This window comes from Amblyomma mixtum, chromosome 3 (genome assembly GCF_055824585.1).
Source record: "Amblyomma mixtum isolate Tamu chromosome 3, ASM5582458v1, whole genome shotgun sequence".
Taxonomy (NCBI): Eukaryota; Metazoa; Arthropoda; class Arachnida; order Ixodida; family Ixodidae; genus Amblyomma; species Amblyomma mixtum.
In genome coordinates this window covers 164,176,275-164,248,363 of record NC_143014.1, presented here as the reverse complement: position 1 = coordinate 164,248,363, position 72,089 = coordinate 164,176,275, and the positions used below count along the sequence as shown (strand labels likewise).

Sequence of the window (72,089 nt, the reverse complement as noted above, 5' to 3'; positions counted from 1 at the left end):
CGCACATATTGTACCTCTGAGGGTGACTGTAGTCACGCTTGTCCTCTTCGTAATGACTCTACTCAGATGCTTTGCACAAAGTGCGGAGGTTTTCATTTCGATTTTGTTTGCTCTGTCCGTTTTGGAGACTCCGTGGTGTCATGTGCAGAACGCCAGCACTCGGGTCGAGAGTCTTCTCATCCTAATGGACATCTTCATTTCCCTGTTCTTCGGGCACGGGTCGAGTGCATCCACGGCCGATCTAATTATGAATGATAAAACTGCTCGCTGCATTTCCCCTGTTCAAACTGCGGTGTTCATTCCTATTTTTTTTTGTTTAGAACTGGCTGCTCTAGCGGGGTGGCTTTACCTTGGTAACCAGGGGAATTTTCTTGTTTTACTGCTATTTGTTTTTTTTTCTCTCAAAATTGCTGCCATTCTTCTGGCTTTGCTCTCGATTGTTGCTACTTTTTTTAATCATCTTTAATAAAACCCAGTCGTCGCCTTTCTTGCGTCGTCTTCTGTCCCTATGTTTGGCAACTGGCCCACTTTGTTGAGTTTCAACTTTGCAAGGCTCTTTGGCCCCCTTCCTCATGTCCCTGTAAGTTTTTTTCAGACTATCCTTAACCAAACAAAGCGGGCGACGTCTGCGTTGATTGATCTTATGGTGCAACAGAGTGTAGCTCTGGTTGCTGTTTTGGACTCCTACAGCTACCATGGGTCTACTCCTAACGTTCAAGATCAATATCATGTGCTCGCTAATGCTAGATACCCTCTGCGCGCTGTCTTTGCACAAAAAACCGCTTTTGATTATTTCCCTTTGCATTTCTCGTTGTGTTGTAGCGCTACGCTGCATGGTTGACCGCGCATCTTTCCTTCGTGTTGTTGTGTATGCCGCGCCTCATGTCTCATTTTACTCCATTCTCGACGACCTGAGGGAATCTATCGCACGCTGTCATGTGTCCGAGGCTTTAATTAAATCCGAGGGGATTTAAATTCTAAACATCCTGAATGGCGATCTGGAAGTGTGGATACTCGCAGATCCCAAGTTATGTCATTCTTTACTACACATAGTAACACTGTCCTCAACGATCCACCTTATCCACCTACTTTTAGAATATGCCTCCATCTGGATTGGTGTTACGTTTGCTTCTTCTGCGATTGATGCGTATGGTTTGGCGTGAACGATCGTGGATGTTGAGGCCCCGACGGATCATAGTGTGTTGTTTGTTGAGATAGGTAGTTTCTCGGATGTTAACCACGTCAACTCACTGTGGCGGGCGAAGGGCGACTGAGCAGTTTCTTGCCCTCGACGCCCTGGTTTGACCAAATTCAGGGAGCGAGCCTTCGCTCCTCTTCTGCCCTTGACGTCTGCCTTGATGCATTCCAACGGATCTTTCACCGTGAGCTTACACGTCATCAGTGCGCAGTCAAAAACGCTCCCTCCCGAACCAGTAGTACTTAGCGGACACGAGAACTAGCAGTGAAATGGCGTCGCACTCGTACCATGCGTCGGAGTTTTCAATGTACTTCATGTCCACTTGTCAAGTTATTTAGGCATCAGTATTACGGCAGTCATTGAACGTACCAACAACACATTGCAGAAGCGAAGCATTCGGCATTGCGCTCTCTTTTCTCCTCCTCCACAGGAAAAAATCCTTTCGGTGCACCTTTCCGTGCACGTTAGAGCAAGGCGCCACCGCACACCGCGCACCTCACCAAAAATTGAGAGATGATCTGGTGCAGACTCCAGACCTACTCGCATCCCTGCCCGCAGGCAAATGCGCACATATACCCCGATCTAATCAGTCCGCACTGTAAACTCTGCGGAGACTTAGCTACCCTAGATTACATACGGGACTGCCCGGAGGATCCCCTTCCTTCAGATCCCGTGGCTTCACTCTCAATCAAAGCATGGGAAGATGTGCTGCTCAGCTCGGACGCGACCACGCAAGTGAAGGCTACCGAGCGAGCCAAAAAGGTCTCCGCCAGCCATCAACTGACGGCCATCTGGCGCAACTGACTACCCACTAATTCAACTCTTTTTTTTTCCCAATGAATAAATGTTTTTCACTCATCAGATGGCGAACCTTTAACTTTTTCTCCGTTATCACACTTCAGACAGTCGAATGCTCTTATTTACCGGTTATGAAGTGCGTTCCAGAAACCTGAATGTTGCGGCTCCCGGGTTCGAAGTTGACACATTTAATACGCGAAGCCGCAAACTACTACTACTACTACTACTACTACTGCTACTGCTACTGCTACTGCTACTGCTACTGCTACTACTACTACTACTACTACTACTACTACTACTACTACTACTACTACTACTACTACTACTACTACTACTACTACCACCACTACTACTATTAAGACGTTAAATCTAGGGATCGGGCGTTTAATAGCTGTCTCTGCAAAAACTGCAATCAACGGAAGGGGCTAAAGCTGTACACAGAGCTTATAACTGCTGCTCCCATGTTATGCTTTTGTGAAAAAATTGCCGGCGGTGTAGCATTGCTAAGCACGAAATATTGAGCGGAAGCAGGTTTTTCAGGTGGACACCAACGCCAAGTACTTGAAAGCGAGATTGAGGTGTCCATTGACACAGAGAGCCAGTTGTGCGCCTTTCCTTGCGTAAAAATCAACGGACTCTACAACGTTGCCAACGCCAATGAACCCAATGAACGCCGGCGGCCCACTTGTTTTGTTTTGCTTGGTTTTTGAGCAAAGGAAATGGCGCAGTAACTTTCACATCTTGCACACCCGAACCGCGTTGTAAGGGAAGGGATAAGGAAGGGAATGAAATAAGAAAGGAAGAAAGAGTAAATTGAAAATTGGTTTTTGAGGAAAGGAAATCGCGCACTAACTGTCTCACATCTCGGTGGATACCTGAACTGCGCCTTAAGGGAACGGTTAAAGGAAGGAATGAGAGAAGATATGTCACGTGGCTGCCACACCTCCACCTCTTCTCCACTTGAAGGTCAAATTGCGGCGCCGATGACCTCGCTTGACTAGGCGAGTAAAGCTTTCGCTTTAAAATTATTTATGAACGACGTCGCTCATCAGGTGCCTCTAGGGGTCGACAAAGGGGCCGGGGTCGAGGGCCCTTATTAAATGCCATGCAACAAAAGCATCTCTCAAAACGTCTCCAGACTGGAACCAAGAAGAGCTTGAAATATGTGTAACAAACGAACGCATAAATGAACATACTACGGCGCACGTTTCACCGTCAAATCCCTGCTTGCGAAAAGAATCGAAGACGCGTGCACCTTGTCGCTTGCGTCGTACTGTTAGCGCGTTTTTTTTTTACGCGAAGAACGTCATCAACCCGGCTTACTGAGGAAGGCTGAGTTACCTCAAGACGTCGGACTCGCTCTCTCGGACCATGAGGACAGACGTCACATCACTAAAGTACTCAACAGTGCTCCCCCCAACGAACGGTTCAAAGATCAAGCCCAGAAAGAGGCTAGGCGACGTCAGCAAAAGGGGATTTCCCGTCAGCAGCAGGCCGAGGAGTGGTTGAGGTGATTCCACAAGGTCATGAATGGCTAGTGCAGCTGCAGGGAACACATGGTGAGAGAAAGCAGTGGCGCTCAGGTTGATGTGGAAGTCTCGTTCTCGGTACAAAATCGGTAGACAGTGACACACCAAAGGGCCATGGTTCGAATAATTACCCAGGCGTTCAGACTCCCAAAGTAAGCTTTAACTCATATCTGCAACGTCCCCAGCATCCATGAACCGATCTACTTCGAATTCTGCTACAGATCGCAGAGTAAGGAGTTTAGACCACTTGTGCGCACAAAAATGGCAGCGCTCCTGACGACTCCAAAAGCGTTCTGGGGTCACGAGCATAACATCACAAATAAGTATTGTAGCGTCCGGTAAAAAAAAAAAAAGTTTGCGATAAGGCTGAGAAGCTTTGCTTCCTTGTCGCCGAACTCATCTTGATAGAAACCGCAGTGCCTCGAAATGCAGGATTATCTGAATCTGAGCTGGTTGGCTCATAGCGCAAATAAAACAGCAGTCAGTGGGGGACAACCCACAGGACACAAGGCTGACTGACAACCGATCTTTATTTGTGCGCACAAAAGCGTATGCGAAATCGGGGAGGATGAAGGGAGGCAGCACGGCAAACTGCGCAGTCGCGATGAAACAGAAGTAGCCAAACGTCCCCGGAATAAAACGGAGTAACAAGGAGAAAACAGGTGTAAAACCCGGAGGTGTGAAGCGCCAACCCGGATAGAATATAAAAGCGATAAAAAGGTGAAACCAGTGTATGAAAACGGGGCCGAAAACCAACGAAGATATAAAAAGAACAATGTAAAAGCGATTGAAAGGGCGCAACTAAAAACCGTCCTTAGTCATAAAGCTGTGCGTGTAGCGCTAAAACTTGTAAAACTGTCCCCGGTATCTTGGAAGAACCAAACAGCGTAACTAAAACGAAGGAACAGGGAGAGCAAAGACATGCACAAGCGCTGAACTTACAACTGGCTGTTTAATCGGAAAAAAGACAGCTGAATTTCAACCTGTTGCGGGACAAGCTCATGTCATTTTCAAAAAATAAAAAAATAAAGAACATTAACGTGATAACTCATTAGCTGATTCGCAATCACCTACTGGCGTCCATCTCGTTCCAATAGTCATATCTCGCGCCAACTCATGGACACAGAAGTGTTGCTCCCACAAAAGTAAGCTTTTTTGAAGATATGATATGCTTCTATTATTTCCCGCACAAGTTGTTCTTTGTGGCGTTCGAAATAGGGAGGGCATTGGCAGATTTTGCAATGTGTGAGCAGTTTCGACGAACCGGAGCCTCCAACGAATTTCCGTGTCCTTTGTGTTAGTCGCGTTGTTCCGTTATTTAAAGATGCAATACCAACTCGCCCACTGAGGTATGTTGCCCAAAGTATCTTTTTCCTTTTCCGGTGAGGGCCACAGATGCGCTGGTAATGCAGGATTCTCTGTTCTCGTTGATCGCCACATCTTCCAGCCCTTCACCTGTTAGTTGCTCACTCTTTTTGGCCAAGGAGGTAGACTCGTGCAACAGCAGTGCACATTCGATGGGCTTGCAATGCTCGCAATTGTGAGGCAAATGTCCCCCAGAGGCGTTGTTGGTGAACCTTGCGTGCTTCATCGCGCGTTCAATGAAATGCACTGAAGCCTTTTGCTGTGACCATTCGCTGAGTGGACTGATGCAGCTCACTCTCTTCTTGAGTACGGTGGCACTATGGCTTACGTTTAATATAGATTCAATCATAAGCCATTTTCGAGCCTCTGATAACAGCCACATCACTCCGATGATGGCTGCAGTCAGATTAAACGAAACGCCTCATGGGGTGCAGCCATCTCCACCACCTTCGATGTTCACATCCACAGCTCAACGGAACGAAGGAAGGACACGAAGACGGTACTACAACGCACAACAAGGCTTAAATTTTGAATGTTGAGCGTCGCCGCGATGTAGCTGATGACACCGACCTGTCGATGTACTCATGCACTTTGTGTATTTTTGCAGATATGGAACAGCTAGGCCACACTGCTTCAGAGCACATGGGGGAACATGCGGCTTCCTCGCAATTCTTGAAAGGAAAACTTGCACCAAAGGTCTTGACAATGTCTATGGAGTGCGTAAATTCTGACGAAACAAAAACAAGAGCAAATAATTTTTTTCATGTAGAGTAATAACTCTAGGGATATTTGTGCCGAAAGACAAGAGACAAAGCCGGGTTAACGAACAGAAATAGATCCGCAATGGCGTCGAGATTCTTTCGCATCTCACTGAGAGTGCTTATCATCTGCGTTACTGGCACAAAAGAAAGGCTACAAATAAAAGAGATACGAGATTGAGCAAGTTTCACAAAGCTTTCTACGACTTTAAGCATGCTCGCAGAGCAATGCCTTTCTCTGTCACATTTGTTGATGCTTTCTCTGCAAGCGAGAGATCGGCAGCGCGAGCTGCCGTCACGAAAAGGGACGCGCCGCGAGAGAGAGAAAAAGAAAGGGGAAGGGGTAACTAAGTACGACAGACTCCAACGCGCCTAGCAAGAGTTCTAGAGGACGACGGGAAGGGAGGCCGCGCGTCTTTTCAGAGCCGCTTCCCCAAAACATTTGCCGCTTCCTACTGGCTCGTGTCTAGCGAAGCGGACAATGGTCAAGCTCGCCAACCCCTGCCGATCGCCAGCGAAGCGGCGACAAAAGGACCGGACAGAATCGCCCACAAACAAAAGGAGCGTCGGGTAAAAGTATCACGCCACTGGGAAATGAGTGCCCCTTCTCCCGATCTCTTCTGCAACCCCCTTCGTGCGCCTTTTCCTCGTGCCTTGCACGAAATTCTGCTTCTTGCTCCGCGAGAAAATGGAGGCGGGAACGGGAGAGGGAACGCTGGCCTGGCTTCCCCGCAGCATCATGCTCGGAGCGACTTCCGGCTGTCCGGCAGCTTCCGGCCGCTGTCAGGGTCTTTTTTCCTCCCATAGGAAAAGAGCAACTCGCTCATCACCGAATCTCTGCGTGACAGCGACATGCTAGAGCCAACTGCGGCGCAGGCAACAGCACTGGCGGCCAAGCGGTTAACAGCGCAGACGATGACATTGTCGGCGGCGAAGCAGACGACAATCACTTCAGCGCCACGCTGGAAGGCGACCGGAGGACGCGACGCACAGATGAGACACTGGCATAAAAAGGAAAAAAAAAAAGAATTGCAAAAGAGGGTAAGGCACATCCGGGTAATAGCCCCTATATGAAGTGGCAAACTTTGCGATGCATGTCGCAAGCTGCAGGGCAAAAAACTTGGTGAAATCAGAGGATGCACGTCTACGAGTGCACACACTGCGCCAGGCTAGATTCCTCTTCACTTCCTTTTCCCTTGAACAAAAAGATTGAATAGAGGCGGGACAGGACGGCGTGGTGTAGAGCTAGAGAGCGACAAAAACATCTCAGCGAGGCAAGCTTATACATTATGACGGTTGCCGAATATGACCCGAAAACACGTTGCACTATTATACTCGAAAAGTGTGGACGCCGCATGATACACATGCGGAGTGCTAATCAGCGAGGAAACGCAAGTACCACCACGCTGCAAACGTCGACCGCAACTGGTGCTAAACAAACCCGCTTTCACAGCATAAATTTCAAGAAGTGGCAAGTTCTTCTTCTCTGTGTCTCATCACAAAACACTGCAGCGCTGAAAGCGTTTATAGCCACTCGCTGTGACAAACGTTAACAAAAATACACGCCAAGAGAACACAAATAGAAAAGCCGCGGTCCACCTTGCCAAGCGAACAATATCCACACAAGTCACTGTATGCGCATTCCGTACAGTACTTGCTAAGCCCTGCCTAGCACGTCGGAATAGATCTTCGGAAATAAAAAGAGCTCACAGCAAAACGAAGAGATTAGCCAACTGGCGTCTTTTCTGCGTTCCCATGTACACTACGCTGTCTCTAAAACGGGGAAAATGGCGCCGCCGTCCTTGGTTTCGCTGAAATTTTTCTTGTAGTCTTAATAGACCAAAGTCTTCTGAGGCGACAGTCGAATGTTTTCTGATTTTGTGGATGAGTTAGGGTATTGCGAAAAGCAGTTCTATTTACCTTTGTTTCAGTGTCAGCAACACAGTCCAGTGTAAAATTTGGCTTGGTGCTCACTGCATTGAATACAAGGTACTACAGAGCAGTCGAGGAATATTTTAGCAGCTAATATTCCGTTCGCTGGGAAGGGCTCATGATTAATCACTTCATCTATGTTTACTTTCCCGTCTTTTATTTCATTATATGTTGTTACACCATATTAAAGGAGAAACATGCACAGGATGATATTTCAGCAAGTGAACATACAGAGGTCTCTTTTTACGCTGTATCGTTTTCAAAATTATTCTTGACATGAAATATATTTGTTCTTTTTATCTCATTTACCTCCCAGTTTCCCTCCCAAGCCTCTACATTGAGTGCAGTACAGACCACGGCCATTATGCTCACCTCCCTAACCCATATTATATCATAGTTACCCACGCATGCATGTTTCCCATGCTTATTTTGCACGAAGGCGAAGTCAACGCTACTTAATCCTTCAGCCAACAGCCTTAAGTTTTGGAGATATTTTGCAGTTCATCGCCTTTTCCGAACGCTAGCAGAAATGCAGTGTATCGATTGTGAGCCCTTAAGCACGCAAGAGGTATTTTGGCAGCGAACATTTCAGTTTTGACTAATAGCCCTTAACTCGTAAGCAAAGCCTCTCAGCTCTTTGCTGAGAAAGAACTCCACAACAGCATTGGTCGTCCCCAGTTAATGGCCGCAGTAACCAGTCTGAGATGGATATACTACACGAATATTCGCAGCATTAGAATTCTCACGAGAAACCTAATTGCCGTGAGTCTTCGCACAGACGAATAAGAGCGGCGCAACACTTTCTTCGTAGCGCTCAAATTGCCTCGCACGTCTTTACTATGGACACCACTTTCGCGGTTCCCTGTTAACGCGAAAAAATAATAGTTTCCTGTTTCACAAGTTAGCTACTAGACACACGCAACATTTAGGAAATTTGCGAAATTTCCAACTAGCTTTCTATAAATTATCATAAAAAAGGTAATTACTTCAAAGTCTCTATCCAAGAATTGTGCATGCAATCTGCGTTGGCTCTGGCTCTCATTTGTTTTTTACGTGCCATTATGATCAGCGATTCGTTCATCAACTCAGGTCGCTGTAAATTCTGCAGTGTGTTCCTCATGCAGCCATCACTCTGCAAATTACATGTGGCATCGGGAAAAGCCTGCCACAATAGCCGCGTAAAAGAAAATATCACGCCGATACTCATCTGTTCGAGAGGATGTCTATTTATAGACACACTGGCGTGATCGCGGATAAAGTTTCATCTCTCTCGCTAAGCCGCAACAGCCACAGGGGCGTTGCTTCACTTTGGTTCCCCTGACTCACGCGCTGTAGGAAGCCTTGCACATATGATCACCGTAAATTTTATATCACTCCTAAAGGCAAAGAGCCCAGCTTCTTGACGTTCAACGGGACATGTTATGGTTTTGCTTCTCGCTTGCGGTTTTGCTTCTCGTAGCAGAGATATGGCGGCTCTATCACTTACTACGGCTCGACTGTTAGGTTTACCCGGAACCGGGGACGTAAGTTATTCTGCAGCCGATCTCATATGCGCGGCTGTAGTATGGAGGAATAAAATTCGCACAGAGACGACATGCTCATATGTCAGCCATTTAGCTGGAGCACTCCAGGCTGGAGGTCGATACTGCGCAGCATATACCCCCGCCCCATAGCACACTGCTCTATGAACAGAGACTACGATGAACGTGGCGACTCTGCGTGGCGATCTGTCATGCGGCTCTTCCAAAGGCTAAACTGTCCTATGAGCACTAAAAGATAACATGGAATCTTACAACCTTTCATTGTAGGCAAAAATCTAATAGTGTAGGGCGTAATCTCATTGTCCTTTTTCACAGTCCTTTGAAGAATATCTCGAAAAAAACACGGCATCAAGCTCGTTAGTTTGAAATGAATAAAAGAGGACCTCGTAAATGCGTTGTGGTCTTTGACTTCGTGAAGCCTCTTTGTGTACTGATGCGTACATGAGTAATACCAAAGCATTGAAGGACTATGGTAATACCCTGGCAACACTGCACACGCTGTCGTGTTCCACTCTCAAAAGCGAAGCTTATGGGTCCTACATTTTGTTTTTAGTTTAACAAGCTTCGCCCGCCCCACTCGGCGTTATTTAGAAACAGAGCACGCTTTACAGGGGAAAAGAAAAAAGTGTCAATGCGAAAGCACTACTTCACGAGGTCAAACCGGCTCACCAAGTTTGTAGGCAGCTTGTCATTGAGGGTTACCTTGCCAAACCATAAATAGATATATAAAATCAACACTGCCGTTACTGGGATTCGAACCCGCGGCGCCGCTAAAAGGTACGCTTCGCTAACCACTACACGAAAGCACTATGCTATCGCCGCTATTTTTTTTTCAACATGGTATTACATTGATGGAATGTTTTAGGTATATGAGCTATCTAAAAACATTAGGAAAACAGTGGCAAATCAACACACATGAGTAACAGCCGATCACGCCTCGTGTTAAACTGCAACACACTCTGGCGCTGTGCATTGCTCATTGCCGTCTTCATCAACTGGTCCTATTGGAATGAAGAAGATGACCATGCGCATACGCCAATGACGACGAATTAAGCTCATGACACGGCCGGCTGACGCTCGTGCTGGAGGACTGCTCCTTGTGATCCTGCCTGTCACCGGCTGCTTCGTCGATTACGTGTGCAAGAGACTTGGTCGGCGGCGCTTCCCACGTCCCAATAAACCATCCTTCACTACTATTGAACTAATATCGTCGCCAGACGTGCCGACGACCCAGCAAAGCAAAACGACGAGCCAACCAAGCTAAACATTTGCTTTAGCACGTGTATATATTTTTTTCTTTTGCACAGAAAGTGCATTGCAGGCCGCGCAAATTTGTGTCTTCTGACCGCACTTAGCTCGTTGCGCTCTCAGTGAAATGCAGTTCGTTTCCGAGGCGCAAGCCTCAGTTTTCTTGTTATAAAATTCGTGCAACGCACTGCCGAAGCATGGGTAGCGCAGAGATACTTGTCTGAAATATTGGTGTTGGTTTTTGCTGCGTTTGGTGAAGTAAACCGGTCGGTGAAAGTGTTGAGGTTAATTAAGCGTCTAGTTATCTTCAAAACGTTAATTGTACTAGAATGTTTATGAATTGAGCGTTTTGACTAATTAGCTACGAAATCCTCTCTAGTAGCACATATGTGAAGCGAAACTGCACCTAGCAACAAATTTTTCTTTTGCAAGTGCTTCAATGCGCGGATGAGCACAATGCGAGAGATTAAATATAGTACGAACTGTTTTCGCGTGTAGTATAATGTCAATTTCTGCGGCTGTTCTCATGTTACAGTAGATTAAAACTACCACTTCCGCAAAGGATAGTAATAATAGAACGGTATGAATGGTTTCTATCGAATAACTCAAGCCTGATAAGAAGCACATATTGTAAAGACGATGATCGCACAAACACGTCTTCTGCTATCATATTTTTGTTGACAAGTGCTTGCTTTGCTTTTCTTTCTTCCTGCCCTCACTGCATAGCCGCTGAGCTTTGTTCGTGTTATGTCATGCATTAAAGAAGCAACTAAAGAACTAGATGTCACAGTTAAGCATGACGCGATAGCGTTAGTGGGTAAATGCCAGTATATGCCGAATTAGTCATTCTCTACTTTACATTTGTTGATCGCTGGGAGTCCTCGTACCGCTCCTGACGCAGTGGTGCAGCGGTTAAGCGATGCGCCACTAGCCTGCGATGGCAGGTGCTGCCACCGGTGGGGCTTTGTGCGACCCAGGTTGCTCTTCTCGAGCAACCTCTCAAGACCAATCATTAATTGAACTGCCACCTGGCACGGTGGGTAGTTTATTCTCAATCCAGTGGACAGGTTAGATGACGTCACAAAGTGGCGTGACCTAGGTGGCCAACCTGCAACCTAGGGGTAGGGCGGCCATGTGGACCACCCTACCCCAGCCCATTTTTCGATCGCAGCGCCGCCGCCACCGCCTACGACGACGCCGGATTCTCTGCAGAACGGGAGCCTTGACGCTGTCGCGCTAAAACGCTCAGTCATCAAACACGCACTGAGTACATCTCCCAGAGAAGTTGTCTCAGACGCTGCATCCGACTTGCAATGAACAGCCCTGAGCGGAGCCCGTACGAACAGAGCCTCTATACTACGTTTATTTCGCTCTGTGCTAACCAAGCTTCCTTCTGCCTCCTAGTTTGCAACATTTCTTTTCAGATCTCCTTTTTTCGATGCTGTCGGATATTTGCTAAAAAAAGAAAACACATTCGTAGGACGACGCACACATCTGCGTCTCATTCTACGCTTACAGCATTCGTTCTGTCGTCGAATAGCACAAAAAAGAGCGTTTCCCGCAGTACAGCGCTCCCTCTTTGTGAATGGAGGAAAGAAAAGGAGAGAAAAATGTTGGAAGCTGCGGTTGCCGGACATCATCGTGCTTCTCCAGCTCTTGTCTCCTCGTTAGCCCAGCTGTCTGCAGTGTGTCTACACGGTTCATTTCTGACGCCGCATGTTAGCAGTCCTTCTGCATGCAGGAAGGGTGGCGGACAGGAAACGCGGCGAATGACGCAGTCGGGGCCTCTGTCCGCTTACATCCTCTCGCCCTGGGCAATCTCGGCTGCACAGTGGGCGTGCCTGGGCTATTTATAACGCACACGCCTCAGGGCGACGGGTTGGCGTCGACAGGAGCGCTGACTGCTCGGGCATTCAGACAAACGGCCACGGGGCCGCTGACTAGCAAAGCGGTCCACAACAATTAGGTGTTTTCGGTTCCCTCCTTTTAGATTCAGTGGTTTATCGCTTTGCTACGCTTGTGAGAAAAGCTCATAAACACCAAAAAGTTGAGTTTTTTGTCTCACAAAAGTTATTGCCAGCTCCCAATGAAAACCTACGGACTAGCTTCGATTTTAACGTGCACTGAAGGTTCAGTGCACACACGGGCGTATTCGCATTTTGGCTTGCCGGGTTCAAAGGTCAGTTTTCGAACGCTCAAATTTGTAATCAGCGGCGGCCCGCATAGCCACATAGCAATCGCGCCGGATGCGCGCACACAGATAGCGTGCCAGATCAGAGGCTTTGTTTAGTCTTAGCCTCTAACCTAGACCACTCCAAGCAATTCATTGTATTATGAGATCACCCTCCACTCGCACCCTCACTCTCCTTTTAGTTTTCCTTTCCTTCTTCCCCAGTATGAAGCAGCCGGCCAGGGTCACCTTACCGCCGGCCGACCCCTACACCTTTCCTTTCATTAAATTACTTTCTCTCTCTCTACCCTCGCATAAGCTGGGAAGTCAAGATAGCCTCAAGACTACAGACTTGAAGAAACCTTACACAGCACCTTTTAGAACCGCGTGCTCATTGAACGTCACTAGTCATGCAGAAGCATTAGACGTTCTGGACGTAATATTGCGTCACCAGATGCCCCGTACGCAACACCGCCCTTACCTGGAAAGGGTGATCAACCAGCCCACATAGAAGCCATGCAGGCGCGCTTGCAAACTAGATAATTATGATTTCAGCTGCTGATACGCACGCATATTGGCAGGCTTATACGAGCAGCTATTTGCCAAACGCATCTTTGTCTTGTTCGAAGCATTTGTGCAAAAGGTCGGTGGCGGCGCAGAGTAGTGAGCCAAGGAAGATATACGGCCGCACAAAATGTACATAAAATATGCGCGGCGTCGGGAGAAGTATACAAACGGCCTTGTGACACGAGGGAAGTTCTAATGCGTCTTTTTCGGCGTGAGTAGATCGCGATATCAAACCAAGGAACACTCAGCGTGTGGCGTCAGCTTCAACACGTGTTAAATAGTTAATAACAAAACAGAGAAGAAAAAAGTGCGCGTAAGGCTGCGCAACTTCCTGTCGCATAACTGAGCGCTTATTCCTAAAGTTTCGAAGCGCTCAATGAAAGGCGTAACTTTCTTCAAGAAACTAGGCGAGGGCAGGGGAGCACCCACGATTAACGCCGTCAAGTGCTCTACTCGTCTAATGAGCTCCAAACTTTCTTTCGCGCATAAGCCCGTGATGTTTCAACCATGCACTCAAGTTCCTTTCACGCATCTTCGAACTTCTCCGTCTCGACTTGAGCCAATGTCGAACGAAGCCTTTGAACTTCAAAAGAAGGCTTGCATCCCAAGAGACGCCTTCGGCCACACTGCGTGCGCTGTCGAGCATTATACGCGCATCTCGATGGCGTCTTCCTGCGTTTCCACCAATTAGAACCAAGTTAAAATTATCTCTCCCGATCACATTCGTTAGCTCCAGTTTCTTTCTCTCTTTCTCTTGCCGTCCGAAAGTTAAGCTCTCCTAGCTTCCTCTACGTATATTCGGAGTTCAGAGAGGCAGGTGTCTAATTTTTACAACCTACAAAAGAGTAAAGACATAAAGAATATATTTGAGAACATTATTAAGTTTCCCCGGTGTGGGCAGAGCGTCATTTTCTGCGCTCTATTCGAGAACAGAAAACTACAGGCAAACGGTGCGCCACTCGGCTCGCGGGAGAAGGGCTGCTGCAACTGCGGCGCAGCGACGGGCGCGCAAAATCGAAACCAACAATGCGTAGAGTGAAAGGAATCGCGTTCAAATCACCCCTCTTTGCCGCGTGAAAGTGCGCGAGCGCCATCGTTTGATTTTTAGGCCTACGAAAGCGCGAACTGGCTTGAGGAGAGCGAAACTTTGTGGCTTACTGCCTTTGTGATGGAAATGCGAAGTGCGCCGACTGTTCCACCAATTAGCGAGCGATCTGCTCTGGCTGTCCCCGCTTTGGGGGAGCTAGCCTTGGGCGAGAGTGGCTCCGAATCGCAAGCGCCGAGTGCGCGTTCGTGTGTGCGCGTGCGTGGGGCGGCGAGGAAAGAGGCACAGCGGCTTGAATACGCTAGGCAGCGATGAATAAGAGGGGTAATAGCAAGCGAGGGATTGGGAGTTGAGATAGGATGCGGTAAGGGGGAAGGTTGAGGGGGGGGGGGGGGGAGGGGGTGCTATTTCGCAAAGGCAGTGACGGCGCTGAATATGCTCCCTCAGCTTATTTGTTTTGCGGCCCATCTCCTCGGGGATCTGAACGCACTCATTTCGAGCGTGAATTTCCTCAGGTGCCACCACGCACCTGCAACCTTGTTACGGAACGGGAGATGAGGGCGGGAGCAAAAGTGCGCGCATTGTTCGGTGCGGACTTTAATTTCACGAGCGCTAGATATTGTACGCGGTAATAGTAGCGCAAAGATGCGTGGTATTCGCCAGAAGAGGTTCACTGGTCGCCTTCACGACTCATTTCTTGCTGCATGGCGTCGCTAAGTCTTCCTCGCTTTGCGCTGTTCACTCGCCTGTCGTGTTAGTTTGAGACTGACGTGATGCCGATGATAGCAGTAAACTTCTGCAACCCTCTACACATTCTCAGAGAAGTGTGTATGCAGAGAACAGCAGAAGGATGATTGCCGCTGCACCTACGTGCAATACTTATCAGGTTTCAGACCATACTAATCACCATGAGCCTAACGGCAACTGTTTTCTCGCTCTGGGTGGACATAAGAAAGACTTCACTGTCAACACACACAAACTTCCTTTAAAAAGGAGTAACTGAGCATTGAAAAGGTGTCTTAAAGAAAAGCGTAATTGATTCATAGGACTATTTCGCTGCGCTGGTTGAATACACAGAGGACACAATATTTTAGCTCAAGGACGGGAACATCGAGTATGCAACTCAACTAATTAACCTTCTATTAAAATGGCACTGAAAACAAATTGAAGTTGGCCTGTGTCCATAGATTATCGCGTTCTAATGACAAAGACGCTACTTTCACTAGAAAGAGAGCTTTTATAAGCCATAAAAGGCCAGTAAATGAAATACAGGTGTCGCCATCACCCGCTCTTTTCGCAAGCAAACTGCTGTCAAGGCATTTTTGGGGACGCGGATCCCTGGGGCTACGCTAAATCGTTACTCACTTCCAAACGATGATCACAGAGTTCTTCTGAGTCGTGACGTCCTGAGCTTGAACTGAGTGGTGGGAAAATCTTTAAATCCACTTTCTTTTCTCCAATAAGTGCGTCGTAAGCGTGCGGACGGACATCAACATAGCCACAAAGAGGCCATGAATCGATATTTGCTACGAACAGACGTTAGATGGAGTTGCCCTCATTGCTCGTTTAAAACATTTGTAGGCTCCACTACGCACTCCGTTGTCCTTCAACTATGCATCGAAATCAATATCGTTTGTGCAGACAGAAGTCCCCCTAATAAACATCTTATGCTGCGAGCGGTACGTTCTGTCGCACATAATGGTGGAAACAGATATACCAAGTGTTTGACCTAAGATTTTCTGCACTTTTTGTTAAAATAGGCTTTCCGAGCTAGAAGTGCGCTTTTTTTTCGGCATGGCTTTGTCAGTGGTGCAGCGCATCAGAATACATCTAAAGCGTAGTAACTAGTAGGATGGTTAACTTATATTCACCAATATTTTTAACTATTACTCTTAGTATCCTTATTTACTGAGAGGCCTGTAGACCACCGTAAGTAATATCCATATCGTTTTTTTTTGAATTTCGAAAAATTGGGCTACTCGGCGCTGTGGCCCAAGAAACTTTGGCTACATCACGCGAAAACACATGCGCTTTTGAGAAGCTTGCAGGAAAAAAAGACCTCCAGTGCATGTAACTCGCCCAAATAACCAAAATTTGCCGGCCACTGCGCCGAGGGTAGCTACGTTTTCGAAATTCTACAAAGTGATATGGAAATTACTTACGTCGGCCTACACTTCTATAAATAAATGATACCAACAATAATAAAAGTTAACTACTCAGTATTAGTTACCAGCCTACTTGCCAGCACGTCTTAGCTGTATTCTGATGCGCTGCACTGCTGACAGTGCTATGCCGACAAAAAATTGGCAGTGGCTTAGCTGTGGTTAAGCCTGGATATACAAGCGAAAAGCTGCAGTTACGCTTGGTTTGACGCCATGGCTGTCGCAGTTCGCGCACAATGCACTGGGAGCCCCACGATAACGGTGGAGGCGTTCGGCCGTCCACCAATGCCTGTACGGAGGCGGAGGAGGAGCCGCGCATGTAGTGAATATGGTGCTGTCTTAGAAGGTTGCTTTAGAGACATGTACTGTGGTGTCCATTCCTTTCGGGTGTACGCCAAGATATGAGAAACAGGCATTTCCTTTCCTTAAAACCAATTTTCATTTCATTTCATTTTCCCTGAGGCTCTTACGACGCGGTTCCGGTATCCTCCGAGATATGAGAGAGACAGGCGTCGTTTCCTTTCCTTAAAACCAATTTTCTTTTCATTTTCTGTCCCTTACGGCGCGGTTCGGGTGTCCACCGAGATATGAGTTTCCTGGCGCACTGTTTGCCTTTCATTTATTTTTTTATTTTTGATATTTCATTTTTTTCATTTCTTTTTTATTCTCGTTTCTGTGCTTACTTTTATTCTTTTTTTATTACGGAGTCGGCGGCCACCTGCGCTGTGTGTGACGTCACTCGGTTTCACGAATGCGCAGAAGTGGCAAATCTGGCCTCCGGCTCACGCGAAGCGCGGTGTTGACGAGCCTAATGAAGCTTTTCGCTTCAAAAGTGTTGTTCTAACTCAAAAACACTAGTTTGGAAAATTATCTTATCTTAATAAAGATCATCTTAGGTGGAGTATCCGGTATATCCTCTTTTTAGCTAGCTTTGACCCACAAAATAACATCTATTTTGTCTTCAAGCTTCCGGTTTCAGCCTAGACTCCGCAAAAAAAAAAAATAGAGAAATAGCTTATTACGCCGCTGACAATAAAATGGGACTCTCAGTTCACCACACAGGCAGTTTTAGAGCACATCGAAAGCATGAACAACAGCAGGCCTATTTGACAGAATGCACACAACATTTGGGAATGTCAGGGGCGCTTTTGGCAGCATTAGGGACATACAAGCGCACTTAGCAATTCATAATTTGTGAATAATCATACAAGCTTCTTTATAGATAAAAGCAAGAAAGTGCAAAAAGCAAGGATATTCCTGTCATTTCTCATATTCTGTCGAGTTTACACTTCTGGAATGCGACGCCACATGGAAAGCGCATGCCCTAAACGTCAGTTCACTGACATATTTTTCGCGAACTTGAGAAATAGTGCACAAAATCTGAAGCGTCCTATCAAAAATTTTGGGCCCAATGTTTTTCCTTAACGCTCCTTACATAAGAAAACGTATAATGTGATTCAGCACCGCAACTCTTCCGTATTTCTTAGACCGGAATTTTCCAGAAACTGCGGCCCTGTTTACACACTGCGCGCCAATTTTGTACGCTCCACTAACTGTTTACATAACAACCGCGCTGTGTTCTCTCGGGCAGTGGTGCGCCATGGTGTATGTACCGTTTTGAAAAAAGTTGGCAAAAGAGGTTTACACACAAGAATAATTTCTTCAGGAGGCGATCTGAAATGAGTTACCATATCTATTAGTGTGGGAATGCGGCGCGTGCAGTTGTTTGCACTAGGTGGGTGCGTTTCGCACAAAGCGCCTAGTGGGAGGAAACAGCGCTTAACTCAATTTTTTTAAAACCTAACCAGGGCGCAATGGTTGAAAATAAATCACACCTAACAAATCTGGACAAAAACATTTTTTTAGCGGGAAGCCTTTTATAAACACAATTTTGTCTTATAATGTAAAATATCACTATAACAATCAATATAGCCGCACATCATCCGGCGGCCATCTTGAATTTGTTTTTCTATTAAGGTTTTTGCTATCGTGAAAACCGTTCCCATTGGTTTCTATGGGAGTCTTAACAGTTCGATGCGATCGATGGAAACACTCTAAACGAATAATTTTTCTACATGTCAGAAGAATAAATCATTACCTTCAATATTTCTGTAAAAGTATCTTACAGTTTTTAAATTTTCAGAATTCTTGCGTTCCGTAAAAGTATCTTACAGTTTTAAAATTTTCAAAATTTTTGTCCGAAATTGTTGGATGTGCGAATTTCCTCCCGAGTCAACAGGAAAATGGCGCAAAAGACGTGGACAAAAGAGACAAACACGACAGGACCAGCGCCAACTTACAACTGAATTTTATTTCGCACCAAACCCGCCTTTATGTAGGCCAACACGCCCTAACATCCGTGTAATCACGCACAGGCAGTAGAAAAGATCACAGTAAGATATCTAGCACATGAAGCGCAATAGCAACCACGTAACATACTATCATGGCTAAACCCCCCCCCCCCCCCAAAAAAAAAAAACAAAAGTATAGCAAACAACACTAAAACGGTCATGGCCAAGCAACTCTTCAACACCAAAAACGATACACACTCATGAGTGATACCAGATGACCAACAAGAAAAGTGGAAACAAGGTGAAGAATGAAGCGTTAAGACCAAAGCAGTGTCAAAGGTAAAAAAAAAAAATAAAGGTTGAAATGGATGAAGAGTGCAAACCCTAAAAATTGGAAACCAAAAACCAGCAGCCACATGAATGATAACCGATGACCAACCAGAAAAAAGATGGACGCGAAGCTGAGACCAAAGTCGGCGTCAAAGGTATAAAAACGAGAAAAAAATTGGAAACGAACAACCAGCAGCCATATGAATGATAACCGATGACCAACAAGAAACATGAAAAAGGATGAATGCGGAGCTCAGACCAAGGTCAGCGTCAAAGATGTAAAAAACGAGAACAAAAACCGCGCAAAAACCGCACATCGTCAAAAAAATCGTCAATAATTGCAACCAATGCCAAAGGAAAGAGCGTGCACAACAAAACAAAACGAAGAGCCTACAGAAAACTTTCTAGAAAAGTGTACTCCTCGTTGCTAAGCGTAATGAATGGCTTGCTGACGCATCTGCTCCCTTCTTTCCTGATGTTTCATGTGCTAGATATCTTACTGTGATCTTTTCTACTGCCTGTGCGTGATTACACGGATGTTAGGGCGTGTTGGCCTACATAAAGGCGGGTTTGGTGCGAAATAAAATTCAGTTGTAAGTTGGCGCTGGTCCTGTCGTGTGTGTCTCTTTTGTCCACGTCTTTTGCGCCATTTTCCTGTTGAATCATGAACCAACTAGCCCAAACTAGAGTTCTTCCTCCCGAGACAAATGGGGGTAGGGGGTGTAGAAAAAAAAGCGTGAAGAAGAGAAAAACAAAATTTCAACATTCTGAGAAGGTGATAATGCTTACTGTTAAAAACTGAATGAGAACAAGCAACAGGAAAACAACTGACGCTACTGAGCTAGGAGGCCGTACAGCATTTTACAAGCACGCTGCACACTTCCCAGACTATTTCTCGCATCACTTACACAATTCTGCCATGGTGGTGGAACATTTTAAAGAGCAAACCACGTTGTTCATCATCTGAAAACAAAGTTAAAGCACTGAATTTTTCACAGCTGTGAGTGCAAAGTGGGCTCCGGTTACGCTGCAAGAATTACTACACATATTACAGCAGGTTTTGTCATTTTTGGTAGAAAGCATTCCTAGCAAAAGTGGGCGCGGCTACAGATGCGACCACAAGCTTATTTTTTTTTAAAAAAAGGAGACTTGAAGCGGACAGCGTTATTCTGGGGAAAAATACTGTGAACGGGATTACAGAAAGCATGACAGTAATATTTGCTGGAATAAAGCGCCTTTATCTAAGGAAAATCCTGTAAGCCTGCCAGTCTATACCTGTTTGCAAGATATGTTTCCTGCAATGTTTTCGATGTGCCCACCAACAAGTTTATTAAACAGCAAGTCAGTACTAAGATAGGTTGCTTTAATTATTCGCTGCAACGAAAAGCTCAAAACTACTCAAGCCTTCAGGTTGCACATGTTCGAGCCACATCTAAAGAACGTCGGGGCAAGAGGCCCTGTTGTTTTTCGACCATTAAACTCGTTTAGCACGCACAATCTTCATATGCCGCCAAAATGTGACTAGCACATGTCGGAACACCGAGTCCGCTTAAAACATCGGCAAGTCAGAGGCATGTCGGTATGCAGACCTTTTTAGAAACACAACTTGGTGCTGCAGCACTCAAGCTATTGTCAACAGTGGTTGGTAACTGCAGTTAGTGGTAGCAAAAGTGAAAGGTTTCTCAAAACAAAACACTGGCTCCTGGTTAGAGCACAAGCAAGCTCTGTAATTCAAGTCACTTCAAAGGGGAATGAAGCCAGTGTTTCTGAAGCTGTTCTGCCTCAGTATGAGCGAAAAGCAATGAAATTTAGCCCCTATTTTAGATTTTACTATTTTTTATATCTTGCTATAAACAAAGTCTTCTATTGCGGGACTACTAAAAAAGAGTAGTTTGGAAGCTGCCTTAGTGTTCGTAGAATTTCTATTGAGAGCTCGGTTTTCATAACTGCTAGAAAGGACCATTCTTCCTGTCGGCTATTCAATCAGTTTTTATTGCTGTGTTAAGAGATGTTGAATCCGCAAATATGTACCGGCAAAATACAGTGTATACCAGGTTAGTTGTACCAAGGTTTTCAGAAAAAGCAGGCCCAGTCAGTGGCATGAGTAGGGAGCTTAGTTGTGAGTAATAATAAAAATTGCCGGCATACAGAAGACGCACAGGAGTGAATACAAGGAAGACTAATACAATTTGAAAGGACGCTTGGGAGGTCATTATGAACTCAGTATAGAACAGCAAAAACTGGAAGCAATTACCTAGTTGTAAGCAAGTAAGACAAAGTCTGTTTAGTAATTATTGCTCAGGGAGTGGTATGTAAGGACCTACTGATTGCTCAAAGGATACGGAAATGTACAATATTCGGTATCCACGTTATGATGCGGTTATTCAGACTTATACGGGTGACACCGTTGGGTGTTCACTAAGGCTGTCCAGGTCCGCTGAGCTGTAGCCCCGCTCTCAGCGTTCGGACAATTTTTCGTTGGGCAAGATTTCCTCGGGACCCGGCGCGCGCGATTAACAAACCCGCGACCTCAACTGGAGCCGAGAATGGTGAGAGAGCGGGAAAAAGAAGAGGCATTCCATCACTTTTACCTTTCACCGTGGGTCTCTGTCTTTTCCTAAATGCATTCCATTATTAAATTTCGCAGCCTAAAATTGCCTCTAATCAGAACACGCTTCCTTTCGAGTAAAACGTTAGATCGAGCAAGAAAGCAAAACAAGACTAAGAAGAGTGTGAAAGAAGGCACACACTATAGGAGGAATCTTCGGAACGGAGAAAGACAAATGAGGGAAATTGTCTAGCCAATCTCCTTCGTCATATATTTTCGCTCGCGACAAACTCAATTACAAGAGAAACCTTTAATTTTTCTTATTCGGTTCCGCACACAGCTTTTCTTTGAAATTTTACGCCGTTTTCTTTCTTTCTGTGGCTGCAATGAAGATTCTGGTTCTCATTAGCGGGGCAGAGGCGAAACTATGCGCTTCCGCATAGGTCTTATACGTTGCCTCACTCGTTACTCGCTCTATTATCTCTAACTTAATTATAGATTCGAGAGCTGCAGCTTTACGTCGCAAATTGGCATGGCGAAAACTTGAGCGGATATAAGTGAATAATAAGACATTAAAACGAAAAAAAAAAAGATAATCGTCGTACAGTTAGACGGGCTGATAAGGTTTTCTTGTGAGATTTTCTATTTACTGAGCAGACTGGAGAAATGAAACAAACAATGCCGGAACAGAACAAGCAAATGTGCTTATCAACTGCGGCGCACTCCGAGCCTTCTGCTATGCCTTCTGAGGTAAGTTTTAGAAAATTGTCTCGAAGAAAGAAAGAGAAAGAAAGAAGGAAAGAAAGTGAGAAAGAATTATAAAGAAAGGAAGAAAAATAAAGAAAGGGGAAAAGAAAGAAGAACGAACGAAATAAAGCGACAAAGAAATAAATAAAGGAAAAGGAAGAAACAAAGAAACAAAGAAAAGAAAGAAGGAAAGAAAGGAAGAAAGGAAAAGAAAAGAAGAAAGAAAGACAGACAGAACGAATGAAATGAAGAAAGAAAGAAAGAAAGAAGGAAAGAAAGGGAGGAAGAAAGAAAGGAAGAAAAAAAGAAAGAATAAAAGAAAGAAAGAAGGAAAGAAAGAGAGAAAGAAGGAAGGAAAGAAAGAAAGAAAGAAAGAAAGAAGGAAAGAAAGAAAGAAAGAAAGAGAGAAAGAAAGAAGGAAAGAAAGAAAGAAAGAAAGAGGAAGAAAGGAAGGAAGAAAGAAAGAAAGAAAGAAAGAAAGAAAGAAAGAAAGAAAGAAAGAAAGAAAGAAAGAAAGAAAGAAAGAAGGAAAGAAAGAAATAAAGGAATTACCTTGGCCTACCTATATCACCAGGCATCATGGACCTTGAACGGATCGGGAACATAAGGTATAGTTGAAGAAGAGAAACTGGTAGTTTAAAGGGAATAAATGTAATTAACATAAGCGCAGCAGCGTATGCTAAATATGCATTATGCCATGCTGCTTACGGATGCTTCCAAAAAGAAAACCAACAGCAGATAAGTGTAGTAGTGACACTATGTAGAACAGTTTTGGGAGCACAGTCGTGGACCGAAATAAATAAAATGAACAGCATTTGTGTACTCCACGGGACCAACCGGGCGGTACTACCAAGTGCACTAGGAAGAATGTTAGAGGCAGAGATAAGAAAACGCTATCATTTCATTGTCACCGTATTTTTTTCCTTTTTCTTCTGCTTTTAGTGAGTTACCTAGTATGCGCTACAAAGTTTTAGAACTAAAGCTTTTGCAACTAAAGAAATCACATATGCCATCTTTCCCACCGCTGTTCTACTTTCTTTTTATTCTTATTTATGCGTGAAGGTCAACCAAACTGCAGCCGTCGAGCACGCGCACCTCAGACCGTCTCAGACACCCGATGATTTTGACGCCCATGGTCCAGATAACTAGCCATGCGAAATGCAAGAAAGAAATTTGCGAAATCAACGCGATTTGAAGTTACGCAATCAAGAGCCGGTTCTGAAGGCGAGATCGACTGACCCTTGCGCAGAGGCATATAATTCCCATTTCCATTGCGCCACACGCACGAACATCCCATTGAGCGGACGAAGAACCTGATTAGAAAGCGGAATGCTTTCACGACGCCACCTGCCCGAACGCACCTCGAAGCAAAAGCCTCCACGCTCTGCCAAAACCACACGCACCGGGCGTCTGCGGCGCTAGGAAGCGTCTGGTGCACAAGGAAGGCTGCCGGCGTTAAGTTCTGGTTTCACCGTGTAACGATCACAGCACCATCTGCACAGCGCAGGTTCCTTATAGCTGAAAATGGTACTCAGAAAAAAAAAGTCAGCATTTTTATCGCCATTAGCCAGCTTCTTTGCATCCATTTTTGTTATTTGAGCACAGCAGTAAGTCTAAGGGCGATATGGGCTAGCATGCAGAAGGAAATCAAAATTTTTCCAAGCTTTTGCATGACAGATTCAAGCATGCGTCCGGCAGTGGACGACGCCGCCCACCACGCACGGTCACTCGCAGTTACTCAGCTCATCCAGCGCTAGTGCGCCAGGCACCTCTTGAAGCAGTCCTCGAAGCTGGGGAAGGCCCTGAACACGCATACGTCCGTCCAACGCCGGCAGCGGTGCCGAAGCGGGTCGTAGAACCACCAGAGACGCGCGGCTGCCCGGCGATCCTTTGGCGCCGGCAGCGCGCATTCGCTGTCCGGCGGCAGCTGCACCAGGGGCCCCAAACAGCGCCGCGCTGGAGGAACTTGTGAAATCAAGACGACGAAAAGCGAAAGATTCGTTTGAGAAAAGGTCTCAAGGAAAATGAAAACTCTGGTGCTGCAGTTGACAGAGGAGCAATTTGCGAGAAGATACGCATGCAGAAAGCAAAGCCCGCACGAGGTCTGATAAGATGAAGCATGCACAGAGTGCTGTGCTCTGAAATCTCGCGTACCAAAACGTTTTCCCACTGAAAGGAATGTTTAGAGACGACCACGCAGTAAAGATATGCTTGCAATAGCTGCACGCAGTCGCATCCTCACGGGACTGTGGGTTTTACTATTAAAATGTAGGGGCACAGCGTCACGCAAGAGGTCACCACAGTCGTGCTCTGAGAGCGATGATCCTGACATTTCATTTCATTTCATTTCATTTATTTTCTCCTTAAGGGCCCGAGGGCATTACATAAGGGGGAGGCGAATTAACATGTAAAAAAATCTTGAACGTGGAAAAATGTGAAGAGCAAAATACAAAATACAATGAAGGCAAGCAAAAACAAAAGCAAGAAAAAAATACAGTAAAAAATGCAGACATACATCTAAGTCAAATAACAGCAACCAAGCAAGCGGAAGAGAAACAAAATTACGCTAAGGCGCAGAAATACAACTAAACTAAGTAACAAAAGAGTACAAAGGGGGCAGTCTATTCAGGATGGCTGAAGTTTTAGCTTATTACGGAATTGTTTTCTGTCTGTGCATTCGGCTATGTTTTCGGGTAAGGAATTCCATAAGACTATTGCATGAGGGAAAAATGAGCTACTCATTGCAAGGGTGCGGGTGGAAATTCGTGCTAGAGACTGGCTGTGGCTTAAACGGGAAGATCTTCGTAATGGTGTTGTTAGTAGCTCATGTCTGCACCGTGGGTGATAATAGAATGCGTGAAGAAGGCACAAACGAGATATGATGCGGCGTGATGCGAGGGACGGCAAGTCGAGGTCTCTTTTCATTGAGGTGACGCTGGAATTTCTTGAGTAGTTCGAGGTGATAAATCGTGCTGCACGGTTTTGAATGGCTTCGAGGTTAGTGGCGAGGTATGATTGTGACGGGTTCCAGATGGCTGATGCGTATTCAAGCTTTGGTCTGACGAATGTGAGATATGCTAGCTTTTTAATGTCTGAGGATGAGTCGGAGAGACTACGCCGCATGTAGCCGAGAACGCGTGAGGCTTCGGAGCAAATGGTTTCAATATGTGTTATCCATGATAGCGATGGTGTCATGTGCAGGCCAAGATATTTGCATGATGATGTGTAGGCAACGGGTGTAGAGTTGAGGTAGTAGGTAGTCTTAATCTGGTTGCGAAGGCGGGAAAATGTCATGACTTTACATTTAGTCGTGTTTAAAGGCATGAGCCATGTTTCACACCAAAGTGAGATAGCGTTTAGGTCTTGTTGGAGGGTGCACGTGTCGTCTTGGTTAGTTATGGCGCGTTATACGATGCAATCATCGGCGAACAATCTCAGTTTAGATTTAATGCTGGAGGGCAGATCATTGATGTAAATTAGGAACAGTAATGGGGACAACACGGCGCCCTGAGGAACACCGGATGTTACGCTCGAGAGAGGAGATGTGTAATTGTTAGCGCGTGTGAACTGAACACGTCCTTTCAAGTAGTGTTCTGTCCATGATAACAGTTTTTGTGTTAAACCAAGGCCGGACAATTTTAGCAACAAGTGATTATGAGGGACACGATCAAACGCCTTCGAAAAATCTAAAAAGATGGAATCGATCTGGTAATGGTCATCCATGTACTGCAATAGATCATGAGTAAATTCGGCTAGTTGCGTTTCACATGAATATAGTTTCCTGAAACCATGCTGTTGTGGATAGAAGAAGTTAATTGATTCAAGGTGTGCCATAAGGTTAGACGCTATAATATGTTCAAAGAGTTTTGAAGGAATACTAGTCAGGGATATTGGGCGATAGTTAAATGGGCTTGAACGGTCACCTGATTTAAAAACCGGTATTATTCGGGCTTTTTTCCAGTCGTCAGGTATGTTCCCAGTGTCCAGTGATTGAGAAAAGATTAGGCAGAATATGCGGCTCGACAATGATGCAGTGTTTTTTAACAATTTGCTGTTGATTTCGTCGCAGCCACCTGATACTGACAGAGGAAGTGAGCTAATGAGGTTTGATATGCCCTGTGCATTAATTTCTATATCTGTCATGGGGTGTGAACGAATGATAGGTGTGTGATTGACAGGGGTGATGTTAGCGGGCGTGAAAACAGAAACGAAGTAGTCGTTTAGTGCGGTTGCGCATTTCTGAGGGTCAATAGTGTCGCCATCGGGATCTGCGAGTTCGATTTGGCTAGGACGAGATTTGTTCGATAGAAGACGCCAGAATTTGTTCGGGTTGGATCTCAGAATTAAAAGCAAGTCAGATGTTTGGAATTTCTTCTTAGCCTCAGCTAGCTCATTTAGGTACTGTTTTACGCATAAGTGGTACCGGTTCCATTTTTCAGGATTGTTGCTCTCCTTTGCAGTCCTGTAAAGTCGTTTTTTTTCGATTTAGTAGTGATTTGAGGCGTTTATTAAACCAGGGATTGTTATTGTCAGATTTTACGAGAATTGTAGGAATATATTGGTTTTTTAAGTTGACTAATGTGTTCTTAAACAATTCCCAATTAGCATTTACCGTGCGAGTTAGATAAGAACTGTGGAAAGTTTCCAAAAACTCATCAAGTCTGTGATTAATGCTTTCAAAGTTTGCTCTTTTGTAATCCGTGATTAGTTTTCTTGCGGGTGATCGCTTTTTGATAGCTAATGAAATGGTAATGTGAAGCAGGTTGTGATCGCTGATACCGGGCAGGAGTTTTATACATGTTACACTATCGGGGGATGACGTGAGCAGGAGGTCTAGAGTTAGAGCGAAACAAAACTGCGCGAAGAAGACGGGACAAAAGAAAGGCACGAATACACACCGACGAATACACACCGAATGAACCGACTAGCCCAACATCATGTCTTACTTAGGTCTAGAGTGTTATCGCCTCTAGTAGGCCATGATACCATTTGCTGGAGGTAATGATCTAGCACTAGGTCGATAAATTGTCTGGAGTCGGCTGACGAACCATTTGAGGTAGACATGAGATACTTCTTCAGCGTGGCGATACTTCTTCAGCGAATGACTGCTTCCAATTAACTGAGGATGCGGTAATCAGTTCGAATGATTACAAGTGTTTAACTATTTATATCTCTTGGAGCGTTCACGACTGATATCCTGCGCAGAGTGCAGAGGCACGGTGCCGATGCCTCACCGCGGTGGCAATGGCGGCGGCAGAGAGCAAGGTCCGCGAAGTGTGCGGGCGACCGCCAGGGGCACTGGGATCCAGAGTCCCACTCGAAGCAGCCTGGTCCGAAGCGCGTCTGGAGGAAGAACCATGACTCTGCGTCCGGCTTTGGCCAAGAGTCCAGCTTCGCCGAGCACTTGTAGAACTTGGGCGCAGTGCATTCTGCGTGACCACACAAAAGCGGCGACAAGTTTTCTCTTCGCCATACTTCTCAACTACTTTGACGTGCACATTTCCACAACGATTTTCGAGAGCTCTATAGGTCCAAACCAGGATACCACCGCCATGTGATGGATGGCGAGGACCTTAGTCCGGCCCTAAACATTACTTGGACGATGATCGCAGGCAGCGCGAAAAAGACGCGGACGTGGGAAGAACTCAAAGACTAGCGCTGACTTTCAACTAAAGTTTGAGTGCTTGGCCCGCGAAAATAAATACATCAGGGAAAACCAACAAAAGAAACCATGATGACAACCACATCAACAGATATAAGCTACAACTGTTGAAGGTTGCAACAGCAACGTCATTATCTTGCGTCCAAAAAACTTATTTCCTTCGCTGTTAAAGCCAACGAAGCACTACTTACACATGCGTCTTCAGTCCTCGCGATTTGTGCGGCTTCTAAAATTTCGCGGGTGAGCTGATTGGGATGTTTACTTATCACTCTCGTTTGGGAGAAGTGCGGCGTGCAATCGTTACAATTCCTGCAGAATGCCCAGGGGGCCTTTCACCGTTTAGAATACATTGTTGTGATGCCCTTTGAGGCGCTCATTAACGAATCGTTCCGTTTGCCCAACATATTGGTTACCAGTACACTGTAGCGCAGCAAAAGACGAGGACGCAAGAGACGGGAGACGAACACCACGAGTGTTAACTTCGTCTCTCGTATCCTGCGTCCTCGTCTTTTGCTGCGCTACAGTGTATTGGAACTATGTACCAACGAGCCCAAAAAGCCACGCTACTGATCTATATTGTTTACCACACGATAGCAGGATTGCGTAAACAATGCCTTCCTGACAAGGTACATATTGGTTGTGGTGTCTTACGGAACAATGTTGTACAACGAACGGAGCATTATTAACCATCTTGCAAATCTTCATCAGCTTGTCAGGGACCTTGGACTTTATTGCCTAGACGCACGGTAGAAGAGCCCGCCGAGATTCTGGTGTCCTTTACAACCAATAACAATGAACAGCGCCGAAATTAAAGTTAAAAAGCATTCAAATTTAGACCCCGCCGGAGCGGCTATGACGCTTTGGAGTTCGGGTACTCATCCCAAGGACGCGGGTGCGATCACGGCCGCGGCGGCCACGTGTTTCGTTTCATGTTCGCAATACTCGGGTTTAACGAAACCGACTTAAGAGGTTTGAATATTGTGAGCGAAGGACTGTAATGCTTAAAACACGTGCTTACAGTCACCTTGGTCGCAGATTAACGTTCTATCAATCGCAAGGTATACGAAGGCTGAAACACAAAAGGGCCCCTCATTTCAGGTGGACGCGCCGATCTGTTTGAACGTTGGCAACGATGGTTGGTTGGTTGGTTGGTTGGTTTATGGGGTTTAACGTCCCAAAGCGACTAAGGCTATGAGAGACGCCGTAGTGGAGGGCTCCGGAAATTTCGACCACCTGGGGTTCTTTAACGTGCACTGACATCGCTCAGTACACGGGCAATTCGATGGGTTCGTCTCAAGGAAGTTCTTGCCAGCTGAAGATGACGACGGACAACACGTTTGAAAGCGGCCATAGCACTCGAAGTGCGTAGCCAATAATTAATTCTCCCTTTTTTTTTGTAAGGGAGTAAGGTTAAAAACATTGGACACTTTCTCTCGACATTCATGCTCAAATATGGCGCAGAAATGCGCAGTAAACGCGCCGACCGCCCGTAGCTACCACCATGAACGAGCAAGCGCTGCAGTATCTCGAGTGATCTGCAAGACCAGTCTAGACATTTCGACGGCATTCTCCGACCTAAGCTGCCCTTTTCTACCCGTGCTCTTCTCAAGCACTCAGAAAGGAAAAGAAATGCTTGTCTTAACATCCTAGTTCACTGCATTTTCTCGGGGGTATTACTTTCTTCATCCGTAAAATTCATGACTTCGTTCAGAAACATGGCTCATATTCTGATAGTACTGTGGTCGCTACGTTCACTGTGTGCCTATTATTTCAGAACTCTCTTGAATGATGTCATTTATTGGCATCTCTTAATTTTTCTTCGACTCTATTGTCTTTCTCTATGGTTCTTTGAAATATATTGCTTTCCATTCGTTCTGGTTGAAAAAGTACCACAGCACTCAGATGCAGATTCGCATCTGTCCTAGGCCCAGTGCAAACTTGAAACGAGGATTGGTGGTGGACGACGACAGGAGTGCTCGAGAGAGGTGAAGCTTGTGCGAAAAGGCGAAATATGTAGGGGAGCTGAACGGCCTTTCAGTCTTGTGCAAAAGTCACTTCGAATATAGTGTCTGTCTTCTGAAACCACTGTCGTTAAGCACTTGATTAGTTTGAATAATTCGCAGGCCAAAAAAATGTTATGCCTTGCTTAATTACTGCGAAGATCGGCTGAACCTATAATTTTATTGGAGTCACTCCATTAGAGCTATTTTCATGAAAAAGGAAACGAATGACTGCGAAGTTTCCAAGAAAACAGTATTAGACTCACTTTGCCAAGGCCACACCATAGACCGAACCGACAAGCTCGCGTTGTTGCGGGGCACGCTGGCGATGTAGCTGCCGCTGTCGTCTGTGATGAAGAGGAGACAGAGAAGGAAGCCCGTGAATTTCAGCAGTTCGACCGCTGCAGGTCACCGCATACACTAAGGCAATGCAGATCTGTCCAGCATGCATGACTAAGAAGCGTACAAAGCGGACAGTAAGGCCCTAACACATCGAGGTGTCGAGGGATAGATCTATCCTTTTGCACCCTCTCCTGAAGCAGCTTCACAAAGCACTCTACTAAGAGACCCCTGTGAAATGGCCATGGATTGTATAAATAGCTTTATTCGAACTCTGTGAAGAGAAAACAACGTGAGCTCTGTACGAGCTGAGCGTGCGTTTAGGTTCTATAGAAGTGCGTACTTCGCAGACAAGGAATCCTTTCGTACCCAAGCCTTGAACAGTCCCGTCGATTCGGCAAGATGGCAATTCCGTACTTCACCAACATTAGAATACAACGCCTATTCCTTGTTGCTGCTTTTAACGTCGCCAACGCGAATGTCAGTAAATAAGCTTTAGCGCTGCAGACACGAGTGCAAAGCAGATTGGCGTTAGATTTTCTGCACAACAGCCCACGCCTGCCTGAGTCTTTCCTTAACAACCGCTTCTAAGATCAGCGCTTTGGCTCGACCCCACATAGCTCCACATTCGTACGGACTGTCTCGACATTTGTCGCGGGGAGTGAAAGAAGACGAAATAACACAATGGACATAGGTGAAGCGACATATCAAACGACGCAACTGGGCACTGCCTCTAAGAGCCGGCGCTAAAGCAGGTGCCAGTGGTACCATTTGTACGTACTCAGGGATGCGTAAGCGATGTACATGAGCAAGACGCCGAGGCTGCCTCCTAAGGACACCATGCCCACCACCATCAAGAAAACACATTGCTCCACTTTCTCCCGGATCCTGCCAAGAAACGAAAAGGGAAGGAAAACGAGGCTATATTTTCAGCAAAGAACTCCCGAACGTTAAGTGACGTACACTGTGGCAAAAACGTGAGTGCATGCACATACGCTCAAAACGGTAATAATGCCCAAGAGTTCTTACTGACATTTTTTTCTCAAGTTTGTACTTCAGTGTTCAGTATGTGAAGAAAAAAAAGTGTATTTTAACAATTTTTGTAGCCTTACCAGAAGCCAACGTTTTTCGTTATCACACTGGGACATTTTTATTAAGCAGATTCTTTTCAGTAGTCTTTTAAGATATTCGCAAAAAGGAAATTGTTTTCCTGTCCTGGCAACACTTGCGGTGGAATTGTCGACATACGAACGCAATTACTATTTCACCCCGTGCACTGTCAGTGATAGGGACTGCAATGTCAGTGGTTGGATTATGAACCTCTAATAACATTATTAGCGGGAAAGAAAAGTCAAATCTGAGGGAAAGTGATTTCGATTCGACACGCTCGATTTCCCTTCTCAACCTATTCGCGGTACTAGTCGCGCCATCTGTGGGCTAAGAAAGCAAATATACTTCCGGCTCTACGCGCAATGTATGACTGATCAATTTCCGTCGCCTTATGGGGACTGAAATGCTTTCACCTTTCTTTTGCAACTAGAGCGGTGAGGTAAGGAACTTGGCAAAAGCAAAGATCTTTGGCCCATTTGAGGTCGATCCGTGTTAGAACGTTTGCAGCGCGAAATAAACGGGACGCAGACAGGATACAAACACGACAATGCGACCGCTGCACAGAGCTCAGTGTAGAAGAAATGCATATAAAACCTATACAAACATCTAAGCTTTTGCTTAGCATTTCTTCTGTGCTCTGTGCAGCGCTCGTCCTGTCATGTTAGTGCCCTGTCTGCGTCCTCGTTTATTTCGCGCTGCAAACATTTTTCTAAGTTAGGGACTTCTTTTTATAAACTTCGCTTCTTGAAGCAGCGGCACAAGCTGAACGGTGCACTGCGGTCGGGCCACTCTCCGAACTATTAGCGTCGATCTCGACGGTGCGCGAAATTCGGAGTTTATCTGCATTTTCATACCGCTGCCTCATCGATGGCCATCAACCACAGCTCGCGAGCGCTCTTAAACTATCCTTTCAGGTGGATTGATTTAATGTGCAAACGAAGCTCAATACTTTAATCCTTTCTTTTCTTTTCCTTCTTGCTGCTCGCAAAAGCGGATTGATTCCCTAGTTATTTTATTATTCTGTATTCAGCACAGGCGGAACAATTCACGGAACTTGGAGACTAAGCTCACGCTGCTTATCCTTTCTAGTGCAAAATACTTTTTTGGTATTCGTTTACATGAATAAAGGGGAAGCGACAATGCGAAAGTGCAGATGCTCACACGTGTCGCAAGACTCAAAATGAATATCAACTGCTCGTGCATCTAATGAAAGAGCTATTTTCCAAGATATAGGAGAGCTCTCGACTACCTGAAAGAGCTTCTACATAACACCTCCAGGCACTTGGGCTGGCTTTCCCGAAATAATCAGAACTGGGACTAGCAGTAACATCGTCCCCGACTATGTATTCCATCCGCAGAAAACTTTTTTTCATTTTTCAGTATTTTGTGTTATATCATGGCTGCGCACACTTTCGGAGAGAGTTAGAGAGAAAGGAATTTTAATGAGGGAAAGGTGGAGAGGTCGGCCGGTGGTAACATGGCCCTTGCATCCAGCGACAACAAATACAGGTCGCTCTAACGCGTTAACCAAGCTGGTTGTAGGAAGATAAACTATTCAGTTTTCAGAACATAATCCGCGTCTGTGAACCCGCCCCTAATACGTTTGTATACGCCAGCTTTGAAGGCTAGGATGCGGCTGTCGGCTGCTGAACAAATGGCTACGGCAGAGGTGCGGGAAAGCAACCACACTCGAGGGTCTTTTAGCAGACGCACGAAGTTTCTTTGCTAACTGTGTCGTCTGTGAGACAGCATATGTGTGTCCAAGTCTGAAATACCTACTCTTCAATGTGATCCAAGTTATTGCAAGTGACTTGTGCAACGTCCTCAGGAAGAAAAAAAAAACGAAGAAAGAAAAATGGGCTGCCGGGTATATATAGAAGCGATGTACATGAATGTAAAACAGGCTCTTATTGATACTTTTAATGTCCATATACCTCTCACTGAAAAAAAAAAAAACACAGTCGGCTGTTTAAGCGTGATATTGAAGTGCATAATATAAAGATAATATTAACAAGACTGATGTTAATCAAAAGCTGGGTCTTTAAGTTGCTTAGTAATATTTCCTATTGGGCTAAACTGTAATTAAATTAGTTCAGCATTATGCGTATTTAGCATTCTTTGAGAGAGAAAGCTGACTGCATGGTCGTGACGTCTTTCACCTAGAGGCAGAGCCGCTTAAAAGCCAATACTTTCAATTGCATCTCGGTGACAGGCGGTGGTCAGCCCTCTAATATCACAAAATTTTTGTGCAACAGCTGCATATCATATAAAACTCCGAATACTTACAACTCGGCCTCATCTCCGGCGGGATAGAAGCGAAGCGAGATCCCATCTGAAATAGGCGAAGCAGCATAAAATTACAAATCCGAGGGGCATGGTAAGGAACAAGCTATGAAGAAGCTTCGAGCTTTCAACGATCACGACAGCAATAACATTGACGAAAAAAATAATTATAATGATAATGATGATGATAGTAATTCTTATTATTCAATGTCATCAATTACAATTGCTGCGTGAAGCGCGAAACAAAGCGGGAACTGAGTGGAGTGTTAAGCTGGTGATGCAATTTTTGATTATGTGCATTTTGAGGCTGAGCCTGATATTATCACTCAACAGTAACGTATCACGAGCACTACACGATCACATCCAGCCTACCGAATGGTTTATTGCACCGAAGTAGTGTTAATAAAGGCATTCATGGCCGAGGCTTTCAGTTGCATCATCAAACGAAAGGTCGTCGGTAGGTCGCAGACACGAAAGCGTCAAAACTGTCCAGATCTTAGTTATAAGTCAAAAGTCGTCTAGTCTTAAGAGATCAATAGAGAAGGGATGCAGAAAACGCTGGCACAAGTAATCAAAAGGTGGATATTAGAGCGTAATGTTAGAGACGTATCTGCCCGCTAAAGGGGTTGATGGCGGTGGTGGTGGTTGTATGCGGACTATTATGTTACTTAGAAGTGCTGCGAGGCAAGCACGGGCAACGCGGCAAGGAGAGAGCGTTGATTCGCGCAGCCAAGGTTCCTGTATTCGTGAAGCCACCGCCGGAGTTGACAAGTGTATGTTGTTACTACATACTTCATGCGCGTGACGCGACCGCGTGTCTATGTCGGCAGCCGCGATCACCATGCGAAGGTAATGTATATCCGTGATCGCCATGAGACTGTTATGTATATACGGAAGAAAATTGTACTCCCTTTGTGTCTGTAGTCACATGGTTCTCGTCGAAGTAAACAGTTGCACTCCGCCAGCGTCATTTTTAACAGTGGTACGTGTTTATGTACAGGGGGGAGAAGCTTTCAGGAGTCTGTCGGCAATTGATTCACTTAAATCCATTAATTTAATGAAAGTCGATGCACCTGTATAAACATTTCCAACGGTGCACGCAGGTGTCAAAACACCTTATTTTTGTGCTGCTACAAACACCTGCACAGAGATCGCACTACCGCCTCCGCCATGTGCACGCAACAGGCCACAGAACAACACAGCGTCACCCAGGGAAACGCTGGAAACGTTTATGCGGCGGTAGGCTCTAAAAGCAAGGCTGTGAACCACTGTCATGGTGCCTGAAGTGGAAAGCTATGCGTACTACATGATTAAAGCAACGTACTGTTTGAGTTTCGCATATAATGCAAAATCATTATATGCCTCATTAACTCAAAAGCTGCTTTCCGCCGTCTGTCGGCGTTCATGGCACCAAATTACTCAGTGACGTCACCATGCTCTCGCATGGCGTCAGCAGTAGGCCATAAGATATTGACGTCTACAGCAAAGAAGGAAATATAAAAATGGTTCCGAAGGAACCGTGAATTGAACAAAGGTCATTAAGATCGCGAGTCGGGCACGGAACCCATAGGCTACAAAACAGCGTTACATCTTGGCAAATAAAGGTGAACCTAGTGTATACGTGTCCTTAAGACTGTATGCTAATCAGTAGGTGTGTCATTAGAAAGGAAGGCATCTTTAATGAACCTCGCAACAGAGCTCACGGTGAGGCTCAAATGCTTTCGCATTCGAAGCACGTAAGCAGTCTTAAGCGCCCCCCGTAATTTCTTTTAAATTCTGGATCGGGACATGAAATCCCAGAGGGCATTTAATGCGGCTTACGTGATATGAATAAGAAAGCATTGGGTCATTGTGAGCTCTGTTGTAAGGTTCATTAAATATTCCTTCCTTTCTAATGACACGCCTACTCATTAGCATACAGTCATATGGCAACGCATATATACTAAGTTTTCCTCTATTCGGCAAAAAGCAACGCGGTTTCGTGGCCTATGGGTTGCGTGTTCGCCTCCCAGTCTGAAGGTCCTTGATTGAACTCCCCGCGCCTTATGAAGAAATCTTATGTTTTCTTCTTTGCTGCAGACGTCAATATGTTATGGTCTACTGCTGACGTCATGGAGAGCATGGTGACGCCACTGAAGAACTTCGTGCGATGGACGGCGACGGACGGCGGCTTTTGTGCTAATGGAATATGTAATGCTTTCTCATTAAAAACACGCGAATTACTGCACACACGCTGCATTCCGCCGTGGAAGCGTCCGAGTTGTGAATATCGTGAACTGCCTCATCACTTCATGATTTAGAGAAAGGCCTACTAGATGCATATGACAAAAGCAATGGCAAGCAGGATGCACAAATCTGAAAACGTCGGCATGAATAGGCTGTAAACGAGCGTTGACGTATTAGCGGCTGTAAAAATTTCTCGTACAAAATATCTGTGGAAAACGCAAATCGCCATGTCTCCGGGGGAAGCACGCAGCAATTGGTAGCTAAGCTAAACCTCTTTGTGCGGCATGACCCGCACATTCGAGTGTAGGCTGGACTGCGAGACCAATCAAGGAGGATTGTTGAGGGCGCGCGAGGCTGCGGCTCTTTCGTGAATCCGACACGCAAAAATTTTTCGGTGCCTACTGTATACACACATCAGCAACAATGATTTCCCGGCGTGTGCATCAGTGGTAGTGATATCTAGATAATCAGCGTGAATAGGCCCTTTAAGCAATGTTGTCACCCATGCTGAGGTTACCTACTCGTTCGTAATTATCGTTTAGCAGTTTTGGGGCAACCTCCCCCTAAAAAGAGTGCGCTTCCTGTAAATGAGGCTCTTTGTTTTCACTAGGCAGAGTACTTACACCAATCCATGGCTGAAACGTGCAACGCTGAAACTAAACCGTCACACAAAAACTGTCCTTGATTTCTGACACTTTATCTTCTTTTCTTTCGCGCCCAATGATTCGTGCTCGCGGCTCGACACTAGCCAAACAAAAATCCACTCTCCGACTGGAATAAGGAGTAATGAAAGTAAGAACGTAACGGAAATCGGCCTTATGAATGAAAAAAGCTCAGAATCGATAAAAAAACAAACAAACTTCAAGTCGTTTGCAATTATGGGAATCGTATAACAGCCTTCTGGTAGATCTTGTACAGAAGTAGAGAAAGTCCTCCCTGTACAGGTAGAAAACGAGGACGGCGATCATGAAAACTGGGAAGCGCTGATATCATCGCCTCAAAAGACAAAATTTGTAGGTGAAAAATTTGTGAAGGGTTAATTACCTCATTCGCGCAGAAAAAAATTATGATTCCTTTCGTACTACGTCTTTAGAACTATTGAGGCGCCTAGCTTCACTTGGTTCGCCGATTCATGACTTGCGCTTGCCCGGTGCGCGCGGCCACCCGTCGTTGCGCTTGCAGATGAGGCGCGAGACGCGCGGCGCTCTTTGCCGAGGCCGGGGCCCGCCGAGCGCCTCCCAGCGCAGGGTCTGACGCGATGGAGACACCGCTAAGCAGCCCGGGCCCGAGGTCGCACCGCAGGGCCTCGTCCCCGCCGCCGCTGTCGGTGCTGACGCCGACGCCAGTGCAGCCTCGCAGGGCGGCCAGCACGCCGTCCTTCTGCTTCCTGCCCTGTTCGCTCTCCGAGCTGCTCTGGTCGGCCCGCTCGACGCCCACACCACCGCCCAGGAGATGCGAGACCGAGACCCAGGTGGCGGGCGCTAGCAGGCAGTAAGGCGCATTTCTCGACGCTCTGCTCTGTCCTGCGTTCTTTAGCGCTAGTAACCGCTAAAACAGCTGATAAATCGGTCAGAAGCATCATCCAGGAGGCAGACGATACGCGCGTTTTATGATCTTAGCCAAGCTTCTTGTCACGCTGGACTCCTTCGTAAATAGCGCGGCAGTCCAATGTACATAAGGGAATTCCCCAAAGTTGAGCGGAAAACGAAGACCCGGACCGGGACTAACTTTTTTTAATCTGTTAAGATTCCTAGAGGATTGTGCAGCTTTCCTCTGTAGCGGCGTGGCTGCGCTCATGTGGACGCCAAGGACAATTTATCCCTAAATCTAGCAGCAAGAAACTAGCAGATAGCGCGGCACTTTTATAAAACCTCTCAATCTCAGATTTTCGGCGATTTTCGTTCGAAGCCTCTCTCCGTGACCTTGAGGTTGCTTGGGAAGAGCAACCTGGGTCTCACAAACCCCACCGGTGGCAGCACCTGCCATCGCAAGGCAGTGGCGCGTCGCTTAACCGCTGCACCATTGCTCCAGGAAGGGTATGAGGAATCCCAGCGATATATGAATGTAAAGTAGAGAATGACCAGTTTCACATATATGGGCATTAACCCATTAACTCTATCGCGCTCCATGGCCTTAAGGTGGAGCTTAAGTCCCATTTCGTCGACCTTTGTCTGAAGCCTGCTTGACCCCGGAAACGGAGCCTCGAACCGAAAGCGAAGTGAAATCCCAAGTTCTAGCACACCTAACTCGCATTTGGCCTAACCACGCTAATTCGTCCGTCATTTTTAATGCGCTAGCATTACTGGCCGGGGTGACCGGTTTCAGTGATCTGTGTGTGCTCTTTCTGCGTGGCACAAACAAAAAAACGCAGAAGCAGTTGCATGGGTCGGGTTCCAAGCCAGCAACTTCTCGAGGGAAGCGAGTACGGAACCTTATAACCCCGACGAGTGCCTTGTACTTGAAGGATAGAGGAGAACGTAGTCTGCGCGGCAAGGCAGCAGCAGTAGCGGCGTCACTTTATATGACGTCATCCTAGGTGGCGTGAGCGAATAGAAGGTGGATGACGGATACAAACTCCGCCTCCTTTGATTTCATGGAAAGCTACCGCGCGCTCCCCTGTAAAACCTCCGCGCGTCGCACAGTCGCATGGGCCTCGCGGTCAACATGGACCGGGAGAAATAGCCAATGCCTTAGCGTGCCTTAAACAGCGTCTTAAACACGCCACTGTTACGAATAAAAGCAGAAAAAGAAAAAGAATGATGTTGAGTGAACGAGACGGTGGTGGCAGTGGTTCAGCAGAAGTTCAGCGTGAATAAGAAAGTATTTGCAATGGCCAAGAAAAAGTTTTTGCAGTGGTTTTAAAAATCGGCCAACAGTAGTTAGTGTGTTCAACTGCTTTCAAGCGCATTCAAACGTTGCTCTTGCAGGTCATTTTCGACTAGGCTGCTGGGTGCTGCATTGCCACCACGGAAGCCACAGCACTATGTATACGCGTTTTTTTTTTCATAATTTTGTGCATGCAGGTCGACAGAGACGAGTAATTGATGCTCAGCGCTCGTGGCGTCGTTTAAGGCCTATCTTCGAGAATACTGCGCTGCAATGCGAGATGATCTAGCAAAGGAGGGAGCTGTAGCAGCTGGTACCACTATGTGCAGCTTCGCACAAGGCTATGTGCTTCAGAAGACGCTGCGCTCCCTTTTGCGTTCCGCTTCACTACTTCAGTCCATACCAGCTGTGCGTGCTGCAAGCGAATTCACTGTCAAAGCGGTATTATGGACCGCGCAGTAACTTCGCCATGCCACTATCGGTTATAGCGCTTTTTAGAACCGTATATTCACACTCACTTAATGCCAGTATTCTTGCTGCGCTGAGCAGGACAGTCGAGACTGCATTACAGAGCATAGGCACAAAGATTATACGTAGTTCGAGCTGGTGCAGCCCGTTTTCGCGGCTCTTGTGTGGGTTCCGAGGGGGCTCTAAGGCCATGCACAAAGGAATCGTTAACAGGAATATGCAATGACAATGCTATTAGCAAAAGTTGTTTCGAATTTAAGCGTGTTGTAACGTTTCATTATGTACTCGTCAGTGTTTAGTCAATTTCGCTTAACCGATAGCATACACACAAGTTACTCTAAGTTCTAGTTGCTTGTCACACTTAATGGCGCTTTCCTTTGGCCGCCGCTAACGCAGGCAGACGAAGGCGGCCGACTCGGTGCCACGGCTGCCATTCCAGAGCTACTGCGCGCGGTGCTGGGAGCCGGACGCGTGGTCACGAAGCACGCAGACCGACCTGCCCGCCGACAGTAGCACGCAGACCGAACCGGTCACTCTTATCTACAGGGGCCAACTGATGCAAGAGTAGGCTCCGCGCGCGCTTACGAGCGCTCTACGCACTCATTTCATTCCTCTTCTCACGACAATGAATGAGGTCTATTGGGAATAGATACGCAAGCAAGTAGAGACTGGCTTTCTTGATGTAGCAAGACGACGGCAGGAAAAGTGTCTGCGGCTCATGTTGCCAGTTCCAGCGAAAAAAAAAAAATGTGAAAGAAGGTGCCCATTAACGTGCGTTCTGTGATCGCCACGTTGATCGCTCCCACAGAGCCCTAATACGAACAAAGTCTATAGCTTTAAATTTGGCAGTGGCTGTTCTCGGAGGGACTCTGGATGTAGGAAACAACTATTTAGTGTGCTGTGAAAGGATAGCTGGCGTGTGACGGTTGCCAACCACTGATAAGGTGGGGAGCGGCATCACAGAAAATTATCTCGAAGGAGGACTCTTTAGGAAGTTATACGGAAGGCGGCGATGTGGGTGGTGAGCAGTTTTAATGCCAACGTAACACATCTAAACCCCAACAAGAATGCGTGGTTGAAATTATCGACTCGTCCAGCATTGTTCAATCTTCGACCGGTGCTTCTCTGCTCACTAATAGTGTCATTCTTTTGTCTCTCCAACCCGAACCTCTCTTCACTGCTGGATCATCTGACGTTCCACCAACCGCTCAGCGAGGATTCCCGGCACACATTCCGGCGGTTTCTGGATGAACGGTGCTGCATGAGCCCATTCTTTGTCACTGTAGCGGCGCTCGGCGTCTTCGTCTTCATCCTGGTCACCGTATCCACTGTTTTTGGAACAGGTATTGAAGGCGTTATGAACCGCATCTGCTGAAATAATCTGTCAGGACCATACATGCGTGCTTGTGGCTGGATATCAAGGGAGAGACCAGCAGGTGCCTGTCAGGTTGCGCCGGGGGCGGATTTATGGGTCACACTTGTAGGGTGCGGTTGGGAGGCAGAGAGAGGTGGCGGTCCCAATTGAACCGTGTGTTTTTAAAGTTGTTTCGAGTAAAAATGAAATTCATCATGGTTTCATTATGCTAGAATGTCTCTCTTGAAAGGGGCGGGGAGGGGGGGGGGGGTTTGGACAGCCCTCTGGCTTCTCCCGAAAACCCTCTTCCCGGTTAATGGACGACTATCAAGAAGTATAGAAAAATACAATAAATTTTTACGTGCTAAAGCCGAATGAGAGGACACGAAGACGCCGTATAGTGGAAGGCTCAGGGCTGATTTCAACCACTTTGAATGTTTTAAGATGTTCCGAAACATCACTACAGAGGTGTCCTTGCGTCTTGCTACGACCAGAAAGCGGCCACCGCGGCCCGCATCGAACTCATGACCGAATGAGCATACTGACGAGAAGCTGGTTTTGAACTCTCACCCCATCCCTCCTAATTCCTAAATAGAGGCCAGCAGCCAACCCTCGCTTTGCAATAAAGGCTTTTTTTCTTTTTGCACTTGCTAAGCAGTTTATGCGGGAAACTTGACTCCAGAGATGGGTGACCTCGCACCTCCCAAGCACAGATTCGTCACCGTCGTCAGACGTTTATCCGATGAACACTGAGGGTATTTCGGAACTTCCTGCGTTCCCTTTGTTCACTTGTTTATGCTGTAACTTCCTTCGGGCTGAAGACAACAGCTTCACATTGCAACGAATCATACGCTTGACGTATAAACTGCAGTTTGACGGATACTGATTTAAATTTGTTGAAGCGGCAAAGAAAAAAAGTGTTTTTTTTTTAAATTGAACTGGCGAAGCTTTCCTTTATAGTGAACTGGCGAATCTTCCTATCTTTCTTCTCGCAGTCAACACAGGCCAGAAAGTGGACAACTTGGAGCTACTTTCTGATGCGTTCGAAAGTGAACCGCCGCCGGCGGCGGCGCGCAACAACGCCCAAGCCATCACCGCTCCAACAAAAGGTAAATGTAATGTTCATTTCTTTCTTTCCCTATGGCACGACCTAGACAGGCCTTCTATTGTCAGTGCGACTTGAAAAATCAAGGCTTTTCCATAGCTATAGTGCTTTTGTTTTTAGAGCAACAACTGTTTGTTCCAATTTCTAAGGAAAGAAGGCGTCTAGGCATCTATGAACTACATTGTAACCTAAAACTGCAGCCTTGAACTCGTGGCCATAGATGATGATGCACAACATTTCGCTTGCTTTGATTCTATTCTGTTCTCACCGTCCGACGTAGCGAATTGCAGATTACTGCAGTAGCGGGGGCAGGGAGTCGCTTCATGTAACGGCGAAGATCGAAAAGAATAACAGCTGATTGGAATTCGAATGTAATTCATTGTATCATCTCAGGTCACGGTACAGCTGTAGCTGTCTCTTCTTGATCCCTTGGGGGGGGGGGGGGGGGGAGGAGAAGAATGTTTTTGCGCTCGACGAAGGTAGGCTTATAAGAGGCCATGTACATTGACGAATTACTGCTACGTCGCCTCCAGGTTTTCAGATCACTGCCACCCCTTCAGAAGTGGAAGAATCACTTGTGTAGGGGGAAAGATGATGATGAGTTTTTTTTATGGCGCAAAGGCAGCTTTGGTGAAAGAACGCCATGTGGAAGGTATTTTTCATCGGGGTAGAGTGGGCTCAAAGACCCCACTTTGTGAGCTTTTTCACCTCATAGAAGGTGGGAACCAGGCCTCGGCGACACTAGGGATCGAACTCCGCACTCTCCGGATACGACGCGGATGCTCATATCAACAGTCCACCACTGCGGTGTGCACGGAGAAAAATAAGAAGCGAAATTTGAGGTCCTCAGTTTTAGCACCATTGTAAATGAAATTTCCTTCCTAGTACTTTGAGTAAGCCCCTTCTTTAGCATTTGCACTTTATTATACCAACGGCTTCCGAAACCATACCCAGAATTCCTGGAAAAGCACTTTTTTTTTTTCGACCAGAAGTTATGAGCGAGATTTTTTCGTGTATCATAAATTTTGCACCATAACTATCAATATATTCGCAGACTCTTCCTCAGGACGCTTGTTTTTTATGGCAGTCTTAACTCTTCGGTGCGAGCTACTATAACGACAAGATTTTGCTACGCATTGGAAGATTGGGCCATTCCCATAACTATGCTCATAACAGTATCTTACAAGATTCCACAGTTGGCTCGATACATTACTACTATTAATTTACGACCTCGGTGACGCTGAGGACGTTTAGGTTCTCTGCCGAACTCAAGAAGCCGTCTCTACACTTCAAGAAGGTAAAAGCGCAATCTGATACCCACCGCGCTCGTCCTCTGTGTGTTTCAGATTGCGCTGTTAACGTCATGATGCTTCGTAAGCAACTAGCCCACCAAAACGTCTCTACCCTTGCGTTTGCCAACCGATGCCATCCATGCCATGGGTGCTTTCGGTACCTATGCGGAGCACAAGGAAACCCTCGTAACTGCTCAAGAATGTTGCCTGCACATCAGCTGTACAGGCATCAGGATCCTTCAGCGCTAGGACGCCACCCCCACACAGAAAACGTTCACACACCACAGACCAGGCTCCCCTTGGTCACCCGCTGAGAGTATCACGTCCTCCCTATTCCAACCAGTATGGACCCCATACACCACGGTGCACGACGGAAGGCCCGAACCAAGCGAATACAACATAAGGTCATACTTCGCAAAGCATACATTCTTTACACTGACGCCAGCCCCTACCAAGGCCGGGCGGCTGTGGTAGCAACCGTCACAACCAACCTCGGGGTGTAGGTAGCCATCCCCACCGTCCAAAGCCGATACAGCATAGCGGACGCTTGTCATCTAGCACGCTCACTCCACCGGACAAATGACTACAATCATGAGCGACTCGCAGCAAGCTTGCAAGGCGTACCTCAATGGAGAACTGTGCCCAGCGGCGGCCCACATCATGAGGAATCACTCCCGGTACACACACCCGTCACATTATTCTGCGGATCCCAGTCCATGAAGGAATAGAGGGCAATGAGGCGGCTGACAGGATAGCTCGAGGTGATATATTCCCAGCCCCATCGCCGCCTACCTCCGAGCCTTCGTCTCCACTAACATACGGCGAAATCATAAACCACCACCGACTTAGTCGCAGGAAATACGCAGCCCCCCTCAAAGACCTCACTCGTCAGGAAGCCACTATTGGCGAAAAATGCAAGCCCGCACACTACCAAACAAAACTCGACACAATAAGATTTGGCCGCGATACCCAATAAAGGCATGCCCAGCCTGCCTAGAATTTTCGATATCCTCCTCATACAGACACGTACAGTGGTGAGCAGCCCTGTCTAGAGCGCTTGAGCAGTGCGCACTTGGTAACAAAAACCGAAATTACAGAGCAGCCCCTCATTACAGGGCAAAGTTTTCGTGCCTGCTTTGTTTACGAGGCTATCTGGCGCTACTTCCGTGCAAGCGTTGCAGCTGGACCCTAGAGGCTGCCACAAAATCTGGATTTGTTTGCAAGGAAGTGCACCGCCCGAGCGCTCTAGACAAGGCTGCTCACCACTGTACAAGCGCAAGTAAAACACGGACAGAGAAAGTGACTTAGACAACACGAGCGCTCGTGTTGTCCAAGTCTCTTTCTCTCGGCGTGTTTTTTTTTTTTTGCGCTTGTATGTACGTCTCTGCTGTGCACCAACAAGCCCAAAGGTCTGTGCTCTTAAGTGTCCTCCACATAGTTTGGAACTGTCCCGAGCAGCGTAAAGCGTACAGTTTAAGCTCCCCCTTTAGCGCCAGCTGATTGGTCAGGCCTGGAGGGCCGTATTCGCCAATGGTTTTCCGCACCCGGGTGAACCCGCGTAATTACTTTATACAAATAAAGTATATTCTCTTTCTCTCTCTTCTTCATATCAGGTTCTTTGCGCTCGCTTTGCGCTGGGCGAAAACACAGCGCTGCCTCCGGCTACGTGTTTCTCACGGCGCAGCTGCATAGCGATATGCGATAGGCTGTGCCTGTCACTTTATCCACATATTGGTTGATTAAGCTTCCATTGGGCGAGGTATACATTATTTCAACCTCAGCCTTATTTTTTTTCGGTGTTCTGAAATTAGGGTGTCGGCCTACACGACGAATCAACCAACATGCGTTTCAATTAACGGTAGTCATATTGAGCACACGCTTGCCTGAGTTGTAAAAGTCGTGTACAAGATAACAACAGCTCATGCCAGTCATTTACGCACTTGTTTCCGTTGCTTCCACCGAGAAGGCAATTCTGACCGAAAAAAGGTAGAAACTACATTGTTAATAAGCTTTTCTTCAGTGTTTGGGCTTAGCTGGCAATGACGATCAACTGTCCTTTCAGGTTACCCCTGCTTGAAATACCTGAATGAGAGAGGAAAATCAAATCTGAATACGCGCAATGAGCAGTAATTTGCAAATTCTCGCACTTTAGCCTTTATTATTACCGACGAAGAGCAAGAGTTAATGAAAAAAGTGGAATAACGAGAAAAAAAATCCGGATGTTTTCCAACCCCTTCCAGGCAAAAATTGACAAGAATAGGAATTTCGCAACAAAAGTCATAGCCATGCAATTTTCGGTAATGTCATAGGGCATCTCACGGGTTATATCTCCCGCCTGCTCTCTAACGCGCAGTCATTCCACAGCTTATTCATATTCCGCGTTTAAGCCATCAAACTCTCCGAACTCTCGATAATTATAATCGTTCTCTTAGTGCAGACACGCCAAAATAGTCTAAGGCGTTTTGAAGGTGATCACTGCAGGTTTAAGCCGCTCTAATTGAATTGCTCTAATACAGTTTCTTTTCGCAAGAGGTCTGCAACGAATATATATGAGTTGAGCTAGCCGAAGGGTTCCATTCTGCACCGTCATGTCTGTGAGGAACTAAGTTACCGTTACGCCAGAAAAAAAAATGTGGGATCATTTTGAAGGGAACGAATGTGCAAGGCCCTACCTCTCTTCACTCAAATTTCTTTGGTCTTTTACGAAAAGGAAATTTAGATTTTTTTCTCGTATAAAACAATAATACTAATTCTAATTTACGAGACCATAAAATGAACGTTGTGTTGGCTGTATCGCCGCTTCTTTTATTCGGAGTTGGGCGATTAAACGCCAAAGAGACGAGCGGGAACCACTATTCCTCCTCCTTTTGTATGGCGGCACCCACTCCGCCAATACTCGATGCGGAAAAGCACAAATGAATGCTGTACGGCAAACTGAGCCGAAAACGATGCTCCCCCATGCTCGCAGCACGTGCTACCGCAGTCAAGCTGGTGACTCCGAAGCTTACGGCTAAGACGCACAGACCTTTGCGGAGAGCTTCAGCGAAGGCTCACAAGGCTACCAGGGCTTTGCTCCGACGTCCACGGAAGGGTATACGCGGCCCGTACTTCAAAGCGAAAACAACGCCGACCACGTGGAGGAAGGAGGACGCGTTCCTCAAAGCAAAAACGACGTCTACTACGCTCAGGACAGAAGCCTCTTCTACAGCCACTTCTACGACAGCAGCCTCTACGTCAGCCTCCTCTACGACAGCCGCGGCCCGACGCCCAAGTACGTGCACGCGTCCGTGGGCACTCGCCGATCTGCTCATGAAATCCCAAGATATTATTGTTGGTGCTTGCGCAGGTTGAGGAAACTGTCTGCCGTTGCAGCTTACCGTTTCGTTTCTACTACTTGTTTCGTGAGATAGCAGTCTTTGGAGCGCAATGCAACAAGGCGCGGTTTGTGTACATCTGCCAGCTAGCCAGTAAAAAGCGTGCTAACGTGTAAGCTGTGGCACTAATGGCAACAGAATGATTGACAGCCGTCGCCTCCAGCTGCCTGCTGTAGCTTCCCGGGTCTAGGTTACTACGCCTCGTCTGCGTCTGTGCAGCGCACTTGGAACGCTGAATATACACGCAGACAACTTCCGCTCAAAAACTCTTCTGGAGGCCCAGTCGACGGCACCTGTTATGTTGGGGCGCTATTCCTATTACCAACGACGCTATTCACATCAATAATCGCATAGACTGCTATTCCTTGGAATGCCAAATAATATAAATCGATTCGATCATTCATACATGATGCAGTCAAAGCTTACCGCACGGAGCGCTCAAACTTCTGTCTTCAATTGTCGCATTGAACTTTAGTCTATTAGTATGCTCCGTAGTATGCACCTCTCTGTGCAAATTCTCCAAAAACTGAGTAAGCGAACGTGACGCGTAACCGCGCCATTTCTCACGGTGTCGCTGAAGGGCCGTGGAGGTACGTGACACGTAGCCGCGTCGCGAAAGATTCATCAGCGAAGTCACTTAAACTCCAAGACCATCGAAAAGCATACATGGGAAAATTACTTTGAAAAATTAATTAAGTTACAGTACTAATTACTTTCGTAGAAATCTTTAAAATGTAATTAAACTTCATTACAAATTATTGCTCACCAAAAGTGATGTTACCGCATTACAACTACTTCCCAGAAGTAATGAAAATTACTGTTAAGTTACTTTTTAGTTTCAACTCAAAATAAAGTTGCGCACTGGCATAGTTCTCACAAAATTTTCAGATTTCTTTGTTTGCGTGCACGGGCACTGAGCTTCAAAGTGAGCGTCAGAAATGTTTCCCTCTTCGAAGAAAAATAGTACTAGTCCATTGAACAGCCGCTTTGCTGACTTAGATGAGATCAACTTAATCTAAAAACTGGCATGACTCCTCTTATCACTCTGCAATTGGAAATTAATCGCTTAATGCGTAATATAGCCCCACCCTTTTGATTTTGAACAATTTGTCGTACGCGTAAACAGCAGGAGTGCTTCGACTTCTTGTTCGGGCTCATCGTCCCGGAAACGCAGCACAGCGCCGACAAGCTGTTAATTCTGTTGTTCAATCCACTCGCTCCTGAGGCATGTTGGTGGAAATAAATAGCATGTCGCGGTGGCAGTGCCGCCTGTGCTGCACTTGAGTAAAAAAAATGGCTTTAAATTCGGCCACAGAAGCTGGTTTTTCCTCACAACCAAGCTTGCAGATGTCGTTTGAGACTTCTTGTCAGTGCAGTGGCGCGACAGTATATATGAAGCAGTCTAGAGGGAAGTATATACTCGCTCAAGCACTTGCAGTGCGTCGTGGGAAGGTGCAATACGGCTTGCTATGGTCATGGAGCTCTCCTGGTGCACTGCGGCGCGTCTGTGTGCGACCGTACGCAGTGCTGGGAGATGCGTAACTTCACCAAGGCGCTGCTGACGCCCCCGCGCCAATCGTCTCTCGTCCGTGTGCGCCGAATCGCTGGAGTGCAGTATTGCTTGTCGCGCGTTTTTCTTTGTAGACGCTCATCCCCAATGACTTGGAGCCAAAGCATTGCCGATACAAACAGCAGCCCGGACTCATTACTCAGCAAAAGCAATTCCGCTAGTAATTAATTACTTTAGTGATGAAATTAAGACTGAAAAGTAATTCATTATATTACTAATCTACGAGATCAGAAAAGTAATGAATTACACTACAAACTACTGAGAAAAGTAATTTAATTTTTGCCATGTCTGCTGCAAGGTGACTAATACCGGTCGCACGACCTCTATGATTGTTGGTGTGAATGCGCTTTTAAAGTGTTTGATGGGGCAACGCATGCTCTGACACACTTCTCAGGACCCCGGATTGTAGGCAGCCGGAACTACGTAACACACAACGGCCACCTGGTGGAGGTGATTGGAGATTCTTTCACCTTAGAATCCGGCGCCGAGGAAAAGTGAGCCCTGAGTTTGTCTCGTCTCATTCTTTTGTTCTCCGATAGTGCGTGTCATGTCAATCGAGATAACCGAAACAACAAAAATGTGACGCAGCGTAAGGATTCTATTCGGAAGATATAGGTTATACTAAGCCCCCTAACGGTCTTCTGTATGTTGCCCTCTTTGAAATGTGTTAAAAGGAGCGAAAAGTTTAACGCTCAAGTTAGGACTCGTGCAAACCCATGCGACCACCTCTGGCCATCCCGCAAGCATGGATCGTCATCCCCTCCTGTGAGGATGCTCTTTACGAGCAATGTCAGGTGTCAGCTTTTGACGTTTTCGCCAGTGCCTCTGTCAGCATCCGTCGTCAACAGCCGTCTAACCAATCCGTATGTGCTGGATGCATACATGCTGCTAACGGGCGCTATCTGAAAGGGAAGATTGAGCTATTCATTTACTTAAGAGAAAAAGTACACAACCCGAAGAGTAGGGATGAAACAGGGGAGATGGAAATTTTCGCCCATTTAAGTTCCTCCTTATTAATAACAAAAGCTGTAGGAAGCAAGGAAAAACGCCCTTGAACAACAAACACAGACTGACTGACGCTAAAATAAAGGCCAGGCCAATTATGATGCGCTAGTAGACGTGTGCATGTGAGGAGCTTTCAATGTGTAAAAAGTACCGCACTCGCTGCCAGGGTCACTATGCAGCGCATATTTATATTTCCTTGAAATCTGCCCTCTCTAATATCACCGAGTGCTGGTTAAGAGGCTTTATTTTCTTTTCTCTCTTGGTCCAGCAGCGACGAGGACGAGCAGGTAGCGGCAGAAGACGATGTTGCCCCTGAGCAGATGTCTCAAAGGTCGCCCACAACACACATCGGTTTCTTGGACGAGATCGTTTAGCACACGCCGGGGTGGAACGGCTGTGCGCTCACGTAACGGAAGTGGATTGCCGCTGTGCCTAACAGCGAAGTATCAGAGAAAGCCAAGAGAGAAAAAAAAGAAATGGAGGCGCCGCAACATTTTGGTGTGCTGAAGGTGTCATGGTATCCGCAGTATTTAAAAAAATGTAGAGGTTCTGTTTCCAGCCTAAAGCTCGGATATGCAGGCACACAACACTCTCTGATTCAGGTCTTCCGCATTCTGACGCGTTGTAGAATCTCATCCTCGGCCCGGCTAATACAGCGCTACAACTCTGCTTAGACCAGAAAAACATGGTGTCGGATCTAGCCTTGGTGTCCAACCCGGTGTTCAAACCTTTAACTGAAAGTTACGAATTACAGTACACCAAATCACTCGTTCGATCTAAGCCTGCACTTACACGCCCTGTTTCACGCCCACAACCTTTTCCCTCAAAGTGGTTTACAGAACTAAAACCTGCAGAGAGCAAATTCGCTACACTTAAAGCTCGCATGCGCATGGTAGGCATGTAGACGTATGTTTCCTCTAGGCACATCCGTGTGCCACATCTCGAGTCGCTGCTTAGAGAGCAGTCATTTCTTCATAATATGCAAAAAGAAGGCGCCATTTAGAATTCACGATTGTCTTTGTAGTGTGGTTACGGAAAGGGGTTACAGCTTCCGTTATCATTCAGGTATCGGAGAGAAAAAGCGCACACAGTTGTCCGCACACACGATGTTTTAAGAGTACAAAGTTTGAAGCATTTTTCATAGACAGCAAGTTCACAGTTGTGAAATAGCGCACTTTGTAGTAAAGAATGCTCTTTTACGGCTCGCTTTCCGGGTACCCGGCGGAAATAAGTTTGAAGACCTGAAGGAAGGCTGCGTCGCCGTCAGCTTGATGAGAAGCTTGCTGTGAAGAAGACGAAAAGGAAGACTCCGTGCTCGTTGTGCCGCACGCTGCGGCAACACCGCACGAGGGAATACTAGCGTTTTTCGACTGCCGTCCACCGCGAAATCTTCGCTTTACCTCGGCCAGAGGACAATCAAGCGAGCGTAATAAACTGCTGGTCCAAAGCACTTCCTTGTCATTCTGACATCCGTTTCCCCTGTCATCCCACCCGACGCGGTGACGTGGCTTTAGGGTTTAGCTGCTGACCAGTTGGCCGCAGGCATCGAATCCCGGCCGCTGATGCCGCACTTCGAAGGTTCTCCGCCGCGGGAATTCTTTCTCCCTCCTTTGATACCTCCCTTCAAGACGTGGTTCAGGTGTCCACATGAGTGAGCAGTTACTGTGTCTTTCTCTTGCCGGCTCCTAACGCACTGACACTATCAGATGGGGCATGAATGATCACCGGATAGTTGCCCGAGAGGAAGAAGTGGGCTTGGGCAGGGCGTGTAATGCGAAGGCAAGATAACCGCTGATCCTTAAGGGTAACGGAGTGGATTCCAAGAGAAGGCAAACGTAGCAGGGGGCGGCAGAAAATAAGATGGGCGGATGAGATTAAGAAATTTGCGGGAATACGGTGGCCGCGGCTGGCGAAGGACAGGGTTAATTGGAGAGACATGGGAGAGGCCTTTGCCCTGCAGTGGGCGTAGTCAGGCTGATGATGATGATGATGAAATATTTCATACTCAAAAAATATCAACGACGCCATGGCAGATGAAGCTTTTTCGTGCGCAGCACTATTTCGCAACTTTGCAATGACTTGTGGCTTGCAAACAAGCCACAAGCCTCAAGTGAAGCTGTATTTTAAGAATCTTTTTCTCCGCAACTATTAAGCACAATTTAAAATTTGCAAAGTAGACCGCAGATGAGCATCTATGAGACAAGGAAGTACAGACTGCTGACTGGCTCGGGCTATGGGCGACGGCGTAGTGGAGAGCTCCGGATAATTTCGACCACCTGGAGTTCTTTCACGTGCACTGACATCGCGCAGTACACGGATCTCTAGCATTTCGCCTCCATCGAAATGCGACCGCCACGGCTAACATCGAACCCATGTCTTTCAGGTAAGCAGCCAAGCGCCATAACCACTGAGCCATCGCGGCGGCTACAGACCTTTCATTGTAATGCTAGAAAGGGAAGCATAAGAAACGTTGCCCCGAATCTGGCATTGTATGCAGTAGTCTCTTTCAGAAAAGAAAAAAAAACACGTAAAACCATCCTCAATTCGGTTTAATGTTTTTGAAACACGTCTCTAGAAAGAGACGAAAACGAACACCAAAGAACATGTTGCATTATTTCATCGGCAAACATGTTATCAAAGATCGAATCTGTAGCTTCGAGTGCATCGGAAAAAGCGCCCCATGACGATTCAAAAGCAGCCAATACGCGGTACGCCGCTCTAAATTTTCCCTGAATATTAAGATTGGGTCCTTTTCAGTGAACAAAGAGTACACATAACCAGCGCGCAGCTATCGCTGAGTGATAGTAACAGCCCGGCAACAGCTAACAACATTCATCATCAAAGTCATTTCTAACATTTAGAACAGAAAGTGGGGCGAGTTGGTTGTTATGCTTGTTTTGTTGTGCTTGTTTTCGTCTTCGTCTTTTTCGTGCTGTTTAATATGGCTCACTACATTCATCATCAAAGTCACGAATTTGAATCGAATGGCGAAAAAAAAAAGCATTTCACTCTTTTCCTACTGTGCCCATTAGCATGGGCCACCGGTGACCTGCACGGATTGTGCGGTTTCAATGCTACCAATGAGATTTTTTACTCGTTACGCTATCAGTTACGCAGTCCAAAAAGTCAGGTGCCAGTTTCTAAGCAATTTGTAACTGCTATGAAAAGGCTAATTTTGGTGCGGCCCTGAAGAGCGCGGTGCGCAACTTAGCATGAAAAACTCGCTGATATCCGAACCATCTTGCAAGCCACCTCCAGTTTGTCAGTTTTTTAAACGCCGCGATAACTTTTTTAATGATAATAGTAGCAGTAAGCCTCAAGATGATGACAGATAGTCTGGTTTTAGTTCTGAGGATGAATACTTCAAGAACTCAGCCCCAAAACATCAACTGCTGTCCACCGGGAAGCATTCTTTTCTACCTGCTGCCGGTGTTGTACCACCTAAGATGTAATGTGGATGTTCGCAGTATAATGCTCGCTATTTGCCGTCAGTTTACATTATGTGGCCAATGTTTGCTACCGTCATATTCGCAGATACAGCCGTTATGCCTGAAAAATGCTTCCTTGTAAATGCTTGAAAGTATTTGCAGAAAAAGCTTTTGTAACGCCTCTAAAAAATTGCTGCTTTCTAGGAAGCAATTTTTTTGTGTAGTTTAAGGTTCTTGTCAGTCAAAGCATTGAAACTTTCAGGTACTTCAAGAAATAAAAGAACTAACATTTATTGATATTTAAGAATTTCTGGAATATTTCTTCTTTTCTCATTATAAGCCTCACGTCATTAATATTTACCATAATTTGTACAAAATTTTGTTTCAGACAACTAAAATTTTACATTACTGCCAAGTATTTCTACTTGAAATTCCTACTATCAAATAGAAAAATTTATTTAGCTCCCTTTTGATGCGCTTCATGTAATGTCACTAACATAATTCTTTTCCACTCAAAAATAATAACAGCCTACAAAAGTGCCCCTTTTCCCCATGGTGTATCGAAAGAGTTAAAGTCCAAATTTATCAGTGACAAAAAATCACCCAGTGTTGATCCATGTGGTAATGAGAATTTCAGCGACAGCGACGTACGATATTAGAAATGCTCATACTAGTCGTAGTGTTTCGTACCTCTCGGTAGGGATGTGGGATCCATGCTGTCTTTATGCCACTAAATTCACAATAGCGCTCCAGGCAAGAGCTCTGGCGATTTCAATTTCCGGAGAATGTTGGAGCAGCCAGAAGCAGTGACTTGTCACGAGTGTGGAGGTAGGGTCTATGGTTAGCGTAGGTCACGCACTGCCCGCTCTTCCATTCACGAAGGTAGGTTTCCTGCGTGGCAGGCGCAGCGAAGGAGACGGGCGTGGGGAAGAGAAAGACGGGGAGAAAAACCGGCAGAGCGCGGACGACGCTGATCTCGACGACGTGATTTCGCCAAACGTGCCACTTACAGCTGCAGCCGCCGCGGGGGCTCAGTAGTTAGAGTGCTCGACTTCTGACCCGAAAGACGCGGGTTCGACCCCGGCCACGGCGGTCACATTTCGATGGAGGTGAAATGGTAGAGACTCGCGTATTGTGCGTTGTCAGCGCACATTTAGAAATCAAGGGGGTTGAAATTATCCGGAGCCCTTCACTATGGCGTCCTTCAAAGCTCGAGTCGCTTTGCGACGTTAAACCCCATAAACAAAGCCATTTGTAGCTGACGTTGTATTACTTCTTTCATTGCCTAACGGATGTCAACAGGGCGACTAAAAGAAAACAATTAATTTCTTTCAAGAAGTGAACATTTATGGAATTGTCCTCCGTGTGTTCCCTTAAGCTTCACGCAACTTACCGTTTCGCAGCGAAAGCTGTTAAAGGCACATCTCCCGGCCCTTCGGCGTCAGCGTCATCGGCGTCTGCGTAATAGTGAGACACTCTGATTGGCGAGCGTTCAGTGAGGGAGAAAATGAATAAGAAGTGTTATATTCAATACTGCAAACAGGTGTCGCTGAATCTCCCGTTACACAATGATAACCGTCCTGTGTGTTTTTTTTTCGAACTCAGTAGGCCCGCTTGGGGGGCTGTGGGAAATATTAACTACTAATTATTATTATAAGTTTTAAAAGGACTACCCACGTAACACTGACAGTGGCTGTGCAAGAGGGTAATGTCCCAGTAATCACTGTACAGACTACAACATAAAATAATTTTTCTTTGTTATGGCTACTGAAGTGATTGTCTTGACTGAAGTAAATTTGGCGTCTCTCATAGCCTGAGTCGCTTTGGGACGTTAAACCCCATAAACCGAACCAAGTAAATTTGGACACGCCACCAGACAGACTTGCTATGACTTGGGTGGTTATCAAAAGTTCGTGCTATGCCGAGAAAACAGAAGAGCAGAAGAGGCGGAGGAGTGTTCGTCTCCCTGAAAGACGCATGGATTTGTTCTGGGATTGATGTGAACATTAACCACGCAAAAGATATCGTGCTATCTGTTAACAAAAGGGAAGTTGCATACACACTCTGTGGCATATACAGGCCACCCAGCAAGAATCTAAGCATGTTTTTGAATGAACTGAACCCTTTTCTTCAAAGGGATACGAATGGAAAATGACTTGGTTTGGTTAGGGACCTCAATATTGATACTCTACAAGAATCTAGAACAGCAGCAGCTGTTACCTGAATTTATTAACGGAATATGGACTTACAAATGCAATAAATGCCTACACCAGGGAAGAGTACTTAGGACAGAGAATCCCGAGAACATGCATTGACCACATTGTGTTAGGTGGACAAAACAATAATATAGGTTAGGAGAGATCAATCTCAACTTAGCTGACCATTATTTTATAGCAGCCGTGATATTCTCAAAGAAAATTATCGATGGTGAGTGAAGCCGCGCAAAACAGACTCTTTTAGATAATAAAACAGTTGATGAAAAAATCAAGAATACTAATTGGAGATCTATGTTAGCTCTTGGCCATTTAAGTGCATACAAGCAGCTAGTTGACATATTTCCAGGTATTTATCATCGTGCGCCTGTTTGTATTACCCTGCGGCAAAGAAATCCGCACCATAAATGAATGACTCATGGAAAAATGAATCCCTGCTAACTAAAAGAACAGGCTTGGCAAAGATGCCGAAAAAAAATATAAGATGACAAAAAAGACGAGACATTCGTATATTACGAAATATTGTCCCGGCAAAAATAAGACAGGAGAAAAGGCCATATTTATTACATCATTTCGCAGTTTCCAAGCAGGAGGGGAGAAATACATGGAACATAGCAAGTAAACTGACGGGCAGAACAAAACAGGTCAGAATTGAGGATACAATCAAAAAGAACTTTCCTAACCAAAGCACGCAGTTGATATGTGAAAAGTTCAACGATACGTTCGTACGAGCCGCGGAAAAGCTAAGAGAACGCGGAATGGCCGCAACTCTGACAAATAAAAGCCAGTACGCGCATGCGCACACAGCCTTCCTACCGCCAATATCTGAAACCGAGCTTTGGAACATCATGAGGCAGATGAAGCTGGCAAAATCACCGGGGATAAAGTACGATTTCGTGACTTATATTTCCATTTCAATAAGCTGAAAGATTTCATACTGAAGATATTAGTTGGCATATTTGAAACCGGCCTCATGCCACAAGAGGTAAAATTATCGATCATAGGGCCTTTTTATAAAAGCGGTAACAAAGACGAATACACGAACTACAGACCGATCACAGTTTTGTGCTGTTTAGCACAAATAATCTAAAAACATATCGCTTGTGTGGTGCTGTCGTTTTGTGAAAGATTTTTTCTGCATAATCCAGTCCAATGTGGTTTCACAAAAAAAAAACACAATAGTACTCCTGGAAGGATTTTCAGATTACGCTCATAATGAGGTCGAAAATAATCGTGCTGCTTTACGTCTCTTCATGGGCGTGACCAAAGCATTTGATACCGTAGATCATGCCCTAATGATCAGCAAGCTAAAAATCTTAGGCTTTCGAGGTCAATTCAACCAGTCGATTAAAGTGTGTTAGAATTGACAATTAGTATAGTAGCAATGAAATAATATGATGCGGTGTACCGCAAGGGAGCACCTTAGGACCGGTACTTTTTAACAGATATGTTACTGACCTGGGCAGTTTACCCCTGACTTGAAAAATATATCAATATGCAGATGATACCGCGATAATTCTTCGTTCAATAGATTTCGAGAAAGGATATGTACGTTTTCAAGGAGACATACATAAAATCATGTACTGGTTTGGTAAAAACTGTATTTTTGACACCTCCAGAAAACAAAATTTTTATGTTTCAGAAATTCACATAAGCCGGTTACCATCAGTCGACCTCTATAATTGCACCCTTCTACTTGTTGCACTTGTAAATGTGCGCCACTAAAACCTGAGTTAGTTATTAAATATTTAGGCCTTTTTTTGGACCAACACTAATTTGCAATAACCATATCGAGTACTTGCGTAAAAAGTGGGAAATGTCTTGCGTGGGAAATGTCCTCTTAATTTAAGAATTACAGTATATAAAGCAATAGTGGAGTCTGTTTTACTCTATTGAGTCACTTTATATGGCACATGCTCAGAATACAAAATGCAAACGATTAATACACTCATAAATAGAATAGTAAACAGTATCAGTTACGGCACAGACTTACACACGGCCTTCACAAAAGAGAAGTACTCCAAACTAGGCATACTGAAGACACGCGAAATGTTTCGGTTTTCGGTAGTTACAGGTACAAAGGTACATCAAGCCAAGAGTTTTCACAAACTACGGGGGAAAAAAACAAGAAACTGTTATGTTCCCAAGCTATTTGACGAACTTAATGAAGACCTGTGCAATACTGAACAAAGGAAAACAATGGTAAAAGCATTAAGAAGTGGTGCTTAGTATCAATGCAAGAATGACATTTTTTATGGCTTTGCCGGTGTAACCAGTTCCTGTTTGTATACATCATGTGTCTTGCCTTCTTAGATGTGCTTTTCATGTATTACTGGCCTTTTCCCTTTTGTTCTCATTTTTCTGTTGTCTCGCGACGAGCAGGACAGAACCACAGCATCCTGCTATCTGATCACTGCTTTGCATAACAAATTTACTGATGTTGTATCCACCAACTGTCAGGTTAGAAAATAAGCGCTATGTGTATTGTACAATACAATACATTGTATTGTGTTGTATTGTATTGTATTGTATTGTATTGTATTGTGTTGTGTTGTGTTGTATTGTATTGTATTGTATTGCATTGCATTGTATTGTATTGTATTGTATTGTATTGTATTGTATTGTATTGTATTGTATTGTATGTGCACGAGTGATATCTGGATTGAAAACATTCTGCGACACTTTAGCTGGCTCAAAACAACTATGGCAGCGACAACTTTCACGTCACTGTAAACTGGCTTTGATGTCAACGAAGGCCAAAGGTTTTGAGCGAGCGTGACGATGCACTTGACGATGCACTTGGACGATGCACTGACGGTGACGATGCACTTGGACCGGAGCAAGCACGTCGTCAGAAGAATGCGGTACTTGATGCCACCCTACTCGCCGTTCGTGTCGCTGCCGGTAGACCAGCTTGCTGCGCCATGGTCACCGTGTTCGTCCAGGCAAATCACCCTGAAGAAAGAGTATCTGCTGGCACTGCACCTGTTCCTTTATCTGTTGTTTTCAGAAGCAGCATAAAAATCGCCGCCATGCGGAAAAAAGACCCACTAACAAGATAATTAAACTGCAGCTTCCCAGCTTTAAGGCAGAAAACTGTGAATGCTCATGAACTGCAAGGAAGCGTTTGAAACTGTATTTTATCTCCATTGTTATCCGGCGGCTAAACATGGCCAATTTGCGCGCTAGGTACGGTTAAAGGGCCTGAAAAAAATCGCATAGAAACATAACGCTATACTTTACATTGAAACATCAGTTTTTCAATGTACGATAAGCACACCAGGTGTAAGCTACGACAAACAACAAGAAACTAAGTGGGCCATTCCATCACCCCACCACGAACTCTTCACCTCATCCATTCGTCTCCAATGCTTAGTCGGCCATTCCATCACCCCACCACGAACTCTTCACCTCATCCATTCGCCTCCTATGCAAACTTCAGCTCAACATCCCTACACACCCGCTGGGGCATGCCAGCGCCGGGAGAGGGTCCCACCATCATCTCCCAGTGGCCCAGAATACTATGATATCCCTTCCCACAGCTTCTTCCAAGGCCCATTAGGCATACAATCAACAGTTACACATACATTACTTATGAATAGGGACTGTACTGTTGCTAGTTCTGATCTGCTTGAATGCTCAGTTTTGTACACTGATGTCCCGAAGAGCTATCTACCTTCTCCTCTCAGAAAAGAAGTGGCAGTGTTTAAGACGCAGGTGGTATGATGTCCGATCCACGCACGGCCCTCACTATACTCCAGCAGTTCAGCTGCACTTCCAGTACAATGAACGCAAGGCGGCAAAATAACTAAATCTGCACTAGGCGCGCACTTAAGCGATACGAATATAGAAGCGCATCTGGTACACACGGCAGTGAAAAATCAAAAACGAAAGTGCAGGCGTATCAAGTGCACAGCCAAGCAGAATATGCTTTTGAAATGGGCGCTTTTCCGGCAAATGAGGGCAAAAAGTCCAGTAGATTTTTCTCCCCGGTATTTTAGCGCGTAGGCACTAATCCGTTGGGTGCTGGATGCGAGCATAATCGACCGTCTTCTGCTCCGCTGACTGTTTTCAGCTGGCCTAGCGCGAGCGCTCCGTCCCGCAGCACTCCCCACTCATCATCGTCTCCTAAGTAACCAAAATTCGGGCTTTTGGGCTCCTCTCTTAAGCTCCATAATTTCTTGCAATCCAGGCCGTTTCTGCGGAAATAACCAAAAAGACCACGCGTACACAAAGGTGCAATCAGAGCATTACTTTCAGATCCTTTATTAGTCTAAAATCGGTCTGTATGTCTCCGAGCGCCACCAGTGACGTTCGCGGTGATCGCGCAGTGAGAATTCCTCTAGAAGTGGAAGACGATTGATCAAAATCGTGCGCCCGTGCTTGCCTCTGCATTGGTTTCGCGGGCGCTAAGTGGCAACATTCTAGCACCATGTCGGAGACATCGATGGGATCTTGGACATCCTCGCTTGAGTCGACGGTATCTTGGACATACCCGATCCTCCGCCGCTTCTCGCAGCCTCCGGCCCAGCGCGGTGATAACCCGGCGGCCCGCAGGCCCCTTCACCGGTGCATCAGCCTGCCACCATCTGCACCGGGTCATGGAAGGAAGGAGATGAGCGCCCACCGTCGGCGCCTGCCATGAAGTTCTACGTCGAAAGACTCAAGTTCGCGGCAGGCGAGTAAGTCTCAGTCTACAACGCTCCCTTTCAATAATGACCGTATTCCGTATTGATATTTCCTCCGTCCGTAAGAGGGACTCATATGTAAGCCTAACGTGCTCAGTTACGTTATGCCGTAAGACAGATGACTTCGCTAAGGGCGGGTTTGCTGCCGCCTGCGACCACTATACCATGAACGATACATGCTGCATCGAGAACAATACTGGTTAGGCTGGTAGCTTTGATATGCGCCTAAATGCCGATCCTTGAGAATTGTTGGAATCTCTTCTTTTTGGCAGTCCCATGTCTCGTACATTGTTCTTATTTCCTGATGACTGCCCAGCAGGCAAGTGAATGTAAAGAGTTGCTCGTCATGACGTAAATGACGGAAGCCAGCAGTCACCGAAACCAAGGAGCTTAGGCGATGTCTTTATTTTCAATTTTGTAGTTTTTGTCAAAGGTAGATTAACAAGAGCAGAAGAAAAAACAACGGCATGCCGCCGGTGGGATCCAAACCCACGACCTCCAAATTTCGCGTCCGATGCTCTGCCAACTAAGTTACGACGACGGCTGTCCAGTCTTCTGCATTCGGGGGTATTTTGTAGCGAGAGCTACATTACCCGCAGTCTCGCCGTTTCGCTGTGGGCCTTCGGCGCCACTTGTGCGCATGCGCGAGGAGCCGAGTGACGTCACAGACGCGCAGTTGGTGCGCCGCGCCGGTCGCCTCTGACCGAAAGAAGCCGCCGAGGAGCGTCACAGCTGCCGGCGCCGCGCGCCGAAACCGCTCGCCTGCGACCGAGAGAAAGAGAGAGTGCACATGTGCGACACACAGCTGGCTCGCTGTTCACTACTGCGCATGCGCAGCAAGGGGAGGAGGAGGGTGGCGGTGTACAAATGATGGTGATGCGACGGTGGGAAAAACACACTGTCATGGCGGCCAAGGAGAGCAAGGCCGAGGCTGTGCGGCGTCTCGTCTGTAATGTCTGACACGTAGCCATGACGATAAGCAAAACAACTAGACGTAACCAGGGATATACCTTACCTCTCGCTAAGTATATCCTGGCATAGCTGAGCTAAGCCACTGCCAATTTTCTGTGTAGTGCAAGTGAACCTCGAGAGTGTTCACCACCGCCACCCTCCCCCATAGCGGCGCACATACACTCTAAACTTTAATAGGCCGATATGGGAGTAAAAAAGGAGCAATCCGTCCACTAGTGCGCACCCGTTCATAAAATGGAGTGCGCTTGAGGAGAGCTTAATCCCCTTTTACTACTTTCTGTTTGAGTGTAGTACGTCCCATATTACCGCGAGTGCCACCTAGGAACATGGTCGAAAGGTGACGGCGGAAGCTGTGCGTGATCCCTCTTTTGCTATACCTAGTGCATCAAGACTGCCAGATCCGAGGTCGTCGATGAACTATTCACCAGACAAGAAAATGGAAAGCGTAAGCGGAAGAATGGAAAGCGGTGACATAAAATGCGGAAGCCCACGCTGACTGAAAACAAGGAGCATAGGGGATACCTTTTTTTTAATTTTGTAGTTTTGTAGGGAGAATATTAAAATCAGAAGAATGAACAGCCACATACCGCAGATGGGATCCGAACTTACGACCTCCAAATTTCGATTCCACTCTCAAAGTTCTGTTACAGAATACATAAATACCCCCGAAAGCTGACGACTGGCAAGCCGTCACCGTCGCTCAGTTGGTAGAGCATGAGACGTGAAATGCGGAGGCCGTGGATTTGAATGCCACCGGTGGCATGTGGTTGTTTTTTCTTCGGATTCATTAATCTCCCCTTGATAAAAACTATGAAATTAAAAAAAACGCGGTGGCTCAGTGGTCATGGCTACTGGCTGCTGATCCGAGGGACGTGTGTTCGATCCGGGCCGCAGCGGTCGAATTTCCATGGAGGCGAAATTTTAGACGCCCGTGTACTGTGTGATATCAGTGCGCTTTAAAGAAGTCCAGGTGGTAAAAATTTCAGAATCCCTTCTCTAAGGCGTGGTTCATAGCTGGAGTCGTTTTGTGACGTTAAACCTCTAAAAACTAAAATAAATAATAAAAAAAAGAAATCTCCTATGCTCCTTGGGTTTGGTGAATGTTGGCTTCCGCCATCCCTCATGTTAGAATAGGCCGTCGTTCGTCAGGTAAGGAAGGCCGCTGTCAGCATGAGAGGAAGTACTGCGTTCTTGATGTATGGCGCGAAATAACAAGAGCCGACCAATTGCTAGACACAAAGAAAAAGAGACGTTTCGGCTCCGCTACGGGAGCCTTGTTCACAATGTCTCTTTTTGTTTGTGTCTAACAATTGGTGGGCGCTTGTTATTTCCCTCCAAGGATTTTTCCGACCAGACGAGTTTCCGTCGAACCCTGGATTTCATCGTCCTTTATGCATTCAACTCTCACTGGCCGTGGCACGACATAGAACTGTGGTGGAGGCGAAGGCACCGGAAGAACGAAGAACCAAAACCACATAAAAAAGAACCACCGAGCCTGTAGCCAAAAATCACGATGAAAAAAAAAACATTTCACAATACGTCTTGCCTTAGAGATAAGCAACCTAAAATAAGCGTTCAGGAAAGGACTTCGAAGTTGCCGCGTCATCTGCAAATGAGAATCGCAATATTCAGTGTACCGGCATCATTTACTGAAAAGGAGCTTTTTGCACATAGATACCAGCCAATTTCACTCATTTTACAAAAGTGAAAGCCCCTTGTTTCAAGTTGCTATTCAATTCTCCATAACTCCTACCACGTAACTCTGCATTCTAGCGTCATCCACGTTTGTCGCGCTGGCGACTGGGCCTCTAATGAAAAACTTGCTTTGGGGCTAGTTGGTTCATGATTGTAGTTCAGAATGGCGCAAAAGACACACAGGCGCTCTTTGTGTCATCCCCTTTTTTCCTGTGTGTGTGTGTTTTTTGCGCCATTCTGAACTCTAATGAAAGCCGGTAAAATTCTCATTTTAATCCGCACTGTACGTCCTTGTAAGGCGAATGGCATTCATACTCCTGTTTTCACAAGTAAAAAAAATGCCTGCTGATAATCTCTTTGTCAGGGGCGAACTTAACGTATCTAAAACACTCTGCGAAATAAAAAGGAACAGCAGCAAAAGTATAAAATAAGATACGCATTGCTACACAACGGGATTAGCGCAACTACGACAAAGATGCGTTAAACTTTCCTTTTTGCGCAGCGTTCGGGCGTTGCTTTAACGAACCAACCTGCATTCTACACCCAATGCCTGCTGCCGTCAATGCTGCCCATTTCCACTCCTGCGACCAATTGTGGGACGCTCGGCAGTTGGAATGCCACTAATCACCAATGCTTGCGCAGGCGGCCAGCGGACATGACGTGGCCGATGTCTAAGATGCAGCGCCTGGGGGTTCTGAAGAAGATACGTTCCGATCCTGATGTGCACACCCTGAGTGCACTCTCCTTGTGGCAGTCCGACAACAGCACGGAGAATAAGTCCATGGAAGGAGAATAAAGCAAGGAAGTTTGAAAAAGAGATTCTCTCGATAGCAGTCTAGTTAAGCTCTTAAGACTTATACCTACACTACAAAGTTGGGCGAAAACTATAAACCGCGTCTTTCGGTTCATTACCGAAATTAACATGCTTTTTTACGAGTAAATCTGAGAAGTTAGTGATTTTACTCGTTTACTGCGCATAAGTTTGCTGCTCGTTTACGGCCCAGAATTACCGCGCAGTACGTAGGATAGAATGGCTTTTCACAGATTGCAGTTGCGCCCTAGGAATTCCTCTCCTTTAGGGCACATATGGCCGTTCATATGAACAACGCTTGGCACTTGAATCAGTTCAGCATCCGCGAGTAAAAGTTGTCAGGTTTCTCAGACACCTATCCGTCATTCGGGAACGGGCCGACCTTTGGTGCTGCGGTCACCGGTGCCCGCTTCTGACGAGGAGCAAATATGGAGTGCTACCTCAGCTTTCGCTTGCCGCACCGAGCCCGAAACTACATCTGGCAGCACTGGCCGCTGCGGCGGGGAGTTTTCTGTTTAACGTACCAGTATCACGCTGCGTCGAGCATTTAGTTCTTCAATGTCTCTCTTGTTATCTTAGATTTTTGGAATCGGTGGAAATGTAAATGTATGGCCGCAATTTGACAGTAACTCGTCTGCACCATCGCGTACAGTGGAGTTACAGCATCAACTCCTTCTTGCTGCCTTCCTCAGAGTGTATCAAAAGACTTCTCATAAACTGGAATACTGGTGCATGGACGGAGACCGTTGAACAAGCACAGCGGGGATACACTTCTCTGCGGGTGTGTATTCAGATAAAAAATATTTCTGATTCAAGCTGGCCATAACTGAACAAGGCACACGCAAGACGAGTAAAAATTGATGCCTTGTCTTCTTATTTGCAAATGAAATGAATTTGTAGACGTAAACGAAACTGCGCTTTTGAGGGCTTTGAACGTTCGCCCAATCCTGTCCTGGATTGGCCGACCGTTCAACTCTAGATCCAACTCTGCAACAAAGGGCAACATAACCGGTTTCAGTACATTATTGGTCATACTCTGAAAAGTTTTTGCTCCGCTCATACACGAAGAGTCGTTTATTTCGCTTTCAGGCATCATTATCATCCTATTCGCGACACCGCGACTGAGCATTCGAGGGTGTCTAGCCGGCACTGATACCAAAGGAAGTAGCCTACAGCACAGGGACCGATTCTTAAACAGTAAGAAAGACTGTGGTCGATTAGCTTAATCCCGTCGTCGAGAATGATAATTCAGAGAGGGCGCGCAACTGGCACGGATACGAAGGAACAGAAGTGGCCGCAAAACGGAAGGTCGGGATGGAAACAGAGACAGAGACACCTCTAGATAGTAGTTTGAAGGGACCAGCATGCGTCAGAGAGAGGAGATATTTGGCCAACGGCTGATGTTTCAAACGGGAAACTGCAGAGGGGAGAGTTTTAGACAGTAAGTGTTCCGTTAAAAATTGTGGCGTTAGTCACAAAGTGCCTTGGTTAAGCTTACACTTGAAACATGCGAACCTACCGCCGAGTTAAATGCAGCATTGAATGTCATGCTAACAAACTGGGCGAGAGCCTAAATCTAAATAACTAAATCTAGGCTAGGCTAAATCACTTGGCCGTTGGCAAAGTGATTTAGCCTAGCCTCCGGACTAAGTGTATAAACAGTATGGACGAACCGCTGTTCGCTTGCGAAAAAGGCCGGCAATGGCGACACCTGTATGTATTTTCGGGCGTTTTCAAGCTTGTAAAAGTTCTATTAAAAAGGCTGAAAAAGGCCCTTTAAAAAAAGGCAGTCAATACGAACACTGCTTACACACAAATAGAGTAAAAATCAAATGTTTCGCAAAACAACAAAAATTTATTCTGTAAACGGAAAGTCAGTAGAATGATTCTCGGTGCATCGCGATCTTTTTGCACGCGCCATCGGTAGAGGAAGCTTTATAGCTACCACGACTTAGCCTCATAGCTACGTTCTGATGGAGAATGATTTAGTATATAGTGAACACTTTTTAAGTCAACCATTCGTCGCTTTTTAACGCTCCATAGTGGTGGCTGTCTGGCTGGCTGTCTCCCAGTCCCAACAGGTGTACCACAGGGGAGCGTACTGGGGCCACTACTCTTTCTAGTATACATTAACGACATCATCGGTGAGGTTTGCCCTGGTGTACATATTCGATTATATGCTGATGACTGTGTCTTATTTCGCGATGTTAGCAACGAAAACGATCAGAGTGACCTACAAAATACGCTTACTAATATTGTACAGTGGCGCAAGCGCTGGGACATGACCCTGAACGCCGATAAAATCGTTTGTCTTCGCATAACTAACAAGATAAACGCTCTACAATATGTATATAAATTAGAATCTTCATTGCAACAAGTAGCGTCCGTAAAGTACATGGGTGTAACACTTACTAATAACCTTTCTTGGAACTCTCATATAGATAACATCTGTTCACTCGCATTCCGTAAGCTCTGTTTTTTAAGGCATAAACTTCGAAACGCTCCTCTAACGTTAAGATCTTAGGTTATAATACTCTAATTGGGCCCAAGCTTGAATATGCTTGCATAATTTGGGACCCGTATACTAAGTCTAACATAAGAAAGCTCGAGAACATTCAAAGTAAAGCAATTAGATTCTTACATTCAAAATATCTGCCCACTGACTCCCTCTCAGACTTGATGCATGCTAACGGTATTGAAGAACTACAAATAAGAAGACGAACTTTTCGTTTAGATTTTCGTTCATTACTTCTTAACAATAAACTCAGACTTCACCCTTCTGCTTATCTTTCCCCAATGCCAACAAGGAATACACGACACTTTCACAAAGCTCTTTTAAAACCACATTTTGCCCGGACCAACTCGTACAAGTTTTCCTTTTTCCCACGCACCATATCCGACTGGAACTCATTAACCGAACCTAATGAACCCGGAAAAATCAGACGCGTTCCTCAGCCATGTTTGATATTGAGTACTATGTATTTTTTTCTGCTTTGTCTTGCACTGCTGTATTGTGGTTTTACTAGATTATTGTCGCTGTATTGTTGTAATATTGTTGTTATAATTTTGCTTTTTGTGAACCTGCCCTTCCTGCTTGGACCTAACCATGGTCTGCAGTATGTACATAAATAAATAAAATAAATAATATATACCCCTCCTTTCAAACATGCACTGCCCACGGCTGCGGCGAAAGGTGAAACGGTGGCGAAGATGGCCGCCTTTGCTATGGCCGCCGCCGCCGCTCACGCCTTCTCGCAACGCGGCGGCGACCGCGCGGCATCGGGGAAGGGTGAACGGTGGCGAGGAGGAGAAGCGGCGAGACTCAGACGACGGAGTAAGCGCGCGGCAGCGACGACGGCTGCGGCAGCAGCGGCCACCTGCGCTCCGCGTGACGTCGCTAGGTTTCGCGCATGCGCAGCTGTGGCAAGTGTGGCTCGCGCGAAGCGCGGTGTTGACGAGCCTAGTGAAGCTTTACGCTTCAAAAACCAAGTGTTTTGCAAAACAACATAACTTTATTCTGTGAACCGAAAGTCAATAATATGATCCTCGGTGCATCGCGATCCTTTTGCACGGGCCATCGGTCAAGGAAGCTTTGTAGCTACCACGAATTGGCCTCATAGCTACGTTCTGATGGAGAATGATTTAGCATATAGTGAAAACTTTTTAAGTCAATCATTCGTCGGTTTTTAACGCTGCATAGTCGTGGCAAAACAGTGCTGCTTCGCGAAAGAACATACGTAGAGGCCATGAAGAAAATTTGCACAAATAGATTTAATGCCTACCTGTGCAGCACATCCGGTTTCACCTGACATGCAGAAGCCTTAAAACTGCGGCAGGTGGAACAGAGGCATTACGCAATTAGGGGAGTTTGTAGTTGTAGCCAAGGCACTGTAACATGAAGACAGCAATTCTTCCCGCAGGCATGATAAGTGAGAAAGCACCATGAGAAAAATGGAAGTTGATTAATTTTATTTATTTTTATTTACATATACTGCAGCCCCGATGGGGCGATTGCAGGAGTGGGGGGAAGAAAAAAAAAGGCAGAGAGGGACAACATATTCAGAAGTGAACACCATTAAAATACAGAACAGAAATGCAACAGACTAATCACAGATTTGCAACAACATTGAAAAATAGGTTTGGTTCCAGGGAGCGTATATCACCGGGTAAAGAATTCCATCGTTCGATAACACGAGGAAAAAAACTAAATTTGAACATATCAGTGCGTGCGTGAATGGGTGTTACATTCAATGGGTGGTAGCTCCTTGTAGATGAAGATGCTGAAAAATGCAAATACTCAGACAGTGAAGCAAAGCGGGATGAATTAACAATACCATGAAAATATTTTAAACACTCATTGTCGCGGCGGGTACAAAGGAGGGAAAGGCCTATGGCAGGAAGAGTGGATGAAGGTGAAAAATGCCTGTCATACCGTCGGCAAATAAACCGTACTGCTTTCCTTTGGACGGATTCCAGCTTACTGATATCGGACTGTTTATGAGGATTCCATATTAATTAACCATACTCCAAAAGTGGACGAATTAAAGCTTTGTATGTTACCAGTTTAGTTTCTTGTGGGGCAACACTTAGTGTACGTTTTAGATAACCGAGCCTCCGCATTGCATTATTGGATAGTGTGTTAATATGCTTTGACAAGGACAAGTTAGAAGAAAAAAGAAGAGCTAAATATTTGTACTCGGACACTTGATTCAGAGAGTTATCTTTGAATGAGTAGGTGTAAGAAGATGGTATTGTGCGATTACAGAATGACATGTATACAGATTTACGAAAGTTTATTTGCATTTGCCATGTTTCACACCATGAGCAGAATGACACGAATGACTGATTTAGTTGCGCGTGATCCTCAGGGGTGTTAATTGAACTGTATATGACACAATCGTCTGCATACAACCGAATTTTAGAAATAATATTTTCTGGCACAGCCCTTCAGTGTCACGATATACACAACTACTCTATAACAGTATAGTCGCTTGTATATGCTAACGCTCACAACACCTACACATAGCCTCTGGATGAGCTTTCCCTGAAATCCTATATATTTACACTTTTAGAATACGGTTATTCCAGTTTATCTGAGTGATAGAGCAACGGTCACAGAATAACAGCAAAGACGACCATTTGAGCGTACTTTCGACCGTCGTTCCAACCACCTCGATGTCCTTCGGTTCTAGAACGTTAATCACAAATCACTACAACTCTGAGAAAGCCAGGGTAACCCTTGAGCACACAAAGAGCGGAATAACGTCGGATCCTCTACCGGCTAGTGCACTCCTTTCTTCAAAAACGAATGCACCACCAGCGGATGCCGATTAACCGTTTCGAAGTTTTGAAGTGTAAGGTCGATGACGAGGTCCGTGGCGCCACCAGCAGTTCGGAGAAAGATCGCGTCGGAACCCGAATTTCAAATGAGGTCTCGAGTAAAACTAGACCCCAGGCCGACCATCGGATGTTGGACTGGATTTTTGGGCCACACCACCGGACGTTACTCGACTTCCTTCCTGGGTCAATTGTGTATCTCTATCTCTAGATTATACTTTGTACGAGCCGACACACTATCGAAATAATAAAGATACTCCAGAAGACACACTTTCCTGATGCAGAAGCAGCTTCGCAAAGGCAGGAATGTGTTGGCGCGAGCATGTCGGAGCGGAGAGTAGTGAGATCGGATTTCATATTTGAATCATGGTGTCCTTTCTCTAGCCGCATAGAATCGCGTCACGTCAAGCTGCTTTGCCGGGGTTATCTCGAGGCTTCCTCATCTCGATGGCGGCCCTTGCGAAATGCCAGCAGATACCCTTTCTTCAGGGTGAAATGCATTGGTCAAGACGCAAGCTGGTCCACAGGCAGCGGCACGAAAAGCGAGCAGGGTGTCATCAGATACCGAATTCTTCTGACGACGCCCATGCTTCGATCCAACTGTACCGCCACCACACCGAGATGACTTCCCTGGGAGTATCTGGAGGAACTTGTTGTTGGGCTAGTCGGTAGTTATTCATCATTAAAATTAAAGGTGCCAAACCATACACACACACACACAGGAGAAGAAAGAAAGACGAGACAGAGCGCCTGTCTCGTCTTTCTTCCTTCTCCTGTGTGTGTGTGTGTGTGTATGGTTTGGCGCCTTTGATTTTAATGATGAGTATCTGGAGGCTTCTTCCTCTCGATGATGGCACAGGCGCAGTGCCAGCAGATACTCTTTCATCAGGATTAATTGCCTTGGTGAAGACGGGGACCATGGTGGAGCAAGTTTGTCGACCGACAGCCGCACGAACGGCGAGCAGGGTGTCATCAGATACCGCATTCTTCTGACGACGCCCCTGCCTCGATCCAACTGTGTCGCCACCACACCGAGATGACTTCCCTGGGAGTGTCTGGAGGCTTCTTCCTCTCGATGATGGCACAGGCGCAGTGCCAGCAGATACTCTTTCATCAGGATGAATTGCCTTGGCGAAGACGGGGACCATGGCGGAGCAAGCTTCTCGACCGGCAGCGGCACGAACGGCGAGCAGGGTACCATCAGATACCGCATTCTTCTGACGACGCCCCTGCTTCGATCCAACTGTATCGCCACCACACCGAGATGACTTCCCTGAGTGTAACTAGAGGCTTCTTCCTCTCGATGATGGCACAGGCGCAGTGCCAGCAGATACCCTTCATTAGGATGAATTTCCTTGGCGAAGACGAGCACCATGGCGGAGCAAGCTTGTCGACCGGCAGCGGCACGAACGGCGAGCAGGGTGTCATCAGATACCGCATTCTTCTGACGACGCCCTTGCTTCGATCCAACTGTATCGCCACCACACCGAGATGACTTCCCTGGGAGTGTCTGGAGGCTTCTTCCTCTCGATGATGGCACAGGCGCAGTGCCAGCAGTTCCTCTTTCATCAGGATGAATTGCCTTTGCGAAGACGGGGACCATGGCGGAGCAAGCTTCTCGACCGGCAGCGGCACGAACGGCGAGCAGGGTACCATCAGATACCGCATTCTTCTGACGACGCCCCTGCTTCGATCCAACTGTATCGCCACCACACCGAGATGACTTCCCTTGGAGTAACTAGAGGCTTCTTCCTCTCGATGATGGCACAGGCGCAGTGCCAGCAGATAAACTTCATTAGGATGAATTGACTTGGCGAAGACGAGCACCACGGCGGAACAAGCTTCTCGACCGGCAGCGCCACGAACGGCAAGCAGGGTACCATCAGATACCGCTTTCTTCTCACGACGCCCCTGCTTCGATCCAACGGCATCGCCAGCACTCCGAGATGACTTCAATGAGAGTAACTAGAGGCTTCTTCCTCTCGATAATGGCACAGGCGCACTGCCAGCAGATACCCTTCATTAGGATGAATTGCCTTGGCGAAGACGGGGACCATGGCGGAGCAAGCTTGTCGACCGGCAGCGGCACGAACGGCGAGCAGGGTGTCATCGGATACCGCATTGTTCTGACGACGCCCCTGCTTCGATCCAACTGTATCGCCACCACACCGAGATGACTTCCCTGGGAGTGTCTGGAGGCTTCTTCCTCTCGATGATGGCACAGGCACAGTGACAGCAGATACTCTTTCATCAGGATGAATTGCCTTGGCGAAGACGAGCACCATGGCGGAGCAAGCTTGTCGACCGGCAGCGGCACGAACGGCGAGCAGGGTGTCATCAGATACCGCATTCTTCTGACGACGCCTCTGCTTCGATCCAACTGTATCGCCACCACACCGAGATGACTTCCCTGGGAGTGTCTGGAGGCTTCTTCCTCTCGATGATGGCACAGGCACAGTGCCAGCAGATACTCTTTCATCAGGATGAATTGCCTTGGCGAAGACGAGCACCATGGCGGAGCAAGCTTGTCGACCGGCAGCGGCACGAACGGCGAGCAGGGTGTCATCAGATACCGCTTTCTTCTCACGACGCCAATGCTTCGATCCAACGGCATCGCCAGCACACCGAGATGACTTCCCTGAGAGTAACTAGAGGCTTCTTCCTCTCGATAATGGCACAGGCGCAGTGCCAGCAGATACCCTTCATTAGGATGAATTGCCTTGGCGAAGACGGGGACCATGGCGGAGCAAGCTTGTCGACCGGCAGCGGCACGAACGGCGAGCAGGGTGTCATCAGATACCGCATTCTTCTCACAACGCCTGTTTCAACGGCATCGCCACCACACTGAGATGACTTCCCTGAGAGTAACTAGAGGCTTCTCCCTCTCGATGACCGCGCAGGCGCAGTGCCAGGAGATACTCTCTCTTCAGCGTACAGTGGCTACGTGGAGACGGGCAACGTCGCACCGCCAGCTCCTTAGTCCTCAGTGCCGTGGAAGAGCGTGATGACGCCGCATTCCGCACTCGTCTCCTGGAGCTCCTCCTGATTCTTAATGGTATTGCTGCGTTGTGCGAATGAAAGAGGAGGACAGGCATTTTGCGTTCTGAACCGAATGAAACCACGAATGTTCGAAGAACGATTTCTTTTCCATTTTCTTTCAGCGCAGGCGTGTGGCACGAGATTGCCTAAGGCGATTTTATTTTATTTCCTCTCTTTTGGTATCCTCTGGAAGAGAAGAAGAAATATTACTTGAACGCTGTTCCATTGGCATCTTATAGTACGTCAGATTTAACGCCCAGTTTCCTGCGCATAGCCTATAGAGGCGCCGCAGCAGAGTGCGCAAGGCCCCGGTACCTTTTCAGAAGCGTGGTTTTTTTTTCTATTTTGACGTCGCAGAGGACATCGACGTTTTTCCATTTCGCCTCTCTGGAAATCAGGCCGTCGCGGTCGAGATTCAGTCCCATAACATTAGTCCTGGGAGCCGAACGTCATATCTACCAAGCCACCGGGGCTTATTAGAACCAGTGTCTCATTGCTTAACCCAGGCCTACGCGTCTTCAAGGCAGCTGCATATACAAAGAAAACTTTCAAAAATCCGCGTAGAGAATTTCGTCTTATTCGCATCTTCTGAGGGAAGGTGTTCCTGTCAAAGACTGTGAAGAACACGTAGCCTTTGAACATACTATGCGCTCTCGCAGGAAGCGCAGAAGACTTTTCAACGTTTTCCGTAGGCTCCATGTCATCATTATAGCGTTCATGAACGTTGAGATTTGTTGGCCCAGGTCCAGTCTATGTTCCCTACGAATGTGCTGACGAACCTTCAAGATGATGTTCAAAGCAACGTCGGCCGAACCATGTTCAACATCCCTGGACAAAAATTTTGAGTATGGAAATATTTCAAGGTGCTGTTATGAAGATATTGAAGGCAATGGACAATTGTACTGATGCGTAGCAATATCGTTTCTGAAGTTTTTCCACCGCTCGCATCGAGCTATTCAGTCTGACATAGAAAACCAATGTGGAGAATTTTTGACGATAGCAAAAATGTTATAAGCGCAAAAAGTCAAGCCTCTCTGACAGGAGATTTCAAGATATATTGATT

General features: G+C 46.3%; 2 protein-coding genes across 2 annotated transcripts; one reads left to right on the top strand and one right to left on the bottom strand.

Annotated features, from left to right (window-relative positions):
- Positions 1–23,982: 23,982 nt before the first annotated feature.
- LOC149352591 (uncharacterized) lies at positions 23,983–36,482 on the bottom strand. The gene is made up of 6 exons (XM_089577216.1): positions 36,473–36,482; positions 33,627–33,672; positions 31,012–31,118; positions 30,158–30,238; positions 27,464–27,658; positions 23,983–24,194 (listed from the first exon to the last, which is right to left on the bottom strand). Exons 1-6 carry the CDS (start codon positions 36,480–36,482, stop codon positions 23,983–23,985), a joined length of 651 nt encoding a protein of 216 aa, XP_089433342.1.
- Positions 36,483–37,107: 625 nt separating this feature from the next.
- On the top strand, positions 37,108–49,217 carry LOC149352590 (uncharacterized). Its single transcript, XM_089577215.1, has 7 exons — positions 37,108–37,340; positions 39,540–39,707; positions 40,356–40,486; positions 41,493–41,612; positions 45,863–46,165; positions 48,233–48,332; positions 49,112–49,217. Exons 1-7 carry the CDS (start codon positions 37,108–37,110, stop codon positions 49,215–49,217), a joined length of 1,161 nt encoding a protein of 386 aa, XP_089433341.1.
- The last annotated feature ends 22,872 nt before the right edge of the window (positions 49,218–72,089 follow it).

Coding starts and splice junctions, on each gene's coding strand:
- LOC149352591 (XM_089577216.1), bottom strand. Junction 31,119..33,626: donor GCCGGAGATGAGGCCGAGTT/GTAAGTATTCGG, acceptor GTTTCTTGGCAG/GATCCGGGAGAAAGTGGAGC. Junction 27,659..30,157: donor TATGGTGTGGCCTTGGCAAA/GTGAGTCTAATA, acceptor GTGGTCACGCAG/AATGCACTGCGCCCAAGTTC.
- LOC149352590 (XM_089577215.1), top strand. CDS start 37,108: ATGGAGACACCGCTAAGCAGCCCGGGCCCGAGGTCGCACCGCAGGGCC. Junction 40,487..41,492: donor ATCCACTGTTTTTGGAACAG/GTATTGAAGGCG, acceptor TTCTTCTCGCAG/TCAACACAGGCCAGAAAGTG. Junction 41,613..45,862: donor CGCTCCAACAAAAGGTAAAT/GTAATGTTCATT, acceptor CCATGCTCGCAG/CACGTGCTACCGCAGTCAAG.